The 60,948-nt window shown below is 58.0% G+C and overlaps 1 protein-coding gene across 1 annotated transcript; it reads right to left on the bottom strand.

Moving 5' to 3' along the window:
* Positions 1–1,118: 1,118 nt before the first annotated feature.
* Positions 1,119–43,243, bottom strand: SEL1L (SEL1L adaptor subunit of SYVN1 ubiquitin ligase). The gene is made up of 21 exons (XM_078617068.1): positions 43,114–43,243; positions 40,042–40,070; positions 38,286–38,706; positions 37,887–38,054; positions 34,484–34,589; positions 30,685–30,847; positions 29,995–30,048; positions 29,659–29,718; positions 29,184–29,265; positions 27,258–27,412; positions 27,057–27,113; positions 25,617–25,685; positions 24,471–24,548; positions 23,360–23,422; positions 21,270–21,357; positions 20,065–20,213; positions 19,261–19,426; positions 18,016–18,090; positions 16,656–16,828; positions 15,986–16,114; positions 1,119–2,735 (listed from the first exon to the last, which is right to left on the bottom strand). The coding sequence occupies exons 1-21, from the start codon at positions 43,220–43,222 to the stop codon at positions 2,562–2,564; spliced, it is 2,568 nt and encodes an 855-aa protein (XP_078473194.1). The 5' UTR covers positions 43,223–43,243; the 3' UTR covers positions 1,119–2,561.
* Between the last annotated feature and the right edge of the window lie 17,705 nt (positions 43,244–60,948).

Raw genomic sequence — 60,948 nt, 5'->3', positions numbered from 1 at the left:
AAACTCCAAATACAGAGCAGGCGTCAGGGTCGGGATCAAACCCATGACCTCTTGTATACCTTGCAAGGTAGTCAACATCTTCTAGCCACCATCCTCTTGAGGCTCGGTGAGCCTTTCCCGAGATAAGCAAGCGTGGCTGGTGACGAGTTTACGTGACGAGTTGCAACCACGTGGCCAGCCAGCACTGTTCCCGGCTCCATTGTGGTTTTTTTTTGTGGCCTGCCAGGGAACACGGTGGGAGGATTCCCCGGCCTATTCCACCATGCCACCTCTACCCCTCCGCACCCGAGGTCCTGCCGCCACCGACAACGACGCTAGAACGCGTCACACCAGCAGCAGCAGCACATCATCATCATCGACATCATCACCAACGCTGGAACGCGTCACACCAGCAGCAGCACATCATCATCGACATTATCATCATCACCAACGCTGGAACGCGTCACACCAGCAGCAGCACATCATCATCGACATCATCATCATCACCAACGCTGGAACGCGTCACACCAGCAGCAGCGGCACATCATCGTCGACATCACCGCCGGCCCACCAGCCGACTCTGTTTATTACAACCCGCATCGTCAGTATTCACAATTAGTGGCAACACGCGTCTCACAAAACAAGACGCCACACACAAGGGATAAATTATCTGTCGACTCTTAGAGTCGGGGTGGGGGGGGTGGGATGGGTGGGGCGGGGGGGGGGTGGAGGGGGGGGGGGGCGTGAACAGAGGTGGCTGGGAAGTAACTTGGGTCGGACGTCCCCTGCCACTTTGACCCACGGAGGCGTGAGCGCAGCAGTGGTGAGCGCAGCAGTGGTGAGCGCAGCAGTGGTGCAGCGGGTGGTGCAGCGGGTGGTGCAGTGGGTGGTGCAGCGGGCCATAGCGCTGGGCTGAATGTTGGGGTGAGTGTGTTACTGTTTGGCTCAGCTGAGGGGGTTGGTGGTGATGAGGCTTGAGACCATGATTGGAGTTAGGGCCCATGCTAGGGCTAGGCTTGGTCAGGGTTACTGTGAGTGCTCGAGTTAGAGTGTGGGTCAGAGTGTGGGTCAGAGTGTGGGTCAGAGTGTGGGTTAGTCTGCTGTGGGTCAGAGTGTGGGTCAGAGTGTGGGTCAGAGTGTGGGTTAGTCTGCTGTGGGTCAGAGTGTGGGTTAGTCTGCTTGGGTCAGAGTGTGGGTCAGAGTGTGGGTCAGAGTGTGGGTTAGTCTGGTGTGGGTCAGAGTGTGGGTCAGAGTGTGGGCCAGAGTGTGAGTCAGAGTGTGGGTCAGAGTGTGGGTCAGAGTGTGGGTCAGAGTGTGGGCCAGAGTGTGGGCCAGAGTGTGGGTCAGAGTGTGGGTCAGAGTGTGGGTCAGAGTGTGGGCCAGAGTGTGGGTTAGTCTGGTGTGGGTCAGAGTGTGGGTCAGAGTGTGGGTCAGAGTGTGAGTCAGAGTGTGGGTCAGAGTGTGGGTTAGTCTGGTGTGGGTCAGAGTGTGGGTCAGAGTATGGGCCAGAGTGTGAGTCAGAGTGTGGGTCAGAGTGTGGGTCAGAGTGTGGGTCAGAGTGTGGGTCAGAGTGTGGGCCAGAGTGTGGGTCAGAGTGTGGGTCAGAGTGTGGGTCAGAGTGTGGGTCAGAGTGTGGGTTAGTCTGGTGTGGGTCAGAGTGTGGGTCAGAGTGTGGGCCAGAGTGTGAGTCAGAGTGTGGGTCAGAGTGTGGGTCAGAGTGTGGGTCAGAGTGTGGGTCAGAGTGTGGGTCAGAGTGTGGGTTATTCTGCTGTTAAGAGGCAGTGTTCAGGATCGGGATGAGGACTAAAGTTGGGGCTGGTGTTCAGGTTAAGGTTGGTCGAGGTTTCAGCTTAGTTGGGGGCTGGCCGTGTTTTTAGTGTTCGGGGTGATGGACGTTGGAGACTCGATGCCATGGTTAGGCTGGTGATGTGAACGGTGAGGGAGGAAGGGAGGGGCTGTCTGTCAGGGTCAATGTCAGGGCGTATACTGTTCAGGGTCTGTGTCGGGTTCAAGGATGGTGTTAGTGTCGGGGTTGGTCATCATTACTCTACTGAAGGTGCTTGGTCAGGGTCTGGGCCAGGGCGCTTTCCCTGTGCCCTGGGGGGGGGGGGGGGGTCCCCAAGAGCTCAGAGTGAGAAGGCGAACTTCCTTCTCCTCCCGGCGTCGCGGATTCTCAGCGACCAATTAAATAACAAATACGTGAGACAAAAAAATATAACGCATCACGTCGCACGACGAACGTTTAACAGCCGGGATCTTGATCTGCAACTCGCCGGAGATCTGAGACTTGCTCCGCCGCCGCCGCTGCCGCTGGTGCTTCTTCTCCACAGGGTGCCGTCGCACTGTGTGCGCCTTTCTCCTTTTGTTGAGATGGTCGTCACGCTCGCGTGGCTGTTCCCGTCGCCGTGGCGGCTGTCCCACTGGCGTGGAAGGGGGTTGTTCATGATACGTGGGCCGTCCCAATTGCTGTACGGGGGCTGCTTCAATCACTGGCTCCGCCCGGGCTGCTGTGATTGTTTTGTGCCGGCTGTCGCGATTGTTGCGCTGACTGTTCCAATCACCTGCGCGGGATCTTCTGCTCATTACGCCGCAGGCTGCTGCGGCTGCTGCGGCTGCTGCTGCGGCTGCTGCAGCTGCTGCCGCTGGCGGTATGCGATGATGGTGCCGAGCAGCAGAGCGAGCACGCTCATGAGGTAGAGGTCCCACTCGGGGCCCAGCAGCCGGTCCAGGTCCAGCTGACGCCACGACTCCAGCAGCTGGGAATGTTGTCAGGGGGGAGGGGAGGGGTCAAACGGGGGGGTGGGGGGGTAGGGGAATTACTCAATACGCGGCGATCACCGTCGATGGTGCTGTGTGTGGGGGGTGCTGTGTGTGCTGTGTGTAGGTGTGCTGTGTGTGGGGGGTGCTGTGTGTGGGGGTGCTGTGTGTGGGGGTGCTGTGTGTGGGGGTGCTGTGTGTGGGGGTGCTGTGTGTGGGGGTGCTGTGTGTGGGGGTGCTGTGTGTGGGGGGTGCTGTGTGTGGGGGGGTGCTGTGTGTGGGGGTGCTGTGTGTGGGGGTGTGCTGTGTGTGGGGGTGCTGTGTGTGGGGGTGCTGTGTGTGGGGGTGCTGTGTGTGGGGGGTGCTGTGTGTGGGGGGTGCTGTGTGTGGGGGTGCTGTGTGTGTGGGGGTGCTGTGTGTGTGGGGGTGCTGTGTGTGGGTGTGCTGTGTGTGGGGGGGTGCTGTGTGTGGGGGTGCTGTGTGTGGGGGGTGATGTGTGTGGGGGTGCTGTGTGTGGGGGTGCTGTGTGTGGGGGGTGCTGTGTGTGGGGGGTGCTGTGTGTGGGGGGTTCTGTGTGTGGGGGTGCTGTGGTGTGTGGGGGGTGCTGTGTGTGGGGGTGCTGTGTGTGGGGTTGCTGTGTGTGGGTGTGCTGTGTGTGGGGGGTGCTGTGTGTGGGGGGTGCTGTGTGTGGGGGGTGCTGTGTGTGGGGGGTGCTGTGTGTGGGGGGTGTTGTGTGTGGGGGGTTCTGTGTGTGGGGGGTGCTGTGTGTGGGGGTGCTGTGTGTGGGGGGTGCTGTGTGTGGGGGTGTTGTGTGTGGGGAGTTCTGTGTGTGGGGGGTGCTGTGTGTGGGGGGTGCTGTGTGTGGGGGTGTTGTGTGTGGGGGTGTTGTGTGTGGGGGGTTCTGTGTGTGGGGGTGCTGTGTGTGGGGGGTTCTGTGTGTGGAAGGTGCTGTGTGTGGGGGGTGCTGTGTGTGGGGGTGTTGTGTGTGGGGGGTTCTGTGTGTGGGGGTGCTGTGTGTGGGGGGTTCTGTGTGTGGGGGGTGCTGTGTGTGGGGGTGCTGTGTGTGGGGGGTTCTGTGTGTGGGGGGTGCTGTGTGTGGGGGGTGCTGTGTGTGGGGGTGCTGTGTGTGGGGGTGCTGTGTGTGGGGGGTTCTGTGTGTGGGGGGTGCTGTGTGTGGGGGGTTCTGTGTGTGGGGGTGCTGTGTGTGGGGGGTGCTGTGTGTGGGGGTGCTGTGTGTGGGGGGTTCTGTGTGTGGGGGGTGCTGTGTGTGGGGGTGCTGTGTGTGGGGGGTTCTGTGTGTGGGGGTGCTGTGTGTGGGGGTGCTCTGTGTGTGGGGGTGCTGTGTGTGGGGGGTTCTGTGTGTGGGGGGTGCTGTGTGTGGGGGGGGTTCTGTGTGTGGGGGGTGCTGTGTGTGGGGGTGCTGTGTGTGGGGGTGCTGTGTGTGGGGGGTGCTGTGTGTAGGGGGGGTTCTGTGTGTGGGGGGTGCTGTGTGTGGGGGTGCTGTGTGTGGGGGGTTCTGTGTGTGGGGGGTGCTGTGTGTGGGGGTGCTGTGTGTGGGGGTGCTGTGTGTGGGGGGTGCTGGGTGTGTGGGGGTGCTGTGTGTGGGGGTGCTGTGTGTGGGGGGTGCTGTGTGTGTGGGGGTGCTGTGTGTGGGGGGTGCTGTGTGTGGGGGGTGCTGTGTGTGGGGGTGCTGTGTGTGGGGGTGCTGTGTGTGGGGGGTGCTGTGTGTGGGGGTGTTGTGTGTGGGGGGTGCTGTGTGTGGGGGGTTCTGTGTGTGGGGGGTGCTGTGTGTGGGGGTGTTGTGTGTGGGGGTGCTGTGTGTGGGGGTGTTGTGTGTGGGGGGTGCTGGGTGTGTGGGGGTGCTGGGTGTGTGGGGGTGCTGTGTGTGGGGGGTGCTGTGTGTGTGGGGGTGTTGTGTGTGGGGGGTGCTGTGTCTGGGGGTGCTGTGTGTGGGGGGTGCTGTGTGTGGGGGTGCTGTGTGTGGGGGGTGCTGTGTGTGGGGGTGTTGTGTGTGGGGGGTGCTGTGTTTGGGGGGTTCTGTGTGTGGGGGGTGCTGTGTGTGGGGGTGTTGTGTGTGGGGGTGCTGTGTGTGGGGGTGTTGTGTGTGGGGGTGCTGTGTGTGGGGGTGCTGTGTGTGGGGGTGCTGTGTGTGGGGGGTTCTGTGTGTGTGGGGGTGTTGTGTGTGGGGGGTGCTGTGTGTGGGGGTGCTGTGTGTGGGGGGTGCTGTGTGTGGGGGTGTTGTGTGTGGGGGGTGCTGTGTGTGGGGGTGCTGTGTGTGGGGGGTTCTGTGTGTGTGGGGGTGTTGTGTGTGTGGGGGTGTTGTGTGTGGGGGGTTCTGTGTGTGGGGGGTGCTGTGTGTGGGGGTGCTGTGTGTGGGGGGTGCTGTGTGTGGGGGTGCTGTGTGTGGGGGGTTCTGTGTGTGGGGGGTGCTGTGTGTGGGGGTGTTGTGTGTGGGGGGTTCTGTGTGTGGGGGGTGCTGTGTGTGGGGGTGCTGTGTGTGGGGGGTGCTGTGTGTGTGGGGGTGTTGTGTGTGGGGGTGCTGTGTGTGGGGGGTTCTGTGTGTGGGGGGTGCTGTGTGTGGGGGGTGCTGTGTGTGGGGGGTGCTGTGTGTGGGGGGTGCTGTGTGTGGGGGGTGCTGTGTGTGGGGGTGCTGTGTGTGGGGGTGCTGTGTGTGGGGGGTTCTGTGTGTGGGGGGTGCTGTGTGTGGGGGTGCTGTGTGTGGGGGGTTCTGTGTGTGGGGGTGCTGTGTGTGGGGGTGCTGTGTGTGTGGGGGTGCTGTGTGTGGGGGGTTCTGTGTGTGGGGGGTGCTGTGTGTGGGGGGGGTTCTGTGTGTGGGGGGTGCTGTGTGTGGGGGTGCTGTGTGTGGGGGTGCTGTGTGTGGGGGGTGCTGTGTGTGGGGGGGTTCTGTGTGTGGGGGGTGCTGTGTGTGGGGGTGCTGTGTGTGGGGGGTGCTGTGTGTGGGGGGGTTCTGTGTGTGGGGGGTGCTGTGTGTGGGGGTGCTGTGTGTGGGGGTGCTGTGTGTGGGGGTGCTGTGTGTGGGGGGTGCTGTGTGTGGGGGTGTTGTGTGTGGGGGGTGCTGTGTGTGGGGGGTTCTGTGTGTGGGGGGTGCTGTGTGTGGGGGTGCTGTGTGTGGGGGTGCTGTGTGTGGGGGTGCTGTGTGTGGGGGGTGCTGGTGTGTGGGGGTGCTGTGTGTGGGGGTGCTGTGTGTGGGGGGTGCTGTGTGTGTGGGGGTGTTGTGTGTGGGGGGTGCTGTGTGTGGGGGTGCTGTGTGTGGGGGGTGCTGTGTGTGGGGGTGCTGTGTGTGGGGGGTGCTGTGTGTGGGGGTGTTGTGTGTGGGGGGTGCTGTGTGTGGGGGGTTCTGTGTGTGGGGGGTGCTGTGTGTGGGGGTGTTGTGTGTGGGGGTGCTGTGTGTGGGGGTGCTGTGTGTGGGGGTGCTGTGTGTGGGGGTGCTGTGTGTGGGGGTGCTGTGTGTGGGGGTGCTGTGTGTGGGGGGTTCTTGTGTGTGGGGGGTGCTGTGTGTGGGGGTGCTGTGTGTGGGGGGTGCTGTGTGTGGGGGTGTTGTGTGTGGGGGGTGCTGTGTGTGGGGGTGCTGTGTGTGGGGGGTTCTGTGTGTGTGGGGGTGTTGTGTGTGTGGGGGTGTTGTGTGTGGGGGGTTCTGTGTGTGGGGGGTGCTGTGTGTGGGGGTGCTGTGTGTGGGGGTGCTGTGTGTGGGGGTGCTGTGTGTGGGGGGTTCTGTGTGTGGGGGGTGCTGTGTGTGGGGGTGTTGTGTGTGGGGGGTTCTGTGTGTGGGGGGTTCTGTGTGTGGGGGGGTGCTGTGTGTGGGGGGTGCTGTGTGTGTGGGGGTGTTGTGTGTGGGGGTGCTGTGTGTGGGGGGTTCTGTGTGTGGGGGGTGCTGTGTGTGGGGGGTGCTGTATGTGGGGGGTGCTGTGTGTGGGGGGGTGCTGTGTGTGGGGGGTGCTGTGTGTGGGGGGTGCTGTGTGTGGGGGGTGCTGTGTGTGGGGGTGCTGTGTGTGGGGGGTGCTGTGTGTGGGGGGTTCTGTGTGTGGGGGGTGCTGTGTGTGGGGGGTGCTGTGTGTGGGGGGTGCTGTGTGTGGGGGGTGCTGTGTGTGGGGGGTGCTGTGTGTGGGGGTGTTGTGTGTGGGGGTTCTGTGTGTGGGGGGTGCTGTGTGTGGGGGGTGCTGTGTGTGGGGGTGTTGTGTGGGGGGTTCTGTGTGTGGGGGGTGCTGTGTGTGGGGGTGCTGTGTGTGGGGGGTTCTGTGTGGGGGGTGCTGTGTGTGGGGGTGCTGTGTGTGGGGGGTTCTGTGTGTGGGGGTGCTGTGTGCTGGGGGGGTTGCTGTGTGTGGGGGGTTCTGTGTGTGGGGGTGCTGTGTGTGGGGGGTTCTGTGTGTGGGGGGTGCTGTGTGTGGGGGTGCTGTGTGTGGGGGGTTCTGTGTGTGGGGGGTGCTGTGTGTGGGGGGTGCTGTGTGTGGGGGTGCTGTGTGTGGGGGGTGCTGTGTGTGGGGGTGCTGTGTGTGGGGGTGCTGTGTGTGGGGGGTTCTGTGTGTGGGGGGTGCTGTGTGTGGGGGGTTCTGTGTGTGGGGTGCTGTGTGTGGGGGGTGCTGTGTGTGGGGGTGCTGTGTGTGGGGGGTTCTGTGTGTGGGGGTGCTGTGTGTGGGGGGTGCTGTGTGTGGGGGGTTCTGTGTGTGGGGGTGCTGTGTGTGGGGGTGCTGTGTGTGTGGGGGTGCTGTGTGTGGGAGGTTCTGTGTGTGGGGGGTGCTGTGTGTGGGGGGGGTTCTGTGTGTGGGGGGTGCTGTGTGTGGGGGTGCTGTGTGTGGGGGTGCTGTGTGTGGGGGGTGCTGTGTGTGGGGGGGGTTCTGTGTGTGGGGGGTGCTGTGTGTAGGGGGTGCTGTGTGTGGGGGGTTCTGTGTGTGGGGGGTGCTGTGTGTGGGGGGTGCTGTGTGTGGGGGTGCTGTGTGTGGGGGTGCTGTGTGTGGGGGGTGCTGGGTGTGTGGGGGTGCTGTGTGTGGGGGTGCTGTGTGTGGGGGGTGCTGTGTGTGTGGGGGTGCTGTGTGTGGGGGGTGCTGTGTGTGGGGGGTGCTGTGTGTGTGGGGGTGCTGTGTGTGTGGGGGTGCTGTGTGTGGGGGTGCTGTGTGTGGGGGTGCTGTGTGTGTGGGGGTGCTGTGTGTGTGGGGGTGCTGTGTGTGGGGGGTGCTGTGTGTGGGGGTGCTGTGTGTGGGGGTGCTGTGTGTGGGGGGTTCTGTGTGTGGGGATGCTGTGTGTGGGGGTGCTGTGTGTGTGGGGGGTGCTGTGTGTGGGGGGTGCTGTGTGTGTGGGGGTGCTGTGTGTGGGGGGTACTGTGTGTGTGTGGGGGGTGCTGTGTGTGGGGGGTGCTGTGTGTGGGGGGTGATGTGTGTGGGGGGTGCTGTGTGTGGGGGGTGCTGTGTGTGGGGGGGTGCTGTGTGTGTGGGGGTGCTGTGTGTGGGGGGGTGCTGTGTGTGGGGGGTGCTGTGTGTGGGGGGTGCTGTGTGTGGGGGGTGCTGTGTGTGGGGGTGCTGTGTGTGGGGGGTGCTGTGTGTGGGGGGTGCTGTGTGTGGGGGGTGCTGTGTGTGGGGGGTTCTGTGTGTGGGGGGTGCTGTGTGTGGGGGGGTGCTGTGTGTGGGGTTGCTGTGTGTGGGGGTGCTGTGTGTGGGGGGTTCTGTGTGTGGGGGTGCTGTGTGTGGGGGTGCTGTGTGTGGGGGTGCTGTGTGTGGGGGTGCTGTGTGTGTGGGGGTGCTGTGTGTGTGGGGGGTGCTGTGTGTGGGGGGTGCTGTGTGTGGGGGGTGCTGTGTGTGGGGGTGCTGTGTGTGGGGGGTTCTGTGTGTGGGGGGTGCTGTGTGTGGGGGTGCTGTGTGTGGGGGTGCTGTGTGTGGGGGGTTCTGTGTGTGGGGGTGCTGTGTGTGGGGGTGCTGTGTGTGTGGGGGTGCTGTGTGTGGGGGGTGCTGTGTGTGTGGGGGTGCTGTGTGTGGGGGGTGCTGTGTGTGTGGGGGTGCTGTGTGTGGGGGTGCTGTGTGTGGGGGTGCTGTGTGGGGGTGCTGTGTGTGGGGGGTGCTGTGTGTGGGGGGTGCTGTGTGTGGGGGGTGCTGTGTGTGTGGGGGTGCTGTGTGTGGGGGGTGCTGTGTGTGGGGGTGCTGTGTGTGGGGGTGCTGTGTGTGGGGGTGCTGTGTGTGGGGGTGCTCTGTGTGTGGGGGGTGCTGTGTGTGGGGGTGCTGTGTGTGGGGTGCTGTGTGTGGGGGGTTCTGTGTGTGGGGGGTGCTGTGTGTGGGGGGTGCTGTGTGTGGGGGTGCTGTGTGTGGGGGTGCTGTGTGTGGGGGGTTCTGTGTGTGGGGGGTTCTGTGTGTGGGGGTGCTGTGTGTGGGGGTGGTGTGTGTGTGGGGGGTGCTGTGTGTGGGGGGTGCTGTGTGTGGGGGTGCTGTGTGTGGGGGTGCTGTGTGTGGGGGTGCTGAGTGTGGGGGGTGCTGTGTGTGGGGGGTGCTGTGTGTGGGGGTGCTGTGTGTGGGGGTGCTGTGTGTGGGGGGTGCTGTGTGTGGGGGGTGCTGTGTGTGTGTGGGGGGGTGCTGTGTGTGGGGGGTGCTGTGTGTGGGGGGTGCTGTGTGTGGGGGGTGCTGTGTGTGGGGGGTGCTGTGTGTGTGGGGGTGCTGTGTGTGGGGGGTGCTGTGTGTGTGTGGGGGGTGCTGTGTGTGGGGGGGTGCTGTGTGTGGGGGGTGCTGTGTGTGGGGGTGCTGTGTGTGTGTGGGGGGTGCTGTGTGTGGGGGGTGCTGTGTGTGGGGGGTGCTGTGTGTGTGTGGGGGGTGCTGTGTGTGGGGGGTGCTGTGTGTGTGGGGGGTGCTGTGTGTGTGGGGGGTGCTGTGTGTGGGGGTGCTGTCTGTGGGGGTGCTGTGTGTGGGGGGTGCTGTGTGTGTGGGGGTGCTGTGTGTGGGGGGTTCTGTGTGTGGGGGGTGCTGTGTGTGGGGGGGTGCTGTGTGTGGGGGGTGCTGTGTGTGGGGGGTGCTGTGTGTGGGGGTGCTGTGTGTGTGGGGGGTGCTGTGTGTGGTGTGGGGGGTGCTGTGTGTGTGTGGGGGGTGCTGTGTGTGGGGGTGCTGTGTGGGGGGGTGCTGGGTGTGTGGGGGTGCTGTGTGTGGGGGGTGCTGTGTGTGGGGGGTGCTGTGTGTGTGGGGGGTGCTGTGTGTGGGGGGTGCTGTGTGTGGGGGGGTGCTGTGTGTGGGGGTGCTGTGTGTGTGGGGGTGCTGTGTGTGGGGGGGTGCTGTGTGTGGGGGTGCTGTGTGTGTGGGGGTGCTGTGTGTGGGGGGTGCTGTGTGTGGGGGTGCTGTGTGTGGGGGGTTCTGTGTGTGGGGGATGCTGTGTGTGGGGGGTGCTGTGTGTGTGGGGGGTGCTGTGTGTGGGGGGTGCTGTGTGTGGGGGGGTGCTGTGTGTGTGGGGGTGCTGTGTGTGGGGGGTACTGTGTGTGTGTGGGGGGTGCTGTGTGTGGGGGGTGCTGTGTGTGGGGGGGTGCTGTGTGTGGGGGGTGCTGTGTGTGGGGGGTGCTGTGTGTGGGGGGTGCTGTGTGTGGGGGGTGCTGTGTGTGGGGGGTGCTGTGTGTGGGGGGTGCTGTGTGTGGGGGTGCTGTGTGTGGGGGTGCTGTGTGTGGGGGGTGCTGTGTGTGGGGGGTGCTGTGTGTGGGGGTGCTGTGTGTGGGGGGTGCTGTGTGTGGGGGGTGCTGTGTGTGGGGGTGCTGTGTGTGGGGGGTTCTGTGTGTGGGGGGTGCTGTGTGTGGGGGGTGCTGTGTGTGGGGGTGCTGTGTGTGGGGGGTGCTGTGTGTGGGGGGTTCTGTGTGTGGGGGTGCTGTGTGTAGGGGTGCTGTGTGTGTGGGGGGTGCTGTGTGTGGGGGGTGCTGTGTGTGGGGGTGCTGTGTGTGTGGGGGGTGCTGTGTGTGGGGGGTGCTGTGTGTGGGGGTGCTGTGTGTGGGGGTGCTGTGTGTGGGGGGTTCTGTGTGTGGGGGGTGCTGTGTGTGGGGGTGCTGTGTGTGGGGGTGCTGTGTGTGGGGGGTTCTGTGTGTGGGGGTGCTGTGTGTGGGGGTGCTGTGTGTGTGGGGGGTGCTGTGTGTGGGGGGTGCTGTGTGTGTGGGGGTGCTGTGTGTGGGGGGTGCTGTGTGTGTGTGGGGGGTGCTGTGTGTGTGTGGGGGGTGCTGTGTGTGGGGGGTGCTGTGTGTGGGGGGTGCTGTGTGTGGGGGGTGCTGTGTGTGGGGGGTGCTGTGTGTGGGGGGTGCTGTGTGTGTGGGGGTGCTGTGTGGTGGGGTGCTGTGTGTGGGGGTGCTGTGTGTGGGGGTGCTGTGTGTGGGGGTGCTGTGTGTGGGGGTGCTGTGTGTGTGGGAGGGTGCTGTGTGTGGGGGGTGCTGTGTGTGGGGGTGCTGTGTGTGGGGGGTTCTGTGTGTGGGGGGTGCTGTGTGTGGGGGTGCTGTGTGTGGGGTGCTGTGTGTGGGGGTGCTGTGTGTGGGGGGTTCTGTGTGTGGGGGGTTTGTGTGTGGGGGTGCTGTGTGTGGGGGTGGTGTGTGTGTGGGGGGTGCTGTGTGTGGGGGGTGCTGTGTGTGGGGGTGCTGTGTGTGGGGGTGCTGTGTGTGGGGGTGCTGTGTGTGGGGGGTGCTGTGTGTGGGGGGGTGCTGTGTGTGGGGGTGCTGTGTGTGGGGGTGCTGTGTGTGGGGGGTGCTGTGTGTGGGGGGTGCTGTGTGTGTGTGGGGGGTGCTGTGTGTGGGGGGTGCTGTGTGTGGGGGGTGCTGTGTGTGGGGGGTGCTGTGTGTGGGGGGTGCTGTGTGTGTGGGGGGTGCTGTGTGTGTGGGGGGTGCTGTGTGTGGGGGGTGCTGTGTGTGTGTGGGGGGTGCTGTGTGTGGGGGGTGCTGTGTGTGGGGGGTGCTGTGTGTGGGGGGTGCTGTGTGTGGGGGGTGCTGTGTGTGTGTGGGGGGGTGCTGTGTGTGTGTGGGGGGTGCTGTGTGTGGGGGGTGCTGTGTGTGTGTGGGGGGTGCTGTGTGTGTGTGGGGGGTGCTGTCTGTGGGGGTGCTGTGTGTGGGGGGTGCTGTGTGTGTGGGGGTGCTGTGTGTGGGGGGTTCTGTGTGTGGGGGGTGCTGTGTGTGGGGGGTGCTGTGTGTGGGGGGTGCTGTGTGTGGGGGGTGCTGTGTGTGGGGGGTGCTGTGTGTGTGTGGGGGGTGCTGTGTGTGTGTGGGGGGTGCTGTGTGTGTGTGGGGGGGTGCTGTGTGTGGGGGGGTGCTGTGTGTGTGTGGGGGGTGCTGTGTGGGGGGGTGCTGTGTGTGGGGGTGCTGTGTGTGGGGGTGCTGTGTGTGGGGGGTGCTGTGTGTGGGGGGTGCTGTGTGTGGGGGGTGCTGTGTGTGTGTGGGGGGGTGCTGTGTGTGGGGGGTGCTGTGTGTGGAGGGTGCTGTGTGTGGGGGGTGCTGTGTGTGGGGGGTGCTGTGTGTGTGTGGGGGGTGCTGTGTGTGGGGGGTGCTGTGTGTGGGGGGTGCTGTGTGTGGGGGGTGCTGTGTGTGTGTGGGGGGTGCTGTGTGTGGGGGGTGCTGTGTGTGGGGGGTGCTGTGTGTGGGGGGTGCTGTGTGTGTGTGGTGCTGTGTGTGGGGGTGCTGTGTGGGGGTGCTGTGTGTGGGGGTGCTGTTTGTGGGGGTGCTGTGTGTGGGGGGTGCTGTGTGTGGGGGTGCTGTGTGTGGGGGTGCTGTGTGTGGGGTTGCTGTGTGTGGGGGTGCTGTGTGTGGGGGTGCTGTGTGTGGGGGTGCTGTGTGTGTGGTGGGGGGTGCTGTGTGTGGGGGTGCTGTGTGTGGGGGGTGCTGTGTGTGGGGGGTGCTGTGTGTGGGGGTGCTGTGTGTGTGTGGGGGGTGCTGTGTGTGGGGGTGCTGTGTGTGGGGGGTGCTGTGTGTGGGGGTGCTGTGTGTGGGGGGGTGCTGTGTGTGGGGGGGTGCTGTGTGTGGGGGTGCTGTGTGTGGGGGTGCTGTGTGTGGGGGGTGCTGTGTGTGTGTGGGGGGTGCTGTGTGGGGGTGCTGTGTGTGGGGGGTGCTGTGTGTGGGGGTGCTGTGTGTGTGTGTGGGGGGTGCTGTGTGTGGGGGTGCTGTGTGTGGGGGGTGCTGTGTGTGGGGGTGCTGTGTGTGTGTGGGGGGTGCTGTGTGTGGGGGTGCTGTGTGTGAGGGTGCTGTGTGTGGGGGTGCTGTGTGTGGGGGGTGCTGTGTGTGGGGGGGTGCTGTGTGTGTGAGGGTGCTGTGTGTGGGGGTGCTGTGTGTGGGGGTGCTGTGTGTGGGAGGTGCTGTGTGTGGGGGGTGCTGTGTGTGGGGGGTGCTGTGTGTGGGGGGTGCTGTGTGTGTGGGGGTGCTGTGTGTGGGGGGTGCTGTGTGTGGGGGGTGCTGTGTGTGGGGGGGTGCTGTGTGTGTGGGGGTGCTGTGTGTGGGGGGTGCTGTGTGTGGGGGGTGCTGTGTGTGGGGGGTTCTGTGTGTGGGGGGTGCTGTGTGTGGGGGTGCTGTGTGTGGGGGGTGCTGTGTGTGGGGGGTGCTGTGTGTGTGTGGGGGTGCTGTGTGTGGGGGGTGCTGTGTGTGGGGGTGCTGTGTGTGGGGGTGCTGTGTGTGGGAGGTGCTGTGTGTGGGGGGTGCTGTGTGTGGGGGGTGCTGTGTGTGTGGGGGGTGCTGTGTGTGGGGGGTGCTGTGTGTGGGGGGTGCTGTGTGTGTGGGGGTGCTGTGTGTGGGGGGGTGCTGTGTGTGGGGGGTGCTGTGTGTGGGGGGTGCTGTGTGTGGGGGGTGCTGTGTGTGTGGGGGTGCTGTGTGTGGGGGGTGCTGTGTGTGGGGGTGCTGTGTGTGGGTGTGATGTGTGTGTGGGGGTGCTGTGTGTGGGGGGGTGCTGTGTGTGGGGGGTGCTGTGTGTGGAGGGTTCTGTGTGTGGGGGGTGCTGTGTGTGGGGGTTCTGTGTGTGGGGGGTGCTGTGTGTGGGGGTGCTGTGTGTGGGGGGTGCTGTGTGTGGGGGGTGCTGTGTGTGTGGGGGGGGTGCTGTGTGTGTGGGGGGTGCTGTGTGTGTGGGGGTGCTGTGTGTGGGGGGTGCTGTGTGTGGGGGGTGCTGTGTGTGGGGGGTGCTGTGTGTGTGGGGGGGTGCTGTGTGTGGGGGGGGTGCTGTGTGTGGGGGGTGCTGTGTGTGTGGGGGGGTGCTGTGTGTGGGGGGGGTGCTGTGTGTGGGGGGGGTGCTGTGTGTGGGGGGTGCTGTGTGTGTGTGGGGGTGCTGTGTGGGGGGGGTGCTGTGTGTGGGGGGTGCTGTGTGTGTGTGGGGGTGCTGTGTGTGGGGGGTGCTGTGTGTGTGTGGGGGGTGCTGTGTTTGGGGGAGGTGCTGTGTGTGGGGGGTGCTGTGTGTGTGTGGGGGTGCTGTGTGTGGGGGGTGCTGTGTGTGGGGGTGCTGTGTGTGGGGGGTGCTGTGTGTGGGGGGGGTGCTGTGTGTGGGGGGTGCTGTGTGTGGGGGTGCTGTGTGTGGGGGGTGCTGTGTGTGGGGGGGGTGCTGTGTGTGGGGGGGTGCTGTGTGTGTGTGGGGGTGCTGTGTGTGGGGGTGCTGTGTGTGTGGGGGGTGCTGTGTGTGGGGGGGGTGCTGTGTGTGGGGGGTGCTGTGTGTGTGTGGGGGTGCTGTGTGTGGGGGTGCTGTGTGTGGGGGGGGTGCTGTGTGTGGGGGGTGCTGTGTGTGTGTGGGGGGTGCTGTGTGTGTGTGGGGGTGCTGTGTGTGGGGGGGTGCTGTGTGTGGGGGGGGTGCTGTGTGTGGGGGGGGTGCTGTGTGTGGGGGGGGTGCTGTGTGTGTGGGGGGTGCTGTGTGTGGGGGGGGTGCTGTGTGTGGGGTGGTGCTGTGTGTGGGGGGGTGCTGTGTGTGGGGGGTGCTGTGTGTGGGGGGTGCTGTGTGTGGGGGTGCTGTGTGTGGGGGGGGGTGCTGTGTGTGGGGGGTGCTGTGTGTGTGTGGGGGTGCTGTGTGTGGGGGTGCTGTGTGTGTGGGGGGTGCTGTGTGTGGGGGGGGTGCTGTGTGTGTGTGGGGGTGCTGTGTGTGTGTGCTGTGTGTGGGGGTGCTGCTGTGTGTGGGGGGTGCTGTGTGTGTGTGGGGGGTGCTGTGTGTGTGTGGGGGTGCTGTGTGTGGGGGGTGCTGTGTGTGGGGGGGGTGCTGTGTGTGGGGGGTGCTGTGTGTGGGGGGGGTGCTGTGTGTGGGGGGTGCTGTGTGTGGGGGGGTGCTGTGTGTGGGGGGTGCTGTGTGTGGGGGGTGCTGTGTGTGGGGGGTGCTGTGTGTGGGGGGTGCTGTGTGTGTGGGGGTGCTGTGTGTGGGGGGTGCTGTGTGTGTGGGGGTGCTGTGTGTGGGGGGTGCTGTGTGTGGGGGGTGCTGTGTGTGGGGGGTGCTGTGTGTGGGGGGTGCTGTGTGTGTGGGGGTGCTGTGTGTGGGGGTGCTGTATGTGTGGGGGTGCTGTGTGTGTGGGGGTGCTGTGTGTGGGGGTGCTGTGTGTGGGGGTGCTGTGTGTGGGGGTGCTGTGTGTGGGGGGGTGCTGTGTGTGGGGGGTGCTGTGTGTGGGGGGTGCTGTGTGTGGGGGGTGCTGTGTGTGTGGGGGTGCTGTGTGTGGGGGGTGCTGTGTGTGGGAGGTGCTGTGTGTGGGAGGTGCTGTGTGTGGGGGGTGCTGTGTGTGTGGGGGTGCTGTGTGTGGGTGGGGGTGCTGTGTGTGTGTGGGGGTGCTGTGTGTGTGTGGGGGTGCTGTGTGTGTGGGGGTGCTGTGTGTGGGGGTGCTGTGTGTGTGGGGGGTGCTGTGTGTGGGGGGTGCTGTGTGTGTGTGGAGGTGCTGTGTGTGGGGGTGCTGTGTGTGTGGGGGTGCTGTGTGTGTGGGGGTGCTGTGTGTGTGGGGGTGCTGTGTGTGGGGGGTGCTGTGTGTGGGGGTGCTGTGTGTGGGGGGTGCTGTGTGTGGGGGGTGCTGTGTGTGGGGGGGTGCTGTGTGTGGGGGGTGCTGTGTGTGGGGGGTGCTGTGTGTGTGTGGGGGTGCTGTGTGTGGGGGTGCTGTGTGTGGGGGGTGCTGTGTGTGGGGGGTGCTGTGTGTGGGGGGTGCTGTGTGTGTGTGGGGGTGCTGTGTGTGGGGGGTGCTGTGTGTGGGGGGTGCTGTGTGTGGGGGGTGCTGTGTGTGGGGGGTGCTGTGTGTGGGGGGTGCTGTGTGTGTGTGGGGGTGCTGTGTGTGGGGGTGCTGTGTGTGGGGGGTGCTGTGTGTGGGGGTGGCTGCTCACGTTGCTGCGCTGCAGGAACTCGAGGACGTGGAGCAGGTCGAGTTTGCACACGGCGAGGAACACGGGGATCTGAGCGTCGGCGCTTGCCTCCGCCGCCATGTCGTAGAAGCGCTTGGCCAGGTGGATATCCTGACTCGCACACGCACGCACACACACACAGCGCCCCCGCGTAGCCTCAACGCACTGTCGGGGCAAGTGCAGTGAGCGCGTGGCACTCTACGGAGGGTGCACGAGGGGGTCGGTGGCCGGCACCGCACCCGGCCGCCTTTGTCTCCGAGTCGCCAAGGGAAGGCCCGGGACGTGGTTCAGATATTCGTCACTGATGTTGGCCGTAGCGGAGTGCGCAAGCCAATCCGCTGTCACTCTCCGCACGCGTACGCACGTACGCACGTACGCACGTGAACACACAATTTTATAAAATCGACTGTGTCGGGTGGAGGAGGGAACTATGACAGATTTGACTAAAGCAATCTGACCCAAGAATCATTTACCAATCGCTCGGGGCTCACTCTGGGGGCTCCCTCTGGAGTTTCCCCGCTCTCTCTCCCGCTCTCCCCCTCCCGCTCGCCCTCTCCCGCTCTCCCCCTCCCGCTCGCCCTCTCCCGCTCGCTCTCTCTCCCGCTCGCCCTCTCCCGCTCGCTCTCCCTCTCCCGCTCACTCTCCCGCTCACCCTCTTCATGCCAAGGCCCTGCTCGTGCATGTAGCCCAGGTTGAACATGGCCTGCGCGTTGTGCTGCTGCTCCGACGCCAGGCGGTAGTGGATGGCCGCCGCCTCGTAGTCCACCTCCGTGCCTTGGCCGTAGTAGTGGTAGTCGCCCAGCTTCAGCCGCGCCACCGTGTAGCCTGTGGGGGGTGTGGGGGTGTGGGGCGGTGATGAGAGACCAGGGGTTCGCCCGCGCGTCTGGGTGTGTCTGTGCGTGAGGGGCACCGTGTCTGGGTGTGTCTGTGTGTGAGGGGCACCGTGTCTGGGTGTGTCTGTGTGTGAGGGGCACCGTGTCTGGGTGTGTCTGTGTGTGAGGGGCACCGTGTCTGGGTGTGTCTGTGTGTGAGGGGCGCCGTGTCTGGGTGTGTCTGTGTGTGAGGGGCGCCGTGTCTGGGTGTGTCTGTGTGTGAGGGGCACCGTGTCTGGGTGTGTCTGTGCGTGAGGGGCGCCGTGTCTGGGTGTGTCTGTGTGTGAGGGGCGCCGTGTCTGGGTGTGTCTGTGTGTGAGGGGCGCCGTGTCTGGGTGTGTCTGTGTGTGAGGGGCGCCGTGTCTGGGTGTGTCTGTGCGTGAGGGGCGCCGTGTCTGGGTGTGTCTGTGCGTGAGGGGCGCCGTGTCTGGGTGTGTCTGTGCGTGAGGGGCATCGTGTCTGGGTGTGTCTGTGCGTGAGGGGCGCCGTGTCTGGGTGTGTCTGTGCGTGAGGGGCACCGTGTCTGGGTGTGTCTGTGTGTGAGGGGCGCCGTGTCTGGGTGTGTCTGTGCGTGAGGGGCACCGTGTCTGGGTGTGTCTGTGTGTGAGGGGCGCTGTGTCTGGGTGTGTCTGTGCGTGAGGGGCACCGTGTCTGGGTGTGTCTGTGCGTGAGGGGCACCGTGTCTGGGTGTGTCTGTGCGTGAGGGGCACCGTGTCTGGGTGTGTCTGTGCGTGAGGGGCACCGTGTCTGGGTGTGTCTGTGCGTGAGGGGCACCGTGTCTGGGTGTGTCTGTGCGTGAGGGGCACCGTGTCTGGGTGTGTCTGTGCGTGAGGGGCACCGTGTCTGGGTGTGTCTGTGCGTGAGGGGCACCGTGTCTGGGTGTGTCTGTGCGTGAGGGGCACCGTGTCTGGGTGTGTCTGTGCGTGAGGGGCACCGTGTCTGGGTGTGTCTGTGCGTGAGGGGCACCGTGTCTGGGTGTGTCTGTGCGTGAGGGGCACCGTGTCTGGGTGTGTCTGTGTGTGAGGGGCACCATGTCTGGGTGTGTCTGTGTGTGAGGGGCACCGTGTCTGGGTGTGTCTGTGTGTGAGGGGCACCGTGTCTGGGTGTGTCTGTGTCTGGGGGGCGCTGGGGGCGTCTCACCCTGCGAGGCGGCGCGGTTCCAGTAGAGCAGCGCGCGTGGGTACGTCTCGCTCTCATTCACCACACGGGCCTCCTCTGTGCGGGGGGGGGGGGGGGGGTGCACACGCGGGGTGCTCACCGTTAGGGTCACGCTGGGGGGGTCACACGGATGGTAAGCGTGGAGCCTGGCAGCGCGATCTCGGGCGTGGAGTCGGCGTCTCGTTGTTTGCGATTCCGCGCTCTCACCCTACGAGGCCTTGCTGAGCCTCGGAGGGTCCTGCCGTGTACCCGCAGCAGGGGGGCGATGCCGCTCCTGCTGCTGCCTCTGCTTCGTGCGATCCCAATTGAGTGATTTGCAGACAATGTTGTAGAATTGGGATGTTTGGCTGATACCGGTTACACTGTGCACGCGAGTTTAGCTACGGGAGGAAAGGGGAGAACCCTGGAGGAAACCCAGCAGAACAGCAGGAGGAGGGAGGATACAAACTCCACACACACACCCTTCTTGCAGGGGTGCCACCTAAAATCAGGGCGGGTGCCACGGTGGCCTTGCCTGGTACACAGGAGGTCTATGTGGAGTCTGCGTCTCTATCATCATCATCACGGTGGCCAGGAAATGTTAACTCCCTTGCCTGGTACACAGGAGGTCTATGTGGAGTCTGCATCTCTCTCATGATCATCATCATCACGGTGGCTAGGAGATGTTAACTCCCTTGCCTGGTACACAGGAGGTCTATGTGGAGTCTGCGTCTCTCTCATCATCATCATCACGGTGGCCAGGAGATGTTAACTCCCTTGCCTGGTACACAGGAGGTCTATGTGGAGTCTGCATCTCTCTCATCATCATCATCATCACGGTGGCCAGGAGATGTTAACTCCCTTGCCTGGTACACAGGAGGTCGTGGGTGCGGTCCCGATCCTGACACCTGCTGCTGTATATTTGGAGTTCGCACGTTCTCTCTCTCTCCCCATGGTCACGTGGATTTTTCTCTGGTTTTTCCCTCCACGTTTAGAATCAACATTGCGCGAGTACTTTGGCTGCGATACATTTCCACGCGACGACGACGATGATGATGGCCACAAAGAGCCACACAGCTCGGTGGGGCCTGACACCTGTTAGTCAGAGGGTGGTGGTGGTGGTGGTGAGGAGTTTCTTGACGAAGGGGAGGAGAGGACGGGGGAGGAGAGGACGGGGGTGGGGGGAGGGGTCGGGGGGAGGGGTCGAGGGGTGGGTGGTACGGGGGACTGGGGGTGGGGGTGACGCACTGCGGTCGAGGATGAAGGCGGCGTTGCTCTGCGCCACCTCGTAGCCCTGCTCCGACAGCAGCAGGTAGCGCACCAGCGCCGCGTCCACGTTGCCCTCGCGGTAGGCGCCGTACGCGCCCATCATGCGCTCCGCCCAGCGGCCTCGCTCGCACACGTTCTTGAACAGCTGGGATGCACGCACGCAGATATAGGCCCATACGCAGATAAACACACGCGTGTAGAGATACAACAACAGAGATACACGCAGACACACACATGCACAGATACACAGAGACACAGAGAGAGACAAAGACACAAAGATTGCCCCGTATAGCCTTAACAGACTTTTGGGGCAAGTTCTGTTAGCGAGCACCTATGAAGGCCGACACGGCACATGAGGGGGTAGGAGGCCAGCACCACTCCTGGCCGCCTTTGTCTCCCCAGTGGCGATGTTTACACACAAAGCATCTTGGCGGCGATGTTGTTGGTGGGTGGTGTTGGTGGGTGGTTGTGGTTGGTAGTGGTGGCGGGTGGTTTTGTTGGGTAGTGTTGGTGAGTGGGGGTGGGTGGTAGTGGGTGTTGTTGTTGGTGGGTGTTGTTGGTGGGTGGTGTTGGCAGGTGGTGTTGGCAGGTGGTGGCGGTGTTGGGTGGGTGGTGGTATTGGTGGTGGTGGGTGGCATTGGTCGGTGGTAGTGGGTGGTGTTGGTGGGTGGTGTTGGTGGGCGGTCGTGGTGGTGGGTGGTGTTGGTGGGTGGTGGTATTGGTGATGGATGGTGGTGGTGGGTGGCGTTGGTCGGTGGTAGTGGGTGGTGTTGGTGGGCGCACCTCCACGGCTGTGTGGCAGGAGCGGATGACGCCGGTGCCCGTGGCGTGCATCTGGGCGAGGTTGTAGAAGGCGAGCACGTGGCCCGACTGCGACGCCAGGTTGAAGTACTTGATGGCCATCTTGTAGTCCCGGCGCACGCCCAGCCCGTCTGCCACACGCAAAGACAAAGATCCCACACCCGTGTAGCCTCCACACACTGTTGGGGCGAGTGTTGGGGCGACGCGGTGGAGAGATGTTAACTCCCTCACCTGGTATACAGGAGGTCGAGGGTTCAATCCCGACACAGACGCCTGCTGTATATTTGGAGTTTGCGTGTCTCGCTCTCTCTCCCCGTGGTTGCATGGATTTTTCTCCGTGTCCTTTGGCTTTTACCTCCACATTTAGAATCAGCATTGCGCGTTCGGAGTATTTTGGCTGCTAAAAATGTCCACACGATGATGACAAGCCACTTGGTTGGCAAGTTATTTGCGGCCCGGTCGCATTTGTAAAAGGTCTATACAGAGCTCAGTGGGCCTTACCTGGTAAAATAAAAAGAGTTTGTAGTTTTTTTTATAGTTGGCGAGCGCCAATGAAGGCCGGCACGGCACACGAGGGGGTGGGTGCCCGGCACCACTGCTTGACGAACCCGGCTCACATACAACATCGGTTACAAATATCTGAACCGGTTTTGGGCCTCCCCTAGGTTAATCGAGCCTTAAATTAGCATACGGAACGGTGTGTAAACATCGCCACGGGGGAGACAAAGGCGGCTGGGCATGGTACTGGCCACACCATCCTCTCACAGGTGCTGTGCCGTGCTGGCCATCAAAGGTGCTACTCGCTGGAAGCACTTGCCCCGGGGCAGCCTGTGCAAGCGACACGGGGGGGGACCTTTGTGTGTGCTTCTCACAGTGGGGAGCGGTGGTGCAGCGGTGAGCACGCCGAGGTACGAACCCGGCCACCCGAGTTTGATTCCCACTCGCGGCCACCACCAACACCAGTGACGATTTTGGGAACCGTTCCTTGGGCCTCCACGAGGTTGACTCAAACGAGTACCCGGTGCGGTGTGTAAACATCGCCACTGGGGAGACCAAGGCGGGCGGGCGTGGTGCTGGCCACCCACCCCCCTCGTGTGCCGTGCCGGCCTTCGAAGGCGCCGCGACTCGCTAGTTGTAGCACTTGCCCCCTAGAGTCTGTGGAGGCTACGGGGGGATCTTTATCTTACTGTAGTACATGGTGCCCAGCTGCAGCTGCCCGTCCACCCAGCCCTGCTCCGCCGCCATCTGGAAGTACTTGAAGGCCAGGTCATAGTTCTGTGACGGGGCAGAGGCACGCGCAGACACAACGGTGGTGATTATTGTTGTTGTTGTTTTTGATTACCGCCATCACTGCCGCTACCGCTGCTGTCGCTCGTTTACGAAACACGACTGGGGCTGTTAGGATTCTGAAATTGTGGCGCAGTTTGTAAGCCCCTCCGCAACCCCCCTGCCCCCACCCCATCGTGGAGAAGCGGCAAATTCACGAGAATTTCACCGGCGAGAGAACAACGAACTGCATTAGTGCCTTGCGAGACCGTCGGTAACGAACGATAACCTAACGACGTAGCGTTACGGTTATTGTCGTGGTTGGACATAATTGCGTCGCCGTCGTTCTTACGAAGGTCACCGAGGAATTTCGCAGACGAGCGGGAGAGCAGCAGCAGCAGTAGGCAGGCGGCGAGGAGCCTGGCGCTACCAACGGTTGCCCAAAGCTCTGCAGTCCTCCACGCATTAAGATGTTTTCAGCCAATTTAGTGTCAATACACGCGAGAAAACAAAGGAGCACCCGGAGGAAACCCACGCATGCGAGGGGGCAGCACTCTATCCGATTCAGAAGGGACAGATGGAGATTAGTCCACACTCTGCTGTACCACCTTCTCCTGGCAGAGCCAGGGGTACGGCTCCCTCTTTACTCCAACCAACGGGGTAGAAGGGAGTTTCATAACACCATCTCCGCGTGATCCACCAACCCTCGCTGCTATGCCTCCACAAGCAGTGGGTAGCAAGGCAAGCCGCATGCAGCAGCGGCAGCAGCAGCGGCAGCAGCAGCGGCAGCAGCAGCGGCAGCAGCGTGGCCACCACCACCAGCGGCGACACCGGTGGTGGCGTCTTAAACAGCCACCTGCCGAGCTACCGGCAAACACCGCATATGCACACACACAGACACACACACAGACACACACACAGACACACACACAGACACAACAACAACCATTCGCCACTAAGTGGCGGTGACGTCACCACGACGCTTGTGCCAGGCCATGTGCACCTTGAGGCCACGTGAAGTGTCGAACGCCCGCTGGCAGGAGGTCACGGGGCAGACCCAGATGCCACGGGTCGACTGACTGAGATGACTGGCCGATGCATCACCTGTGCCCCCTACTGTGCCAACTTTCTGTGTTTTTTATCCAACCGGGACTCCGCTCGTTGTTGTGAGCCTCGCTCCTCTGCCCAGTAGCAGCGTCCTTCACGAGCCTCCTCCACAAATGCCGATCTTGACACCGCTGGTACCAGTCATCGGCAAGCTCACTCAGCTCCACATTCTCTTGTACCCCATCACTCCATCTCTATCTAGCCAGTGCAGCGCCCATTTGTGCCCCATCTATCCGGCCAAACAAAAGCTGTTTGGGCATGCGGGTTCCATGGCCCAGCCAGCGCAGCCTTGCCTGCCGGAGGAGCTCACTGATGGGACTGTGTCCAGATCTTTCAAGGATTTGTGCGCTCCTCACACGATCCAGCCTGGCTAAACCCAGGATGGATCGTAGACAGGCCAGCCTCAATGTTTCTAATCCATGAAGATGTTTCATTAGGGGGGTCCACGGTTAGGGGTGTCCACGGTTAGAGGGGTCCACGTTTCACACAAACACACACATGCACACAGACACACAGACACACGCACACACGCACACACACACGCGAGTGAGCCCCGCCGCGTGAGTACGCCGCCGCGGCGCAACCGCTCGCTCGGACGTGGACATAGCGGCCCACAGGCGGCCGAGCGATGGTGGTGGGGAGCGGCGGCACGGGGCCCCTCGTCACTAGTGGTGGTGCCCGTCGTCACTAGTGGTGGTGGTGCCCCTCGTCACTAGTGGTGGTGGTGCCCGTCGTCACTAGTGGTGGTGGTGCCCCTCGTCACTAGTGGTGGTGGTGCCCCTCGTCACTAGTGGTGGTGCCCCTCGTCACTCGTGGTGGTGGTGCCCCTCGTCACTAGTGGTGGTGCCCCTCGTCACTCGTGGTGGTGCGGGCTGGCGCGCTCGCTGGCACCGTGGGGACTCACGATTGGCACGCCGCGGCCAAACAAGTATGCCATGCCCAGCCCACTCTGCCCCACGGGGTTGCCCTGCAGCACATACACAGAGACACACATTGAGATACACACGCAGATACACAGAGATACACACGCAGATACACACGCAGATACACATGCAGATACACAGAGATACACACGCAGATACACACGCAGATACACATGCAGATACACAGAGATACACACGCAGAAACACAGAGAGATACACACAGAGATACGCACCGAGATACACACAGAGATACACACACAGATACACACACAGATACACACGCAGATACAGAGACACACACATACGCACGGAGATACACATGTAGAGGAGTAAAATGGGGACGTGACGTCAGGTGTGCCGTTCAGTGTGATGACGTCACGTCTCCTAGGGTACTTAAGGGATACCCCGTGACGTAAGCGGGGTGACTGTGGGAACGGGTAGAGAGAGGGATCAAATAGGGAGTCTGGGGAGAAGCCGGTGGTAGCTGTAGAGGTGCTTCTCTCTCCGGTCGGTGGAGTCGGCAGAGTCCACGATCCGACACGAGAGAGAGAGAGACCGGAGCTAGCCGGCAGGGACCTGGACTCAGAGTAGGACCCCTAGCCCCTGGGAGTTGTGCACCCTGTGTAATATTGTAACAGCTTTAATAAACCCTGGCGAAAGCCCTTAACATACCTCCGTCTCTGAGTGCGTCCGTCGGAACTTCTCTACACACACAAATACGCACCGAGATACACATTGAGATACGCACCCGGAGATACGTACATGGAGATACACACACAGAGATACGCACGGAGATACGCACACGAAAATACACAGAGAGATACACGCGAAGAAACGCACACGGAGGTAAGCAGACGGAGATAGGCACAGAAATATACATACGGAGATACGCATACGAGATACACACGGAAATGTGCATGGAGATACGCAAGCAGATATGTAAGAAGAAACACACGGCGAGACACACACACAGGGGGGGGGGAGGGGGGGAGAGGGGAGGGGGGAGAAGGGAGGGGGAGAGGGGGAGGGGGGGAGAGGAGAGGGGGAGAGGGGGAGGGGGGGAGAGGGGAGAGGGGGAGGGGGGATCTTCACCATGTCGGCCGCCTTCTTGAAGTACTGGAACGCCGTCTCGTTGTTCTGGGGGACCACGTCCGAGCCCTCCGAGTGCATCTACACACACAAAGACAAAGATCCCCCGTGTAGCCTTAACAGACTGTTGGGGCAAGTGCTGTTAGCGAGTAACACCTATGAAGGCCGGCACTGCGGTACAAGTGGGGGTGGGTAGCCAGCAACATGCCCGGCCGCCTTTGTCTCCCTAGTGACGATGTTTACACACTGCACCAGATACTGATTTGGAGGCTGAGTCGACCTAGCGGGGGCCCAGGAGCGGTTCAAATAATTGTCACTACCGTTGGCCGTGAGCGGGCATCAAACTCGGGTCGTCGGGTTCTCAGCGAAGCGCAATAACCTGGCTATTTTGCGCCATCAAACACTCCACCCTCAACTCCCCATTGGTGATGGAGCAGTTGTGGAGAGAGTTGAGTTTTCCATACCTGGGCAGTAGAGGTCTCACTCCGAATCAATCGGGCGGCATTATATTTTCATCGGCTGATTAACGCTGTGTGGAAGCTACCTGGTCTTTCACTCCACACGAAGCTTCGGGTCTTCTGGGCCACAGTCATGCCCTCCCATCTCTATGCTTGTGAAACGTGGACCCCTCTAATGGAACATCTGCACCGGTTGGAAACATTCAGGCTGGCATGCCCTACGATCCATCCTGGGTGTAACCAGGCTGGATTGTCTGAGGAGTTCACAAATCCTTGAAAGATCTGGACCCATTCCCATCAGTGAGCTCCTCCAGCAGGCGAGGCTGTGTTTCCTGGGTCACGTAGCCTGCATGCCCAGCAACCGCATGCCCAGGCAGTTTCTGTTTGGCTGGACAGAGGGGGCTAAATGGGCACGACACGGGCGAGAGAAGAGGTGGACTGATGCACAACAGGGGGCATCTGCCAGTCATGTCAGTCAACCCACGGCACCTGGGTCTGTCCCGGGACCTCCTATCAGCAAGTCTTTGACACTTCACGTGGCCTCAAAGTGCATCTGGCCTGGCTGGTAGTGGTGATGATAGTGGTGGTGGTAGTGCAGTTGGTAGGGTTGTTGGTAATGGTGGTGGTGTTAGTGGTGGTGGTGGTAGTGGTGATGGTAGTGGTGGTGATGGTAGTGGTGGTGGCGCCCCACCTTGCCAAGGAATGCCAACGCGTTGCCATTTCCGGAGCCCGCCGCTTGCCGGAAGTAGTCAAATGCTTTCTGTAATGACACAGAGACCCAGACTCATACAGAGACCCACAGACTCACACAGAGACCCACAGACTCACACAGAGACCCACAGACTCACACAGAGACCCACAGGCTCACACAGAGACCCACAGGCTCACACAGAGACCCACAGACTCACAAAGAGACCCACAGACTCACACAGAGACCCACAGACTCGTACAGAGACCCACAGACTCGTACAGAGAACCACAGGCTCACACAGAGACCCACAGGCTCATAGAGACCCACAGGCTCACACAGAGACCCACAGTCTCACACAGAGACCCACAGTCTCACACAGAGACTCACAGGCTCACACAGAGACCCACAGGCTCACACAGAGACCCACAGGCTCACACAGAGACCCACAGTCTCACACAGAGACCCACAGTCTCACACAGAGACTCACAGGCTCACACAGAGATCCATAGACTCACACAGAGACCCACAGACTCACACAGAGACCCACAGACTCACACAGAGACCCACAGACTCACACAGAGACCCACAGACTCACACAGAGACCCACAGACTCACACAGAGACCCACAGACTCACACAGAGGCTCACAGTCTCACACAGAGGCTCACAGTCTGACACAGAGACCCACAGACTCAAACAGAGACCCACAGACTCACACAAAGACCCACAGACTCACACAGAGACCCACAGACTCACACAGAGGCTCACACAGAGACCCACAGACTCACACAGAGACCCACAGACTCACACAGAGACCCACAGACTCACACAAAGACCCACAGACTCACACAGAGACCCACAGACTCACACAGAGACCCACAGACTCACACAGAGGCTCACAGTCTCACACAGAGGCTCACAGTCTGACACAGAGACCCACAGACTCAAACAGAGACCCACAGACTCAAACAGAGACCCACAGACTCACACAAAGACCCACAGACTCACACAGAGACCCACAGTCTCACACAGAGGCTCACAGTCTCACACAGAGACCCACAGACTCACACAGAGACCTACAGACTCACACAGAGACCCACAGACTCACACAGAGGCTCACACAGAGACCCACAGACTCACACAGAGACCCACAGACTCACACAGAGACCCACAGACTCACACAGAGACCCACAGACTCACACAGAAACTCAGACTCACACAGAGACCCACAGGCTCACACAGAGACTCAGACTCACACAGAGACCCACAGTCTCACACAGAGACCCACAGACACACACAGAGACCCACAGACTCACACAGAGACCCACAGACTCACACAGAGACCCACAGACTCACACAGAGACCCACAGACTCACACAGAGACCCACAGACTCACACAAAGACCCACAGACTCACACAGAGGCTCACGCAGCACCCTCACCTGGAAGTTCTGCTCAACCCCTCGGCCGCCCTGCAGGTGCAGCTGGCCCAACCCCACCTGGTCATGACGGGGGACACGGGGACACACACACGAGCGAGCGAGTTGGCGAGAGGGCGATTAGAAGAGCGGGCGGGTGAGTGAGAGCAGGCGAGCAGAAGAGCGAGCGGGCGGGCGAGCGGGCGGGCGGGCGAGCGATCGCACCTGCGCCTGCACGTCGCCCTTCTCGGCAAGGAACTGGTAGTACTGGATGAGGTCGTCGTCCAACATGGCCGAGCTGGAGCCGGGGGACTCGGCCTCGTCCAGCAGACGGATCCGCTGCACCACCGAGCCGCCCGTCAGAGAGATGTCACTCGCCACTACGGTCACACACAGTCACGCACACAGTCACACACAGTCACACACACACAGTCACACAGACACACGCACACTCACACAGTCACGCACACAGTCACACACAGTCACACACACAGTCACACACACACAGTCACACAGACACACGCACAGTCACACACACATAGTCACACACAGTCACACACAGTCACACACAGACACAGACACACAGTCACACACACACAGTCACGCACACAGTCACGCAGTCACACGCAGTCACAGTCACACACACACAGTCACACAGTCACACTCACACACACAGTCACACACACAGTCACACAGTCACACACACACAGTCACACACAGTCACTCACAGTCACTCACACAGTCACACACACAGTCACACACAGTCACTCACAGTCACACACACACAGCCACACACAGTCACTCACAGTCACACACACAGTCACACAGTCACGCACAACGACACACAGTCACACACAGTCACTCAGTCACACACACACAGTCACACACAGTCACTCACAGTCACACACACAGTCACGCACAGTCACGCACAACGACACACAGTCACACACACACAGTCACACACAGTCAGTCACACACACATAGTCACACAGTCACACACACACAGTCGCACACAGTCACACACACAGAGTCGCACACAGTCGCACAGTCACACAGTCACACACACAGTCACACACACACACAGTCACACAGACACACGCACACTCACACAGTCACACACAGTCACACACACACAGTCACACACACACAGTCACACACACACAGTCACACAGACACACGCACACTCACACAGTCACGCACAGTCACACACAGTCACACGCACACTCACACAGTCACGCACACAGTCACACACAGTCACACACACACAGTCACACAGACACACGCATACTCACACAGTCACACACAGTCACACACAGTCACACACAGTCACACAGACACAGACACACACAGTCACACGCAGTCACAGTCACACACACACAGTCACACACACACACACACCCAGTCACGCACACAGTCACGCACAGTCACAGTCACACACACACAGTCACACACACACACACAGTCACGCACAGTCACAGTCACACACACACAGTCACACACACACACACAGTCACGCACACAGTCACGCACACAGTCACGCACACAGTCACACACAGTCACACACAGACACACACAGACACACACACACACACAGTCACACACAGTCACTCACAGTCACTCACAGTCACTCACACAGTCACACAGTCACTCACAGTCACACACAGTCACGCACAACGACACACAGTCACACACACAGTCACACACAGTCACTCAGTCACACACACAGTCACACACAGTCACGCACAGTCACGCACAACGACACACAGTCACACACACACAGTCACACACAGTCACACACACAGTCAGTCACACAGTCACACATACAGTCACACACACAGTCACACACACACAGTCACACACAGAGTCACACACACAGTCACACACAGTCATGCACAGTCACGACCCTGATGACGCCTGCCGCTGTATATTTGGAGTTGGCGTGTCTCCCTCTCTCTCCCCGTGGTCGCATGGATTTTTCTCCTCCTGTTTAGAATCAACATCACCATGCGTTTAGAGTTTTTGGCTGCTCTACATTTCCATGATGACGAGGAGCCACTTCATCGAGCTATCGTCTGTGATGGGCAGGCCGCTTCTGAGAAAGAGCCATGCAGCCGAGTGGAGCGTTGGCTTGTGGAGTGAACGCGCGAGTACCTTGGTTGGCCACGGTGCGGTAGTGAGTGAGTGCCGACTCGCAGCTCTGAGCAACCCCAACACCCGCCCAGTAGCGGTAACCCTGCACAAGGCACACGGCACACACACGCATGTAGCACACACAACATACGTAACATACACGGCACATACACAGCGCACACACACACAACATACGTAACACACGGCACGCACACGTAGCACGTATACAACCCAACACACGGCACACACAGGCACATAGCACGGATACAACACACACACAACATACATAACACACACAACACACTCATACAACACATACAACAAACATAACATACAAAGCACGCACACACACGCCACACACTCATACAACACACATAGCATACACTGCACGCAGCACACATGCAACACTCATGACACACACCGCACACACAATACTTCATGCACGGCAACTTTAACACACAAATACACAGCACAACTGGATGACTGCCCCACTTACAAGGATCATGTGAGCCATCAGGTTTCCTCCGAGTGCCCCGAACGTGTAGTAGACCAGAGCCTGCGGAGCCACACGCACAGTAGCAGCGTCACAAACACCCAACACACACAGCCACACACAGCAGCAGCGTCACAAACATCCCACATACAGCCACACACAGCCACACACACATCCACACACACAGCCACACACAGCAGCAGCGCCACAAACACCCCGCATACAGCCACACGCAGCAGCGTCACAGACACCCAACACACACAGCCACACACAGCAGCAGCGTCACAGACACCCAACACACAGAGCCACAGGAAGCCAAACAGAACCGGCGTGGGGTACCTTGGCCTGGCTGGAGTTGACGTTGATGCCGGTGGCGTACATGAAGCCCAGCGCCTGCACGGGGGTGGAAACGGGCGGGTGGGGGGGCAGTAATGGGGGGGGGGGGTGGTGGTTACGGGGCGCAGTGGGGCACGACGTTTGCCAGACCATCGCAGTTCCACGGTCAATGCTAAATGATCACCGATAATTATTCATCCCCACCAGCACCACCACCACCACCACTACGCTCGCTTACCCAGGAAAGTCTTGCCAAGTCTCAAGACTCTTTTTCACGAGGCTCCTGCCCAGTGCTGTACGCAGAGTTTTGAACTTGGTGGTCGGGCGCGACGCTGGCCACCCACCCCCTCGTGTGCCACAGTGGCGGTCTTTATAGGAGCTACTACTCGCTAACAGCACTTGCCCCCAAAATCTGTTTATGCTATATGTGGGATCTCTGTCTGTGTGTGATGTGTACACACACACACACGCACGTCCGTACACACGCACGCACGCACGTACGAACGCACGCACACATACATATGTGCACACATGTACAAACATATGTATGCATGCACACACGTGCGGATGCACACGCGCACATGTCCACACATGCGCACACACACACATACACACAAACGTGCACACGCACACACGTACGTACACACAGATGTACACACGCGTATACACGTATACACGTACACACGTACACACCGTCTGCGCCCTGGGGGAGCCGCCCTGTGCGAGCGTCTGCAGCGAGGCGAGCGCCGTGCTCACGTCCTGCCGCGCGTACTCCCCCAGCAGCGCCGCCATCGCCACCCGCTCGGCGGCGCGCATGCTGCCCAGCTCCGCCGCATGCTCCAGCAGCTTGTAGCCCCTGCAGAGTCACCAGCAGCAGAGTCAGCAGCAGCAGCAGAGTCAGCAGCAGCAGCAGCAGAGTCAGCAGCAGCAGCAGAGTCAGCAGCAGCAGCAGCAGAGTCAGCAGCAGCAGCAGAGTCAGCAGCAGCAGAGTCAGCAGCAGCAGCAGCAGAGTCAGCAGCAGCAGCAGTCAGCAGCAGCAGCAGAGTCAGCAGCAGCAGAGTCAGCAGCAGCAGCAGCGCCAGCAGCAGCAGAGTCAGCAGCAGCAGCAGCGCCAGCAGCAGCAGAGTCAGCAGCAGCAGCAGCGCCAGCAGCAGCAGAGTCAGCAGCAGCAGCAGCGCCAGCAGCAGCAGAGTCAGCAGCAGCAGCAGCAGAGTCAGCAGCAGCAGCAGCAGCAGCAGCAGAGTCAGCAGCAGCAGCAGAGTCAGCAGCAGCAGAGTCAGCAGCAGCAGCAGCGCCAGCAGCAGCAGAGTCAGCAGCAGCAGCAGCGCCAGCAGCAGCAGAGTCAGCAGCAGCAGAGTCAGCAGCAGCAGCAGCGCCAGCAGCAGCAGAGTCAGCAGCAGCAGAGTCAGCAGCAGCAGCAGCGCCAGCAGCAGCAGAGTCAGCAGCAGCAGCAGGAGAAGCAGCAGCAGAGTCAGCAGCAGCAGTCAGCAGCAGCAGCAGCACCAGCAGCAGCAGAGTCAGCAGCAGCAGCAGAGTCAGCAGCAGCAGAGTCAGCAGCAGCAGAGTCAGCAGCAGCAGAGTCAGCAGCAGCAGAGTCAGCAGCAGCAGCAGTCAGCAGCAGCAGCAGAGTCAGCAGCAGCAGTCAGCAGCAGCAGCAGAGTCAGCAGCAGCAGAGTCAGCAGCAGCAGCAGCGCCAGCAGCAGCAGAGTCAGCAGCAGCAGCAGAGTCAGCAGCAGCAGAGTCAGCAGCAGCAGAGTCAGCAGCAGCAGCAGAGTCAGCAGCAGCAGAGTCAGCAGCAGCAGAGTCAGCAGCAGCAGCAGAGTCAGCAGCAGCAGCAGAGTCAGCAGCAACAGCGCCAGCAGCAGCAACGGTGCTGGCGGCAGCAGCAGCGCTACACGGCAGTGGTCAAGAACCGGCCGGTAGAGTGGGCGTCTCACAAGGGGAAGGGTCGAGAGTTCAAGCCCTGGTTGGGGGCAGTCACTCGGTCCCATCATCACCCCCTCCGCTATCAATGAACCCGACGTGTTCATGCCTCCCCCATTGCGCCCCGCAGGGCTGTAGGCAGGAGCAGGGCAACCGAGGCCTCAATGCTCCTGTGGAGCGGCAGGAAGTCGCTCCGACTGTGGATGGACGGTAGCCAAAAGAGCAAGGAGAGACTTTTATTTTGAATTTGGTAAAAAAAAATACCTCAATATTCCCAATAGCCGCAATGCAGGCGGTTGTGAATACAAGACGGTGACGGTCCTTAATAAATAACGTCACAACGCAGTCCTCAATGAGCAGCACGATTGCCGACCCCTGACCTAGAGCATGGGGGAAGGGGGGATTCCGGGGGATGTAGGGGAGGGGGCCGAGCCCACGAAGCCGCCGCACCGAGCTGGGTGCCGGGCCCGTTTCCGGGTGGCCAGCACGGACAGATTCCCCGCACTCACGGAAACTACCACTACACACACAGCACACACAGTACACACTACACAAACACACACACAGCACACAGTACACAAACACACAGTACACACTACACAAACACACACACACACTACACAAACACACACACACTACACACACACACACACTACACAAACACACACACAGTACACACTACACAAACACACACAGCACACACACACAGTACACACTACACAAACACACACACAGTACACACTACACAAACACACACACTACACACACACACAGTACACACAGTACACACAAACACACACAGCACTCACGGAAACTACCACTACACAAACACACACAGCACACACACAGTACACACAAACACACACAGCACTCACGGAAACTACCACTACACAAACACAGTACACACTACACAAACACACACACAGTACACACACAGTACACACTACACAAACACACACACACAGTGCACACTACACACACACAGTGCACACTACACAAACACACACACACACAGTACACACTACACAAACACACACACAGTACACACACAGTGCACACTACACATACACAATGCACACTACACAAACACACACACACAGTACACACTACACAAACACACACACAGTACACACTACACAAACACACACACACACAGTACACACTACACAAACACACACACACAGTACACACACAGTGCACACTACACAAACACACACAAACACACACACAGTACACACTACACAAACACACACAGCACACACACACAGTACACACTACACAAACACACACAGCACACACACAGTACACACTACACAAACACACACAGCACACACACACAGTACACACTGCACACACACAGTATAAACACAGCACACAGTACACACTACACAAACACACACAGCACACACACAGTATAAACAGAGCACACAGTACACACTACACAAACACACACAGCACACACACACAGTACACACATCACACACACAGTATAAACACAGCACACAGCACAAACACAGCACAGAGTGTACACTACACAGTGCACACACAGCACACACACAGCACAAACACCACACACAGCGCATAGCGCACACAGCACCCAGCACACCGCACACACACAGCCAGAGCTCGGCAGGGTGAGGTCACGTCGAAAGCGGGTCAAGGTCAGGAGGTCATCACCAGGTCAAAGGTGACACGAAGGCAGCAACAAGGGGCGCTGCGGTGGCTATGAGATGTTAACTACCTCGCCTGGTATGCAGGAGGTCGTTGGATCGATCAGGACCCTGATGCCTGCTTTATATATATGGAGTTTGCGTCTGTCTCTCTCTCTTTGGATGGTCGTGTGAACATTTTTATCCAGGGTCCTCCGGTTTTGCTCTACACATTTAGAATCAAAGTCACGCGTTTTAAGAGTATTTTGCCCGCTGCTATAAATGAACTTTATGACGGGACCCCGGGGTCCCGAATGAACGGAAGTCAAAATCGTAATTAATGAATTTGTTTTTGGCGACTCCGTCCCACCGCGCACATAAACGCCGCGACCCGCCTGGCGCGGATCGTTCTGTTGTCGTGTCCAAGCGCAGCAGCGAGGAGGAATGTGCAGAAGAAACAAAACTTTGAAACTTTGATTAGCGCTTTCTGGTTCTTTCGGTAAAGTCACTTTACCGAAAGAACCAAGAAGATTAATCCCTGCAGTCACGAAAGCTTTAAATCGAAATTTGATTAGCGCGTCATGTAGAGCTCGTCGAGAGGAATAGATCGCCGTGTCGTTCACCTTCAACAGACATAAAATGACGTCGCGACGCAGTTTGTGTGAGAGCCAGGGACTTATGGGACCCCGGGGTCCCGCCATAAGGTTTAAATGTCCACGTGACGACAAGCCACTTCCGTTGGGCTATCATTTGCGGCGACCAGGATTGATTCTGACAGAAAGAGCTACACGCAGCCCAGTGGGCGCCTTACACCTGGTAACATAAACACCAATAAAACGTGACATGGACGATTTCCAAGGCGCTGCAGAAAGAGGGCGGCACGAAGGTCAAAGGTGAAGGGCAGGCGAGGGGCCACTCACTCGCGCTTGCGGCTCTTCCCGCCCGTGCCGTTGATGACGCGCATGGCCGAGTGGTACACCTCCTCCGCCTCCTGCAGACGCAGCCTCCTCGTCGCCTCCTCGTCGGCTGGGCCGAGAGACAGCGGGCGACACGACGAGGTCGGACGGCGCAAGCGGAGCCGCGGTGTGCCAGTGTGTGTGTGTGTGTGAGTATGTGAGCGTGTGAGAGTAAGAGTGTGAGTGTGAGCGTGTGTATGTGAGCAAGTGTGCGCGTGAGCGTGTGACTGTGCGCGGGAGCGTGTGACTGTGAGCGTGTGTGTGACTGTGTGAAAGTGTGTGTGAGCGTGTGTGCAAGTGTGTGTCAGTGCGTGTAAGAGTGTGTGTGTGGGTGTGTGTGCGATTGTGTGCGTGGGTGTGTGTGTGTGCGTGGTGACGTCGCCACCACTTAGTGGTGAATGGCGGTTGTTGTTGTGCGTGTGTGGGTGTGTGTGTATGTGTGCAGATTTGCTGAGCATTTCTGAGGTCCTGGGGGAGGGGAAATCCCTCAGCCAGGAAAACATCGTGGCACAAAGTGGGGATGACCCTGTTGAGGCTGCGGTGCCTCAAATATTGGAAGAAGTCACCCCCTGTGAGTGGCTGGCTGAGGTGCCACCTATTGAGGAAGTACTGAAGGCGATCCAGAGTCTGAGACCAGGAGAGGCACCGGGCAGAGATGATCTCCCAAGCGAAATGCTGAGGGAGGGTGGCGTTTGTGCACAGACTGCCCTACATGACATCATAACAACAGTCTGGACCACTGGACGGGTTCTGCAAGATTGAAAGGATTCCCTGGTGGTCCCCCTCTTTAAGAAGGGAGACCGCACAGACTGTAACAACTACAGGGGCATCTCACTCCTCAGTGTGCCGGGAAAGGTCCTGGAAAAGAATATTCAACATCGCCTTGCTAGGCGCGCTGAGGAAAGGCTTGCGGAGCCCCAATGCGGTTTCAGGAAAGGGCGGTCCTGCACAGATGCCATATTTTCTGTCCGTCTGCGACAGCAGAGGTGTAGGGAATTCCAAAAAGACTTACATCTCTGCTTTATTGACCTGGTCAAGGCCTATGATACCATCTTAGGCCTGGGCTCTGGGTTGTTCTTCGTGCTTTCGGAGTCCCTGACCCTCCGCTTACGATCATAAGGACCTTCATGATGGTGAGTGGGCCCGGGTAAAACTACGTGGCTGGGAGTCAGAGCCTTTCCCTGTACACTTTGGGGTGCGACAGGGATGTCCTCTGGCTCCCACATTATTTAACATCTATTTCGACTGTGTAGTTCATGAAGCCTTCAATAGCTGTACTGGGAAAATTTCCATTTGGTACAGATATAATGGGAGGCTGATCGATGCCCGGGTGCGGTCAAGGGATGGTTCCCTATTGCTCAACCACGTTATGTATGCCGATGATTTGGTAATTGCTGCTCACTCAGAGGAGGAGTTGGAGATGCTGCTGCTGAGCCTGGAGCGTGCCACTAAGAGGTGGGGCCTTACCATCAGCCCCACCAAAACTAAGCACCTACCTGGGTATTTTGTACCATCGGACACTCCACCCCCACAACTCCCAATCGGTGATGGGGCAGTTGTGGAGAGTTTCCCATACCTGGGCAGTGTGCTCATGACCGGCTCCGGTTTAACAGCAGAGGTCTCACTCCGAATCAGTCGAGTGGCAATATCCTTTCATCGGTTGCGTAACACTGTGTGGAAGCTACCTGGTCTGTTGCTCCGCACGAAGCTTCAGGTCTTCTCGGCCACGGTCATCCCCTCCCTTCTCTCCGCTTGCGAAATGTGGTCCCCCCTAATGGAGCATCTTCGCCGGTTAGAAACATTTCAGCTGGCCTGCCTACGATCCATCCTGGGTTTAACCAGGCTGGATTGTGTGAGGAGCTCACAAATCCTTGAAAGATCTGGGCAAAGTCCCATCGGTGAGCTCCTCCGGCAGGCAAGGCTGCGTTGGCTGGGTCATGTACCCCGCATGCCCAGTCAACGGCATGCCTAAACAGCTTTTGTTCGGCCGAATTGAGGGGGCTAAACGGGCGCGGCAGGGGCTAGAAAAGAGATGGAGTGACGTGGTCCAGGAGGACGTGGAGCTGAGTGGACTTGCCGATGACTGGTACCAGCGGTGGCAAGATCGGTCTCTGTGGAGGAGGCTCGTGAAGGACGCTACTGGGCAGTTGGAGGTACTCGCCCTTCAACAACAACGGAGGAGCGACACTCACAACAACGAGCGGAGCGCTGGGTGGCTAAAGCACAGCAAGTTAGCACAGTCAGGGGCACAGGTGGTGCATCAGCCAGTCATCTCAGTCAGTCGACCCGTGGCACCTGGGTCTGCCCTGTGACCTCCTGCCAGCGGGCGTTTGAAACTTTACGTGGCCTCAAGGTGCACATGGCCTGGCACAAGCGTCGTGGTGACGTCACCGCCACTTAGTGGTGAATGGCGGTTGTTATTGTTGTTGTGAGAGTGTGTGTGTGCAGGCGTGTGTATGATAGTGTAGTGTGTGTGTGTGCGAGTGTGTGTGAGTGTGTGCTAGTGTGAGTGTGTGCAAGTGTATGTGTGCGTGCGAAGCAGGTGGCGGGCACTGCGCTGACCAGATGTTAACTACCTCGCCTGGTATACAGGTCATGGGTTCGATCCTGACCCTGACGATGCCTGCTGCTGTATATTTGGAGTCTGCGTCTCTCTCTCTCTCTCCCCGTGGTGAGATGTTAACTACCTCGCCTGGTATACAGGAGGTCATGGGTTCGATCCCGACCCTGACGATGCCTGCTGCGGTATATTTGGAGTCTGCGTCTCTCTCTCTCTCCCGGTGGTGAGATGTTAACTACCTCTCCTGTTGTACAAGAGGTCGAGGGTGCGATCTTGACCCTGACGTCTGCTGTATATTGGAGTTTCTGTCTCTTTTCCCCCCAGATTTAGAATCAACATCATGCGTTTAGAATCAACATGGTTGCTATAAATGTCCACGTCATGCTGATGATGAGCCACTTCGTTGAGCTGTCATTGTGATGGCCAAGTCGCTTCTGAAAAAGAGCCACGCAGCTTAGTGGGGCCTGACCTGGTAACAATAAAAAGTTTAGTTGAGAATCAGAATCTGTATTTAGACTGGAAGAGGAGGAGGAATCCGATGAGCTACGGAGCCCTTAGTCACAGATGTCCATGAAGGGGGCGGTGGTGAAAAAGTTACGACAGCAAACAATACAGCAACGATAGCGGTCCAAATTAGAGAAAAGGTAAGCAAGTCAATCAAGTTAGATAAATATTAAAAATGTATAAAGCTAATTGCATAAGTATATTCAATCCTGCAGATTTTTCAACACTAAATGCAAGCCAGCGTCGACGTGCCAACGTCGGCACACAAGGGTCGGCGTCGGTGCGCCCCCGGGTGCCACTCACTCTCGCAGAAGCCCCAGCGGGCGTCGCGCCCGTAGTCGTAGGTGGTGGCGCACCAGAGGCGGCCGTCGTCGCGCCCGTCGGTGGTGCAGGCAGCGTACTCGCGGCCCAGGAAGAGGAAGGGGAAGGCGCAGGGGGCGCCGTCGCCCGTGCCGCCCAGCGCCCGCAGCACTACGGCGCACAAACACAAAGGTCCCCCGCGTAGCCTTCTATCAGACCGTCGGGGCAAGTGCCGTGAGCGAGCGGCGCCTACGAAAGCCGGCAAGGCACACGAGGGGGTGGGTGGCCAGCACCACGCCCGACCGCCTTTGTCTCCCCAGTGGCGATGTTACAGCAACAGCAGCAGCAACAGCAGTAGAAGCAGCAACAGCAGTAGGAGCGCCGCACACCGCCCCCTCGCACCTGGCGGGCTTTCCGTGGACGAGGAGCCGTCGTCACGGCTCCCGCCATCGTCGCGACGAGGTGAAGATTCGCTCTTCTCAGGCGACGACTCCTCCTCCTCCTCGTCCTCCCCGTGAGCAATGTCCGTCTCTTCTTCGGCCGTCCCTCCCGGCCTCTCCTCCTGCTCCTCCTCCTCCTCCTCCTCGTCGCTTCCGCCGCCGTCTGTCGGAGCGGTGGTACCGTCGGGAGTCACTTCCTCCTCCTGCTCCTCCTGCTGCTCCTCCTGCTCCTCCTCCTCGCCGCCCTCGTCGGCGCCCTCGTCGCCGCCCTCGTGGGCGCCCTCCAGACCCCCGTGGGCCTCGCCGTCGCTCCTCTCGTCCGCACCGCCGTCATCGACTCCGTCTCCCAGGAGCCTCGCGTCGCTGCCCACGTCACCCTCATCCTGGTCATGGGGTCACGAGGTCACGTGTGAGGGACGCGAGTGGTGTGTGTGTGTGTAGCGAGTGGTGTGTGTGTGTGTGTGTAGTGAGTGGTGTGTGTGTGTAGCGAGTGGTGTGTGTGTGTAGCGAGTGGTGTGTGTGTGTGTAGCGAGTGGTGTGTGTGTGTGTAGCGAGTGGTGTGTGTGTGTGTAGCGAGTGGTGTGTGTGTGTGTGTGTAGCGAGTGGTGTGTGTAGCGAGTGGTGTGTGTGTGTGTAGCGAGTAGTGTGTGTGTGTGTAGCGAGTGGTGTGTGTGTGTGTGTAGAGAGTGGTGTGTGTGTGTAGCGAGTGGTGTGTGTGTGTAGCGAGTGGTGTGTGTGTGTAGCGAGTGGTGTGTGTGTGTGTGTGTAGCGAGTGGTGTGTGTGTGTGTAGCGAGTAGTGTGTGTGTGTAGCGAGTGGTGTGTGTGTGTAGCGAATGGTGTGTGTGTGTAGCGAGTGGTGTGTGTGTGTAGCGAGTGGTGTGTGTGTGTAGCGAGTGGTGTGTGTGTGTGTAGCGAGTGGTGTGTGTGTGTAGCGAGTGGTGTGTGTGTGTAGCGAGTGGTGTGTGTGTGTAGCGAGTGGTGTGTGTGTGTAGCGAGTGGTGTGTGTGTGTAGCGAGTGGTGTGTGTGTGTGTGTAGCGAGTGGTGTGTGTGTGTGTGTGTAGCGAGTGGTGTGTGTGTGTGTGTGTAGCGAGTGGTGTGTGGGTGTAGCGAGTGGTGTGTGTGTGTGTAGCGAGTAGTGTGTGTGTGTGTAGCGAGTGGTGTGTGTGTGTAGCGAGTGGTGTGTGTGTGTAGCGAGTGGTGTGTGTGTGTAGCGAGTGGTGTGTGTGTGTAGCGAGTGGTGTGTGTGTGTAGCGAGTGGTGTGTGTGTGTAGCGAGTGGTGTGTGTGTGTAGCGAGTGGTGTGTGTGTGTAGCGAGTGGTGTGTGTGTGTAGCGAGTGGTGTGTGTGTGTAGCGAGTGGTGTGTGTGTGTAGCGAGTGGTGTGTGTGTGTGTAGCGAGTGGTGTGTGTGTGTGTAGCGAGTGGTGTGTGTGTGTAGCGAGTGGTGTGTGTGTGTAGCGAGTGGTGTGTGTGTGTAGCGAGTGGTGTGTGTGTGTAGCGAGTGGTGTGTGTGTGTAGCGAGTGGTGTGTGTGTGTAGCGAGTGGTGTGTGTGTGTAGCGAGTGGTGTGTGTGTGTAGCGAGTGGTGTGTGTGTGTAGCGAGTGGTGTGTGTGTGTAGCGAGTGGTGTGTGTGTGTGTGTAGCGAGTGGTGTGTGTGTGTAGCGAGTGGTGTGTGTGTGTGTGTAGCGAGTGGTGTGTGTGTGCCGGTCCCCAGCTCACCTCCCCGTCCCGGTGCTCCGCGTCACCCCCTGCAACGAGAGAAACGGCGCCGGAGTCATGAGACCAGAGATGTTGACTACCTCGCCTGGTCTACAGGAGATCGTGGGCTCGATCCCGACCCTGACCACTATATTTGGGGTGTGCGTGTCTCTCTCTCTCGTGGTCGCGTGGATCTTTCTCCGATCCTCCGGTTTTTCCCTCCACGTTTAGAATCAACGTCAGCATCACGCGCTCACAGTATGTGGCTGCTGCTCTCAATGTCCACACGACGATGATGACGAGACACTTCGCTGTCATTTGTGATCGCCACGTCGCTTCTGAACAATAGCTACGTAGCTCAGTGAGCATTAACTGGTCAAATTAAATGAAAGATGTTATAGTTTAGCTTACAGTCTCAACGTGGCTCACGTGAGCAGCAGGGACATCGCATTGGAGATGTGTTGGTGTTGGTGTGGTTCCACTTCACTCCCAAACGTCTCTTGCTTGTCACGGAGCAGAGGCGCAAAGCAGCAGCGTCCTCCCTCCCCACTACGAGCCGCCTGCTCCCAGCTGACACCCCTGCCGGCCATATGTTACACCCCTGTGGTCCATATGTTACACCCCTGTGGTCCATATGTTACACCCCTGCCGGCCATATGTTACACCTGTCACATGTTACACCTGTCACATGTTACACCTGTCACATGTTACACCTGCCATATGTTACACCTGTCACATGTTACACTTGTCATGTTACATCTTTCATATGTTACACATGTCATGTTACACCTGCCATATGTTACACATGTCATATGTTACACATGTCATATGTTACACCTGACATATGTTACACATGTCATGTTACACCTGACATATGTTACACATGTCATATGTTACACCTGCCATATGTTACACCTGCCATATGTTACACCTGACATAAGTTACACCTGACATATGTTACACCTGACATATGTTACACATGTCATATGTTACACCTGCCATATGTTACACCTGCCATATGTTACACCTGCCATATGTTACACCTGCCATATGTTACACCTGACATAAGTTACACCTGACATATGTTACACCTGACATATGTTACACATGTCATATGTTACACCTGCCATATGTTACACCTGACATATGTTACACATGTCATATGTTACACCTGCCATATGTTACACCTGCCATATGTTACACCTGACATAAGTTACACCTGACATATGTTACACCTGACATATGTTACACATGTCATATGTTACACCTGCCATATGTTACACCTGCCATATGTTACACCTGCCATATGTTACACCTGCCATATGTTACACCTGACATAAGTTACACCTGACATATGTTACACCTGCCATATGTTACACCTGCCATATGTTACACCTGACATAAGTTACACCTGACATATGTTACACCTGACATATGTTACACATGTCATATGTTACACCTGCCATATGTTACACCTGCCATATGTTACACCTGCCATATGTTACACCTGCCATATGTTACACCTGACATAAGTTACACCTGACATATGTTACACCTGACATATGTTACACATGTCATATGTTACACCTGCCATATGTTACACCTGCCATATGTTACACATGTCATATGTTACACCTGCCATATGTTACACCTGCCATATGTTACACCTGACATAAGTTACACCTGACATATGTTACACCTGACATATGTTACACATGTCATATGTTACACCTGACATATGTTACACCTGACATATGTTACACATGTCATATGTTACACCTGCCATATGTTACACCTGCCATATGTTACACCTGACATATGTTACACCTGACATATGTTACACATGTCATATGTTACACCTGCCATATGTTACACCCCTGAGGTCGGGGGCCTATCGCGACCCACACAGCCGATGTGTGGGCGACATCAACCAGCGGCATCATCACACAACTGCCTGATGATGCTTGCTGGTGGTTATTAACTACCCAACGAAACGTCGGACAACCCAATCGTTCAATGCGCGTCGCGCGGATCGCTCTGCCGACGACAGGAGCGGCGGCCCGTGGCCGCGGTGGCTCAGGCGAGGACGACTCAGGCGAGGACGACTCAGGCGAGGACGACTCAGGCGAGGACGACTCAGGCGAGGACGACGATTCGAGCGCGAGGGCGCGTGTCGGGGTGGAGGCGGGTGGAGGAGGGCGTTGACGACACAACGCTTGGCAGCGCTGAAGCGCCGGTGGACCGAGTAATTCGCCTCCCCGGAGAGCGCGCGCGAGCGAGAGAAGAGAGGTAACGTGGAATGTCCACAGGCGGCAGTGGGCCACGCGGCTCGCGCTGCGAAGCGGGCGACCCGAGTTCGACTCGCCGCTCAAGGTCCCCGGGGACCATTCGCTGAACCGGTCCTGAGCCTCCACCGCGGTCGACTCCCACTGGGGAGACAAAGGCGGCCGGGCGTGGCTTCTGCTGCTGCTCGCTAGCAGCGCCCGTCGAGGCGTGGACACGGGGGGGACATTTGACGGCAGGAACTCATTCGGTGAAGTCATCGCGCGTGACTTTAGCGAAAGAACCGTAGACCGCGGGGGGGGGGGGGAGACCACGGGGGGGGGGGGGGGGGGAGACCGCGGGGGGGGGGGGGCACGCGGGGGGCTTCGTCGCGGAAGCAAAGCGGCCAGCAACAATGCGCCGCTCTGCGATGTTTGTGGCGGGTTCAGAGTGAAAGGCAGGAACGCTGCTGCAGTAGCAGCAGCAGCAGCATCCCAACCCCAGTGCGCGGGCGCAGAGACTCGAGTTAAATCCCGCGGTAGATCGCGAAGTTTAAACTTTCTCGCAGTCCCCGAATTAAACCGAGAATCTCCGCCCCCCACCCGCCCCGCCATCAACATCCCACTGCGGGGCCCTCGCCTGAGCGGCTCGCCGGAAGCCTAGAGGAGGCCGCCGGTAGGGCGACCTAAGGCAAAGCGGCGTCGCCACCCCCCCCAAAAGACGGGCTGGCGACGCCGGCCGCCGGGGCAGCGAAGGGCAGCGTGAGGGGCAGTGAGGGGCAGCGTGAGGGCAGCGTGAGGGGCAGTGAGGGGCAGCGTGAGGGCAGCTGACCGTGCGTGGAGCCGCAGGGGGAGACGAGGAGCAGCAGCAGCAGGAGGGGAGCGGCGCGCAGAGCTCCCATGTCTGACGCGGAGTGGAGAGGAGGCTGCCGAGCGCGCATGCACCTCCACAAAGACAAAGCTCCCCCCCACGCCCGTGTAGCCTCCACAGACTGCAGGGGCAAGTGCCGTGAGCAGCGAGGAGCAGCCGCCTATGATGGCCAGGAACGGCACGGGGGGTGGGGGGCAGCACCGCGCCCGGCCGCCTTTGTCTCCCCAGTGACGATGTTTACTACACACTGAGTCGACCTAGGGGAGGCCCATCAAGAGACATCAATCGTCACCGGTGGCCGTGAGCCGGAATCGAACTCGGGTCGTCGGGTTCGTAACGCGGCGGCGCTAACCGCTGCCCCACCGCTCTCCCGCCTCCACCACCTCCGAATCCACCACGAGATCAGATCGGGCACGCCCAGCGGCCAGCGACAAACAGCACTCGCGAGGATGCTGAGAGCTGCGAGTTGACGCCTCGTAAGTTTTCGTTCAGATCGCGAAAGTAAAAGAAGAAGAATGTGTTGTCGTGCACCCTGCCTCCCTCCACCCGACACAGCCCATCGATAAAGTCGTCACGTGGCCAGGAGATGCTAACGACCTCGCCTGGTGTGCAGGAGGTCGTGGGTTCGATCCCGACCCTGACGCCTGCTGCTGCTGCTATTCGGAGTTTGCGTGTCTCTCATCATCATCACGGTGGCTACGAGATGCTGCTGCTGCTATTTGGAGTCTGCGTGTCTCTCTCATCATCATCATCACGTGTCTCTCTCTCCCCGTGGTCGCGTGGGGGTTCGTCTCTTGCCTCCACATTGAGGCTCAACGTCACCACGCTTGCAGAGTGGCTGGCTGCTGCTGTAAATCTTGACGACTTGAAGCTTCGTGACTGCGGGAATTCATCATCTTTGGGTTTTTCGGTAAAGTCACGTAGATAGGTTCAAAGAAAATAACAAAATACAACTGCGAAACGTCGAAATTCAACGGGTTTAGACTTAAGTTGACTCCCGTGTCGTGGTCGAATCTTGTAATCAAAAGTTCGTCTACTTCCTGTTGTCCAATCAATTCCAAATGAACTCAGATCCGGTGACGATGCGTGCCCGTATCTAAATCGGCATTAAATCATCAATTAATTGCCTCCTTTCAAGCAATTCAATTTGTTGCATGGACGGCGTATTAATTATATATTTTTGTTGGCAAAAAAACACTGTGGAGTCGGCTGGCACAAGAAACAGGCGCCAGTGACGCACTTCTCGGCCGTGAGTTAAACGAGGTTGTTAATATAACCGTTGTATTTAATAAAACAACTCTTTGAGGAGTTTATTTTTGTATTTTCTTTGAACCTATCGACGTGACTTTACCGAAAGACCCAAAGAATGTCAGCCACACGACGACGACGATGATGATGATGACGATGATGATGATGACGATGACGATGATGATGATGACGATGATGATGATGATGATGACGATGATGATGACGACGATGATGATGATGATGACGACGATGACGATGATGACGATGATGATGATGATGATGCTGCTAAGCCCACTTCGTCAGGCGACCATTTGTGGTTGCCAGGTCGCTTCAGACAAATCAGCTCACAGCTCGGTGCGCTTTACCCGGTGAGATCAACAAAACAGCCCAGTTTTATTTGTATGTTTATTTTAAAAGTGATTTGTTTCATCTTTGCACTCCTTCTTGTGTGTGTTGTTGTAACGTTCTGACCCCGCGCTTCATAGCTCATCGGATTCCTCCGGGATAAACGAATGCGATTGTGAAATGCGACCTCGTCCTCGGTGGCGTGAACTCTCAGCCGCGGCAAGGGCGGTGCATGTCGCGTCGCCCGCACACCGCCTCGCGCCTCCAGTGGGGGTGGGGGTGCTCGTGACACGGCGGCCTCCCATTGGCTGCCCGTGTTGTGATGACGTCACAGTGCCAACACAGAGCCGTGACCTCTTGCTGATGAACTCTGCTCTTAATGTTGAGTTATTTGACACCTATGTGACTTTACCGAAAGAACCAAAGAGTTCGGCTCCTCATGTTGAGTGCTGTCCTCAAAGACATTAGCTTCGTGAACGAGTTTCGTTGGTTTTAGTTGGTTTAAATTAACTATCCAAAGACTACCCCAAGAATTGCAATGCACAGCCGTCCACCCCTTATCAGTGCCCGCCCCCATCACAGCCCAACTCGGACCCTAGTGGTCACCCCGTGCCCTTATACATGTCAACGTTCATCCCGCAAAGTCGCATCGCAAGCGAGAAACACAGACAAATAGCCAATTGTTTTTGCCCGTGTTGAAACGGCTCTCCGCCGTATGAACCTCAAGACTGAATTTCCCTGCACAAGAATAGGGGGTAAGCCGTGTGGGGGTGACAGCGATGGGGACAGTGGAGACGCACTTGCCACTTGCATTGGAAACGTTTTGGCTAATAAATTCGGTCTTAATCGTGAGTGCTTCTGTTAATGAGGTGTTTGTACATGAGCTTCGTGGACTAGTTCGTTCATTCGCTTTGTTAGTGGGGTGGAACGAATTACCCCAAGAATTGGAACCGGTGACACAAAGTCTTTGCCCATTGCAGCAGCAACGTTTTGGAATCACCCCACTTCCTCCCCTAATATCGTAAATCTGCCTTCAGAATTCACCCTCAAGCAGAAGATCTGTGCTGGATACAGAAGCCACATTTGCAAAATGTGCTTTGTAAATGTAATCCTTAAAAATGTATTGAGGGTAAAATTTTAATATGCAGATGTCATTTGTATTGAGGGCTGGCTACTTGTGTTTGTCTTGATGTGGTCTGGGGCTGTTCTTGCTGTCGTTTTACTGCCTTGCCCAAGCGTGGGATTTGACGATGCGATTAGAACTTGTATACTTTATTTATTTAAGGGACACCACGGTGGCTAGGAGATGTTCACAACCTCGCCTGGTATACAGGAGGTCGTGGGTTAGATTCCGACCCTTGATGCCTGCTGCTGTATATTTGGAGTTTGCGTGTCTCTCTCTCTTCCCGTGGTCGCGTGGATTTTTCTCCGGCTCCTCCGGTTTTTCCTTCCACATTTAGAATTAATATCGCCACGCGTTTAAGATTATTAATATTATTATTTGGCTGCTATAAATGTCCACATGATAAGTGACTTCGTTGAACTATCATTTGTAACAAGAACTTCATAGCTCATCGGATTCCTCCTCCTGCAGTCGAAATGCAAATTCTGATGATTCTGATTTCAAGACTTTTCAGGAGGAACCTGCCAAGATTTCGCAGTAGGGGTGGGGGCGATAATTGCCGCTGGATAGGTTCCCAATCGAGGCATTTGCGGTGTTCAGTAATTCGTTAAAATTTTTAACATTTGTGGCCTCTACTTTTTAACTCTTTTAACTATCTTTTTTTTTTATCAGGTAAGGGCCTCACTGAGCTGGTGTGTATCTCGTTCTCAGAAGCGACCTGGCTATTACAAATGACACCTCGACGAAATGGGCATATCATCACCCTCGTGTGGAAATTGACAGCAGCCAATATACTCTAAACGCGTGACGATGTTGATTATAAATGTGGAGGGGGAAACGGGAGGAGCCGGAGAAAAATCCACGCGACCACGTGGAGAGACACGCAAACTACAAATATACAGCAGCAGCAGGCGTCAGGGTGCTGTATATTAACGACCTCGCCTGTACACAAGGCGAGGTCGTTAACATCCCACCAGAGGCAGAGAGACACGCAAACTCCACATATACAACAGCAGCAGGCATCGACCGGGTCGGGATCGAACCCACGGCCTCCTGTATACCAGGCGAGGTAGTTAACATCTCCTAGCCACCGTGATGATGATGAGAGAGAGACACGCAAACTCCAAATACACAGCAGGCGTCAGGGTCAGGATCTAACCCACGACCTCCTGTGCACCAGGCGAGGTAGTCAACATCTCCTAGCCACCGTGATGATGATGATGAGAGACACGCAAACTCCACATATACAGCAGCAGGCATCGACCGGGTCGGGATCGAACCCACGACCTCCTGTACACCAGGCGAGGTAGTCAACATCTCACCAGGCCCCCGTGGCGCCCCCTTGCGAAGCCTTCACGGGCCCTGGCCATGCGCACTGCTGGCGAGGCAGACGTCACGCATCCTCAGCACTGCTACTTGTTGTTGTTGGTGTACTTGCGCCCTACAGCGCATGTTGAGCTTCTTGCGCACCGTACGTAGCCAACCGTGCTAATTGGAGATTGCGGTTAATACCGCCGCAGTGATAACTGGGGCGGCCAATAGATTCGAATCGTGAACATCGTACGAACGTTCGAGCGCTGGCCCCTATAATCAGCCACCATCAGTGTCACTATCAGCGTCGCCTGTGGGCCGGGTACGTACGTATGTATGTTGAACTTCTTTCGCACCGTACGTAGCCAACCGTACTAATCGAAGGTACGGGCGATTGACAACAAACTCAACACAAAAGCAGTTTGTAAATAAACGAGTGTTCAATTTAGATGATGATTTAAAAGTGCATAGCTCCGGTCGCTTTCTAATGTGTGGGTGTGTGGTGTGTGTGGTGTATGTGGTGTGTGTATGGATATGTAGTGTTTGCGGTTTATGTGTGTGGTGTATGTGGAGTGTATGTGTGTGGTGTATGTGGTGTGTGTATGGATGTGTGGTGTGTATGGCGTATGTGTGTGGTGTGTGTGGTGTGTGTGGTTTATGTGTGTGATGTATGTGTGTGGTGTGAGTATGCGGTGTGTGTGTGTGGTGTGTTTGGTGTGTGTGTAGTGTGTGTGTGGTGTGTAGTGTACTGTGATGTGTGTGTGGTGTGTGTGGTGTATGTGTGTAGTGTGTGTGGTGTATCTGTGATGTGTGTATCTGTGATGTGTGTGTGATGTGTGTGTGGTGTATGTGTGGTCCATATGTGGTGTGTGTGTGGTGTGTGTGTGCTGCTTGCTGTGTGCTGTGTGCTGCGTGCTGTGTGTGGTGTGTGTGGTGTGGTGTGTGTGCGGTGTGCGCTGTGTGTGTGCGCTGTGTGGTGTGTGTGTGTGTGGTGTGTGTGCTGTGTGTGGTGTGTGTGCGGTGTGCGCTGTGTGGTGTGTGCTGTGTGGTGTGTGCTGTGTGTGCTGAGTGGTTTGTGGCGCTAATTGCAGGCGACTTAATTGCTGTGGCAGGAGCTGTCGCGACGGGTATCGTGGCGGCGGCGGCGGCGCTCAGAGCCGTAATTACTGGCGGGTGGGGGTGGCCGTGTGCTCGGCTAATTACGGCAATAACACACCCACACCCACACATACACACATACACACCCACACACTCCCCCACACACACACACCCCACACACATACACACACATACACACCCCCACACACACACCCCCCGCACACATACACCCCCCCCCCACACACACCCTCATACACACACACCCCCATACACACCCCCCACACACACATACACCCACACACACACACCCCCACACACACCCACACACATACACCCCCCCCACACACACACACCCCCCCACACACACACACCCACACACCCACACATACACCCCCCCCCCCACACACACACACCCCCACACACACACACGTGTGGGTGGCAGGGTTGAGACTGCAGCGGTCCCCAAACTTTGTGGCACCCGGGACCGGTGGCTTCGTGGAAGACCATTTTCTCACGGACCGTGGGGGGGAGGGGGGGTCATCATTGGGTCTTTCCCCCTTTTCAAAGAAGCTCTCCAGCGAGGTTTGTGTTTGACTCATTGTGGCTACTCGGGGTAGAGCTCGTGGCCTCACCAGCACTGTGACTGCTGAGACGAGTGCGCGGTGCGGGAGAGAGGCGCGGACGTTAGTGGTGAATAATACAACAATGGGGGGGGGGGGGGGTCCACGCGCGGACTCACCTCGTGCTGCTGCGGCCCGGTCCCTAACAGGCCACAGACCGGGGGTTGGGGACCCTGGTTTAGAGTACAGATCACACGTGCACCACACACGTGCATCACACACGTGCATCACACACGTGCATCTCACACGTGCATTTCACACGTGCATCACACACGTGCATCTCACACGTGCATCACACACGTGCATCTCACACGTGCATCACACACGTGCATTTCACACGTGCATCACACACGTGCATCTCACACGTGCATCACACACGTGCATCTCGCACGTGCATCTCGCACGTGCATCTCGCACGTGCATCACACACGTGCATCTCACACGTGCATCTCACACGTGCATCACACACGTGCATCACACACGTACATCACGCACGTGCATCACACACGTGCATCTCACACGTGCATCACACACGTGCATCTCACACGTGCATCTGACACGTGCATCTCGCACGTGCATCACGCACGTGCATCACACACGTGCATCTCGCACGTGCATCTCGCACGTGCATCACACACGTGCATCACACACGTGCATCTCACACGTGCATCACACACGTGCATCTCACACGTGCATTACACACGTGCATCTCACACGTACATCACGCACGTGCATCACACACGTGCATCTCACACGTGCATCTCACACGTGCATCTCACACGTGCATCACACACGTGCATCTCACACGTGCATCACGCACGTGCATCACACACGTGCATCTCACACGTGCATCACACACGTGCATATCACACGTGCATCTCACACGTGCATCACACACGTGCATCTCACACGTGCATCTCACACGTGCATCACACACGTGCATCTCACACGTACATCACGCACGTGCATGACGCACGTGCATGACGCACGTGCATCACGCACGTGCATCTCGCACGTGCATCACACACGTGCATCTCGCACGTGCATCTCGCACGTGCATCTCGCACGTGCATCACGCACGTGCATTTCGCACGTGCATCTCGCACGTGCATCTCGCACGTGCATCACGCACGTGCATCACGCACGTGCATCACTCACGTGCATCACTCACGTGCATCACGCACGTGCATCACGCACGTGCATCACGCACGTGCATCACGCACGTGCATCTCGCACGTGCATCACGCACGTGCATCTCGCACGTGCATCTCGCACGTGCATCTCGCACGTGCATCACACACGTGCATCTCGCACGTGCATCTCGCACGTGCATCTCGCACGTGCATCACGCACGTGCATCACGCACGTGCATCACTCACGTGCATCACTCACGTGCATCATACACGTGCATCACGCACGTGCATCACGCACGTGCATCACGCACGTGCATCACGCACGTGCATCACACACGTGTATTAGCTGTGTGGATAGAGAACAGGACATTATCTCGCTCCCCGTGAGTAATGCACCACCTTGCGTCGGGGAACGACCCAGTAAAGACGAAGTCAGAACAGGACCGGGTCAGATACCACGCGCCACTGATGGTGGCCGGGAATCGGACACCGAATTGTTTCTATAATTATTTATTGGCGCTCGTTTAGCCAGGAAAGCCTCGCAACAGTTTCGAGACTTCTTTTCAGGAGGTTCCTGCCAAGTTTGTCGAGGCAAGGGAGCGATGTTGCCGCTGCTGCTGTTGTTGATGTTACTGCTGCTGTTCTTGATGCTGTTGATGTTGTTACTGCTGTTGTTGTTGCTGCTGTTGTTGATGTTGTTGCTGTTGTTGATGTTGTTAATGTTGATACCGTTGCTGTTGCCGCTGCTGCTGTTGTTGATGTTGTTACTGTTGCTGTTGTTGATGTTGTTAATGTTGATACCGCTGCTGCTGCTGTTGTTGCTGTTGTTAATGTTGTTACTGCTGCTGTTGTTGCTGTTGTTGACGTTGTTACTGCTGCTGTTGTTGATGTTGTTACTGCTGCTGTTGTTGATGCGTTCAGTCTACCTACTGTCATCACCCAGGAATGTCTCTCCTTAACGCTCGTGACGTCACTCCACATCAACCAGCGCCCCTCATTAATATTCATGAGCAGGTGACGTCTTCCAAATGCCCCCCCTTTATTCATAATAATTAGCGGGTGACGTCACTCCACATGGGGACCGAGGCGCCTCCTCCCCCCTCCTCGGCGTCAACTCACAACCCTCACGACAAAGGCAGAAGCCTCACGTCATCACGCGATCTCCGTCACGCTGTTGAGACATCAAAGTAAAAAGGACGTCGTGATGAACAAGGGATTATAACCTTTACATGAAACAAGTCTGTGTCACCGCGCCCTTACTAAGTGCACACCAATAGATGCAATGAATATCACGTCGCGGTCTGCTTGTCGCTTGCAAGTTTCAGATTTACTGCAATACACCGGGCATAAGTAGTGTATAGTGTAGTGTATATAGTAGTGTATTGTACTGTGTAGTGTAGTGTAGTTGTGTAGTGTATAGTAGTGTATAGTGTAGTGTATATTGTATAGTGTGTAGTGTATAGTACTGTGTAGTGTAGTGTAGTTGTGAAGTGTATAGTAGTGTATAATGTAGTGTGTAGTAGTGTATAGTGTAGTGTATAGTGTAGTGTAGAGGGTAGTGTATAGTGTTGTGTATAGTACTGTGTAGTGTAGTGTAGTTGTGTAGTGTATAGTAGTGTATAGTGTAGTGTATAGTAGTGTATTGTGTAGTGTGTAGTAGTGTATAGTGTAGTGTAGAGTGTCGTGTATATTGACCTTCTTTCGCACCGTACGTAGCCCAGGGCGCTAATCGAGGGTGGAATGACACCGGAGCGGCTCTCGAGCGCCACTCGCGCGGCGTGGGACGATTCCAATCAAAGTCGGGGAGACACCGCAGGGGGCTGCCATTAGAGCAGACAAATCACCCTGCACCCCCCCACCCTGCACCACCCCCCCACCCTGCACCACCCCTCTTACCCCCCACCCTGTACCACCCCCCACCCTGCACTCCCCCCCCAACCCTGCACCCCCCCACCCTGCACCACCCCCCACCCTGTACCACCCCCCACCCTGCACCCCCCCACCCTGCACCACCCCCCACCCTGTACCACCCCCCACCCTGCACCCCCCACCCTGCACCCCCCACCCTGCACCACCCCCCACCCTGCACCCCCCACCCTGCACCCCCCACCCTGCACCACCCCCCCACCCTGCACCCCCCCCCCCCCCACTTACAACTGCCCAGTAGCAGCGTCCTTCACGAGCCTCCTCTATAGAGGCCGATCTTGACACCGCTGGTACCAGTCATCGGCAAGTCCACTCAGCTCTACATCCTCCCGTACCGCATCACTCCATCTCTTTAGCAGCCCGTGCCGTGTCCGTTTAGCCGCCTCGATCAGTCCAAACAGAAGCTGCTTGGGCACGCGGTGGCCGGGCATGAGGGCTACGTGACCCAGCCACCGCTGCCTCGCCTGCTCCCCCCCACCCTCCTCCTCCACCACCCCCCTCCCCTACCCCCCACCCTCCACCACCCCCACCACCACCACCCCCACCCTCCTCCTCCACCACCCCCCTCCCCTACCCCCCACCCTCCACCACCCCCACCACCACCACCCCCACCCTCCTCCTCCACCACCCCCCTCCCCTACCCCCAACCTCCACCACCCCCACCACCCCCACCCTCCTCCTCCACCACCACCCCCACCCTCCTCCTCCACCACCACCACCCCCCCTCCCCCTACCCCCCACCCTCCACCACCCCCACCACCACCACCCCCACCCTCCTCCTCCACCACCACCACCCCCCTTCCCTACCCTCACCCTCCACCACCCCCACCACCCCCACCCTCCTCCTCCACCACCACCCCCACCCTCCTCCTCCACCACCACCACCCCCCTCCCCTACCCCCCACCCTCCACCACCCCCACCACCACCACCCCCACCCTCCTCCTCCACCACCACCACCCCCCTTCCCTACCCTCACCCTCCACCACCCCCACCACCCCCCTCCATCCTCTTCCACCACCACCACCCCCACCCTCCTCCTCCACCACCACCACCCCCCCTCCCCTACCCCCCACCCTCCACCACCCCCACCACCACCACCCCCACCCTCCTCCTCCACCACCACCACCCCCCTTCCCTACCCTCACCCTCCACCACCCCCACCACCCCCACCCTCCTCCTCCACCACCACCCCCACCCTCCTCCTCCACCACCACCACCCCCCTCCCCTACCCCCCACCCTCCACCACCCCCACCACCACCACCCCCACCCTCCTCCTCCACCACCACCACCCCCCTTCCCTACCCTCACCCTCCACCACCCCCACCACCCCCCTCCATCCTCTTCCACCACCACCACCCCCACCCTCCTCCTCCACCACCACCACCCCCCTCCCCTACCCCCCACCCTCCACCACCCCCACCACCACCACCCCCACCCTCCTCCTCCACCACCACCACCCCCCTTCCCTACCCTCACCCTCCACCACCCCCACCACCCCCACCCTCCTCCTCCACCACCACCCCCACCCTCCTCCTCCACCACCACCACCCCCCTCCCCTACCCCCCACCCTCCACCACCCCCACCACCACCACCCCCACCCTCCTCCTCCACCACCACCACCCCCCTTCCCTACCCTCACCCTCCACCACCCCCACCACCCCCCTCCATCCTCTTCCACCACCACCACCCCCACCCTCCTCCTCCACCACCCCCCTCCCCTACCCCCCACCTTCCACCACCCCCCTCCATCCTCCTCCACCACCACCCTAGGTCGACTCAGCCTCAAATGAGTACCTGGTACGGTGTGTAAACATCCTCACTGGGGAGACAAAGGCGGTAGTGAGTGGTGCTAGCCACTTATCCCATCATGCACCTTTCCGGCCATCACAGGCGCTGCTACTCGCCCCAATACTTGCCCCAAGAGTCTGTTAAGGCTACACGGGAGATCTTTGTCTTTGTGTGTCTGTGTGGAAGTTGTCGGGACCTGCCGATGCCGCGTGTGACGGGAAAGCGGCCAAATGATGGCGCACACGCGGGAAACCACAACAACTCCTCCTCCTCCTCACCTCCACCACGACGACCGCTCCCTGCCCCACCCCGTGCCCTCCCGCTCACCCCACAACACTCACCACACTCACTACTCACCACAACACTCACCACAACACTCACCACACTCATTACTCACCACACCACCTTCACAACACTCACTACTTACCACCTTCACAACACTCACCACTCAGCACACCACCTTTACAACACTCACCATAACACTCACCACACTCACTACTCACCACACCACCTTCACAACACTCACCACTCAGCACATCACCTTTACAACACTCACCACCTTCACCACAACACTCACTACTCACCACACCACCTTCACAACACTCACTACTCACCACACCACCTTCACAACACTCACTACTCACCACCTTCACAACACTCACCACAACATCCTCACAACACTCACCACTCAGCACACCACCTTCACAACACTCACCACCTTCACCACAACACTCACCACAAAGACAAAGACGGCCCGTATAGCCTGAACAGACTGCTGCTGGCAAGTGGCACCGATGAAGGCCGCCAGGGCACGCGAGGGGTTGGGTGCCCAGCACCACGCCCGACTGCACCAGGTACTCATTTCAGGCCGAGTCGAACTAGGGGAGGCCCAGGACCGATTAAGATAATCGTCACCGATCATAGGTCGTCATCGGCAAAAATCGAAATCAGGTCGCCGGGTTCGTATTGTAGCGCGATAACCGTTGCACCCACCGCTCCCCATTCAAGCACACGACAGCTCACCAACTACCCCCCTCCCAGCCGCCACATCACCCCCACAGTCGCCACCTGCAGCAGGGCCGGGCGGGGAGGCGCCCACACAGGAGCACGATCACCGCGGAGATGGAACGGTGGAATTTAGAGGTCGTGCGCCATAGCTCGCCGAATCGTCGTGACGGATGGAGATGGCCTCGGGGAGGCCCTTCATCCAGCAGTGGAGAGACCCTGGAGGATGATGATGACGAAATGCATGGACTCCTCGACTTACGGACGTACGACTTACAAACTTAAAAAAAGAATAAACCTGGTCCATATGTTCAGTTGCCTGATCAATCACCGCGCAATAGATGGCGGTGGTGGCATCTACATTTGCAGAACATGAGGAACCAGTGGCATCTACATCTACAGAACGTGAAGAACCAGTGGCATCTACATCTGCAGAACATGAAGAACCAGTGGCATCTACATCTACAGAACGTGAAGAACCAGTGGCATCTACATCTTCAGAACATGAAGAACCAGTGGCATCTACATCTGCAGAACATGAAGAACCAATGGCATCTACATCTACAGAACGTGAAGAACCAGTGGCATCTACATCTGCAGAACGTGAAGAACCAATGGCATCTACATCTGCAGAATATAAAGAACCAGTGGCATCTACATCTGCAGAACATAAAGAACCAGTGACATCTACATCTGCAAAACATGAAGAACCAGCGGCACTACATCTACAGAACATGAAGAACCAGCGGCATCTACAGAACATGAAGAACCAGTGGCATCTACATCTACAGAACGTGAAGAACCAGTGGCATCTACATCTTCAGAACATGAAGAACCAGTGGCATCTACATCTGCAGAACATAAAGAACCAGTGGCATCTACATCTGCAAAACATGAAGAACCAGCGGCACTACATCAACAGAACATGAAGAACCAGCGGCATCTACAGAACATGAAGAACCAGTGGCATCTACATCTGCAAAACATGATGAACCAGTGCCATCTACATCTGCAGGACATGAATAACCAGTGGCATCTACATCTGCAGGACGTGAATAACCAGTGGCATCTACATCTGCCGAACATGAAGAACCAGTGGCATCTACATCTGCAGAACATGAAGAACCAATGGCATCTACATTTGCAGAACATGAAGAACTAGTGGCATCTACATCTGCAGAACATGAAGAACCAGTGGCATCTACATCTGCCGAACATGAAGAACCAGTGGCATCTACATCTGCAGAACATGAAGAACCAGTGGCATCTACATTTGCAGAACATGAAGAACTAGTGGCATCTACATCTGCAGAACATGAAGAACCAGTGGCATCTACATCTGTAGAACATGAAGAACCAGTGGCATCTACATCTACAGAACGTGAAGAACCAGTGGCATCTACATCTGTAGAACATAAACAACCAGTGGCATCTACATCTACAGAACGTGAAGAACCAGTGGCATCTACATCTGCAGAACATGAAGAACCAGTGGCATCTACATCTGCAGAATATGAGGAACCAGTGGCATCTACATCTACAGAACGTGAAGAACCAGTGGCATCTACATCTGCAGAACATGAAGAACCAGTGGCATCTACATCTACAGAACGTGAAGAACCAGTGGCATCTACATCTGCAGAACGTGAAGAACCAATAGCATCTACATCTGCAGAACATAAAGAACCAGTGGCATCTACATCTGCAGAACATAAAGAACCAGTGGCATCTACATCTGCAGAACATAAAGAACCAGTGGCATCTACATCTGCAAAACATGAAGAACCAGCGGCACTACATCTACAGAACATGAAGAACCAGCGGCATCTACAGAACATGAAGAACCAGTGGCATCTACATCTGCAGAACATGATGAACCAGTGCCATCTACATCTGCAGGACATGAATAACCAGTGGCATCTACATCTGCAGGACGTGAATAACCAATGGCATCTACATCTGCAGAACATGAAGAACCAGTGGCATCTACATCTGCAGAACATGAAGAACCAGTGGCATCTACATCTGCAGAACATGAAGAACCAGTGGCATCTACATTTGCAGAACATGAAGAACCAGTGGCATCTACATTTGCAGAACATGAAGAACCAGTGGCATCTACATCTTCAGAACATGAAGAACCAGTGGCATCTACATCTGCAGAACATGAAGAACCAGTGGCATCTGCATCTGCAGAACATGAAGAACCAGTGGCATCTACATTTGCAGAACATGAAGAACCAGTGGCATCTACATCTGCAGAACATGAAGAACCAGTAGCATCTACATCTGCAGAACATGAAGAACCAGTGGCATCTACATCTGCAGAACATGAAGAACCAGTGGCATCTACATCTGCAGAACATGAAGAACCAGTGGCATCTACATCTGCAGAACATGAAGAACCAGTGGCATCTACATCTACAGAACATGATAAACCAGTGGCATCTACAACACATGAAGAACCAGTGGCATCTACATCTGCAGAACATGAAGAACCAGTGGCATCTACATCTGCAGAACATGAAGAACCAGTGGCATCTACATCTGCAGAACATGAAGAACCAGCGGCATCTACATCTACAGAACATGATAAACCAGTGGCATCTACAAAACATGAAGAATCAGTGGCATCTACATCTGCAGAACATGAAGAACCAGTGGTATCTACATCTGCAGAACATGAAGAACCAGTGGCATCTACATCTGCAGAACATGAAGAACCAGTGGCATCTACATCTGCAGAACATGAAGAACCAGTGGCATCTACATCTGCAGAACATGAAGAACCAATGGCATCTACATCTGCAGAACATGAAGAACCAATGGCATCTATATCTCCAGGAGATTATGCGTGTAAAACCATTCCCCGTGTTTAGTGTACATGTGTTGGGGCCGCTGGCCCCCGCGGTCCCTCCTGGCTGCTCAAATATGTGGGGGCCGTTGGCCCCCGGGGTCTCTCCCTCACGCATCCCCTATTCCGTTCGCGTTGCCACACCGCCCTAATACCCGCTAAGGTGTCGCCGGCATTCGAACGCGACGCCCCTACTCATCCAGCCTCACGCAGCGCTCCCCCGCTGCGAGCATACGTACGCACAGCATGATCAATCAAACGCCATACACCGTTACGTACAGCTCTCGCACGCTGCGAGCGTGTGCCCGTCTACCGCCCTGTGCAGCACTCGTCTCCACGTCGAATAACCACGTTACCAATCGCGCACCTGTATCATACACGGAGCGAACGTACGCACACCCGCACACCCACACACACACACGCAGCTCCGTCCACTCCAACTCAACACTGATTACTCACGTTATGATTGCGCACCTGTAACAGGACCCTGCGGGGTGGGCTGGTAGGAATAATACTTAGTACCGGTACAGGGATATCGACCGGGTATAGAGGAGTTAAAGAAAAAATTATCGTGCACAAATAAGGCGATTAAATGTATCTCGTCTCTGTGTTAATAAGCCTCCCGCACTAGGCCTCGCGAAGCCTGCCACACTAGGCCTCGCGAAGCCTACTGCACTAGGCCTCGCGAAGCCTTCTCTGCAGTAGACTTATCAAAGCCTTCTGCACTAGGCCTCGCGAAGCCTCTGCACTAGGCCTCGAGAAGCCGCGCTTTTCGTGCACAAATAAGGCGATTAAATGTATCTCGTCTCTGTGTTAATAAGCCTGCCGCACTAGGCCTCGTGAAGCCTGCCGCACTAGGCCTCGCGCCGTGCTTTTCGTGCACAAATAAGGCGATTAAATGTATCTCGTCTCTGTGTTAATAAATGTTTCTTGTCTCTGTGTTAAAAAAACGTGCTGCGTTTCAGTAAAGTAATTTTTTAAATAAACGTGCTGCGTTTCAGTAAAGTAATTTTGAAGCGAAGTTGAAAGTTTTGCTGTGATGCGCCGGAAGCGACGGCCATCTTGTTTAATTCACAGATCGCAGGGGGAGCGGGCGGCCATCTTGTCGGACAGGGTCATGCCAAGTGTTTGCAGTAGGGGGCGATGTTGATACACGGACGGACGGACGTGTATCAACACTTCGTTCCTACCAGTATAATACACAGAGTGAACGCACGCGCACACACGCAGCTCCACACGCGACACCCACTCTCGCGCCGCTCTGCACAGCGCTCCCACGAGGCGAGCCGCTGTATACGCAGCACCACACGCGTTCACACTTCTCAACGAGATCACACGAGGCCACGATCAGCTATTAATGATTTATTGTCTGCTACCTGGGACTTGTTGTTAAATCAGTATGAGTCGACGAGGCTGGCCTACGCTGATACCTTTATGCCTATTCCCGATTTATCTGCTTATGATCCTAATTCACCTTCTTACTCACGGTTAGGTGCCCACGGCGGTCCGTTGATCCCGTGCTCGCAGCGTACCTCGATGCGTCGCACGGACGTCCGGGTCGCTGGGCTGGAGAACGTCTCGTGGCCTGATGCTGGAGCAAAAAGAGGGATCTCCCGTTTTCGCCCCCTTTTTATCGTCCCTACATCAAAGGGATGCTGCTCCGCCTGTGGTGGTCCCCTCCCAGTTTTTATTTAACAATGGGCGCACGCCCGTTAGGGCGCGTACGGCAGTTCCTTTGCTATGCTAATCAGATGCGCTGCGTGTTTTCTAATTATGCTCCTCCATAACAATGCTTATGCGCGGCGCTTTTTCTAATTATGCTCCTCCATCACAATGCTTATGCCCCTCTGCCTGCCCCGTCGATACTTGCGTGTGTGGGGTGCGTTTCAACCGCGGTGGCCGAGTGGCCCCTCGCCGCGACCTTGCAATCTTAATGCCGGTCGCAGCGCCGCGAAGTAGCATCGGGGGAGGTCGTCCAAGTCCCTGGTCACCGAAAACCGTGAAAGCTATCCCGATAAGAGCTTCTCGGATTAAAACCGGTCGGCCAGGTGACTTCCCCTCGGAGCTCTATGGGGGGGGGGAAATGCGTGCGGGTGTGGTCATGTGAGGTGAGGTGGCGAAGTCGGGGACGGTGCACCCGTCGAGCGGCTTCGTGGCGGCGGCATCACACATGCCGTACAACACGTTTCGAATCGACAGGAGTAAAGTTAGAATTTCGAACAAATCGACTTATGAGCAGACATCGGAACCTAACTCGTTCGTAAGTAGAGGAGTCCCTGTATGCGTGCTTTGCTCACCCAGGTCAGGCAGAGGCTTCTCCATAAACTATAAATGCGAAAGCCCTTTGGTCCCCATTTAAATTCCACATTGCTATGACGAGGGCGAGTCCATCCATAGGACAACCCACTTTTGAATTCCCCCCCCTCCCCTGCCCAGAATGCGGTGCTCCTTTTATCGACCCCGGGAGTGGGTGAGGGATGATGATGGGCCGAGACAACCAATGCCAGCCAAGGTTTGAACTTGCGACCTTGTTTGTGATCGCGAGCCACTCGCTCTGCCACTGGGCCACGCAGCCGGAGTGAAACTCGGAGCTGGCTCGGAGCTGGCTCGGAGCTGGCTCGGAGCTGGCTCGGAGCTGGCTCGGAGCTGGCTCGGAGCTGGCTCGGAGCTGGCTCGGAGCTGGCTCGGAGCTGGCTCGGAGCTGGCTCGGAGCTGGCTCGGAGCTGGCTCGGAGCTGGCTCGGAGCTGGCTCGGAGCTGGCTCGGAGCTGGCTCGGAGCTGGCTCGGAGCTGGCTCGGAGCTGGCTCGGAGCTGGCTCGGAGCTGGCTCGGAGCTGGCTCGGAGCTGGCTCGGATCGGATTCGGTGAATGGCGATAGGAGGCTCGCCGAGCTCCTCGGCGGCAACACGAAGTGGCACCGAAACTCGCATTGCTGTTTGAACTGCCGCACCGGGAGATCGCTCGGCAGTGGTGACCGCCTGGTTGCAGAGTCCAGCCGGCACGCGCTGACCGTGACGCCTTTGTAACAACAACAACAACAACGCAGACAATGGGGGGAGGGTTTCTACAAAACTCGTTCCCTTCGCTTTATTGGTGCAGAAATCACCACGAATACAAAGATCCCCCGTGTAGTCTTAACAGGCTGTTGGGGAAAGTGCTGTTGGCGAGCATCTATGATGGCTGGCACGGCACAGGAGGAGGTGGGTTGCCAGCACCACGCCCGGCCGTCTTTGTCTCCCCAGTGGTGATATTTTTACACATCGTACCAGGTACTCATTTGAGTCTGAGTCGACCTAGGGGAGGAGGCCGAGAACCGATTTAGATCATCGTCACCGATGTTGGT

Source organism: Lampetra planeri, chromosome 52 (genome assembly GCF_965212315.1).
Source record: "Lampetra planeri chromosome 52, kcLamPlan1.2.h2, whole genome shotgun sequence".
NCBI classification, from domain to species: Eukaryota; Metazoa; Chordata; class Hyperoartia; order Petromyzontiformes; family Petromyzontidae; genus Lampetra; species Lampetra planeri.
This window is presented reverse-complemented; position numbering and strand designations above follow the sequence as displayed.

Coding starts and splice junctions, on each gene's coding strand:
- SEL1L (XM_078617068.1), bottom strand. CDS start 43,222: ATGCGCGCTCGGCAGCCTCCTCTCCACTCCGCGTCAGACATGGGAGCT. Junction 21,358..23,359: donor TTGGCCGCGGCGTGCCAATC/GTGAGTCCCCAC, acceptor GCCCCGTCACAG/AACTATGACCTGGCCTTCAA. Junction 2,736..15,985: donor AGTTCCTGCAGCGCAGCAAC/GTGAGCAGCCAC, acceptor CAACATTCCCAG/CTGCTGGAGTCGTGGCGTCA.